Source organism: Rhodamnia argentea, chromosome 5 (assembly GCF_020921035.1).
Source record: "Rhodamnia argentea isolate NSW1041297 chromosome 5, ASM2092103v1, whole genome shotgun sequence".
NCBI lineage: Eukaryota > Viridiplantae > Streptophyta > Magnoliopsida > Myrtales > Myrtaceae > Rhodamnia > Rhodamnia argentea.
The window spans coordinates 21,752,795-21,824,883 of record NC_063154.1 but is presented as its reverse complement, the minus strand read 5'-3'; the positions used below and the strand labels follow the sequence as shown (position 1 = coordinate 21,824,883).

The following is a 72,089-nucleotide window of genomic DNA, read 5'->3' as shown; positions in this document are numbered from 1 at the left end:
CAATTATATCTAAAATATTTTTTTTGTCTCATACAAAATCCCGACTTTTATTTTTATACCAACTCTACCATCATCAATCTTCCATCCATAATCACCGTTAGGTAATCCTACGAGCCTCGAATTTTCTCACCAAACTTGCCAATGAATTTTCGAAATTTAGAAACAACAGGTGTGACATCCCAAATTTCGACCCGATTCGAAACTAATGAATGAATGAATATCCGACGATGTATTCCAGTTATATCTCACCCCGAACCGATCACTCATGGGTTGACTAACCGAAGGGGAGAGGCCGACCAGGAGGTACGACGTAGACCAAGGAAACTCGCGTGAGAAATGGCACTTAGACCCTAGGAATTGTCGAGGAAAAGTTTTGGGACCGTTAAGGACTGGTCTAAGAACGATTAAGGAACATATGGCTAGTGTTGTACGATTGGGTCGCAGGTGGTTCCGCTCGCCAACGTACAATTTGCCAAAATCTCCTTAAATCGAACTATGACGATCGGGATAATTGGAACTAGCGACGAACCCTCGCATTCCTGGGACAATCGAGGTCGCCAAATCTCGAGTATTCTAAATAGTGATGAGAATCACGAGGTTACTACGCGTACGTGCCTAATAAGCCGCCCGTTAGTTCGAGATAAATTGAAATCAAGATCGGCGGTATTCGGAAGTGAAATTGGAATTGGTTCGGGGATCGAATTTGGAGAGGTCCAACGAATAAATTTTTGGACATCGTCTCATCGAAGATTTGGACCTTGGAATACCCCTTTAAAATTTGGTTAACCCTTAATCTCGATCGATTTAGGGCCTAATTACTTGGAGTAAGGTTAATCGCGTTTAGGGAATATTAATCCCCCATGTTAGTTGAAATTCTAGAAGCCACCAAAACCCCATGTGCTCTTAGATTTCAAGATAGGGCAAACCCTTGAACCCATGGACACAACTTGATGGACTAGGGGACAATACCCTTGATTGACTAGAATAGTCCTCTTGAATGACAACCCTTGATTGACTAGAATAGTCCTCTTGAATGACAACCTTCCATCACTATTCACACTACTATTCCCTACTATTCATGTCATAAACCTAACCCACCATCTCTTCTTCCTTGGAAATTGGAGAAACCACTCCCTCTCTTTCCCCATTTCCCTCTCTTTCCCTTAGCCATTTTTTAGCTCTTCTTCCACTCTCTCCCCATATACTTGACCGAACACCTCCATTTCTCTCTCTCTCTCATTTTTTGTTCTCTCATTCACTCTCACAAGCTCATCCCCTCTCTCTCGGCTCTCTCTTCTTCGGCGTGCAAGGAGGAACACCATCGCCGCCCCTTCCTCTTTCCTTTACGGCCGTGAACCACCGGAGCTCCACGTCGGCGGACCACCGCCATCTCTCTCCCTTGGACGCCGGAACAGCTGCCGGTTGGAAAAAGGGGCTGCCTTCTTCGGTTCCTTCGACTTTCAAAGAGGTAAATGTCTTGGATTTGACCATAGATTATGGAGGAACGAAGGAGGATGATTATACGTGAATTTTGTGAGAGTTTCACGGACTAAAGTTGGTGTTTTCTTGCTTAAATCGAAGGGGACATCTTTGGACAGATTCTGGTCGCGCACGGTGGAGGTTTGATCGCCTATTTTTTCTTCGCCAAAAAGGACTCGTAAGTAGTTCTAATCTTTCCTTAGGCTTGCAAGTACTAAAGAGCATGTTAGATGGTTAGTTTGGGCCTAATAAAGGCTGATTGTGGGAGATTTGGGGAGAAACCGATTCCGATTTGGAGTGCTCCGTTAAGACCCGAAATTTTGGTGAGTGAAATGAGCTTGTTTCTATGTTAGTTTGGGGGTAGAAGAGGGGTCTAAAGTGGTGGTTATGGGTTGTGCATGTGGGATTCTTGTTTGGATGTGTCTGGGCTCGAAATGACTTGTTTTGTGGAGATGTGTGTAATGGCCGAATTTAATGAGGGACAAGGGCGAAATTGCTGAGTTGGGATCCTATGTAGTCCAATGGACATGTGGGATGTGGTATTGAGCGTCAAAAATGCGACGGGAAAAATTAGACTCAATTCGGACTAAATGGACCCTCATGTGATTTGCTTGAATCAAGTGGAGTTTCTATGCATTACGGTATGCCGTGACCATTCTAATGGTATGTGTGATCCTTGGATATGTCATGATTGAGTTTGGTCTAAATTGTGATGCGTGGACCTATGATTGATAATGCGATCAGATTGTCATGTTAATAAAGTCGTGAATGGAATTTCCTAGTGGTTTTGTGTGCAATGATACCCCGATGCGTAAACGCGGGGTTTATGAGCGATCATATTATACTATGACATATCTGTATGCACATTGTACCCCGATGCGTTAAACGCGGGGTTGTGCCCGTCCCGATGCGTTAAACGCGGGACCGAGGCGTTGTCACGCGGGTCCGTGAATTGAGCTCATTCATATATATATATATATATATATATATATATATATGTATACGTATGTCGTATAGCCCGATGCGTTTCTACGCGGGCCTATTCACCGAGATCTTATGCTATGAGCCCGAGGCGTGGAGACGCGGCCCTGAATGTTTGAATTGCCTGAGATTGATGTCATGCGTGGTTGAAATGTATCGTAGAAGGTTCGATGATTGAATTGAAAGTTTCAGTGTGTTAACTTATGTTCATAATTCCTGCAAATTTGGTCCGTCGATGGATGTCCGATAGCATTGTCGACACCCGAATTTTTAGTCAGTTTTCTTTAGTATTATTTTCCAAAATTCATTAAAAATTCACAAAAAAATAAAAAATTGAAAAATCAACATTGGAAGCCTTGGCCAAGCATAAGGAACCAATTTGGAACAAAAAAATAATTTTTCATATTTTTCATATTTTTTAATATTTTCGAAAAATAGAAAAATATTTGAAAAATCATAAAAAATACTTTTCGAGGTCACAAAAATACACAAAAATGTCCAATATTTTTCTTTTAATTCCCTTTTAATATTGACCTCAAGAAAAATCAAAAATCGAGTTCAATTTTAGGTGTTCCTTCACAACGCCTAAGGTTGAATTTTCATAAAAAAATACCAATTGAGTCTTTTTATTTGCAATTTTTGCACATTTTAGGTCTAGACATTCAATTGCAGTCCCTTTGAACTTCAATTTGATCAATTACACCCTCAATTGCGCGAATTGCACGAATTAGGCCAAATCCCCAAAGAATCTTGCAATTTAGTCCTTCAATTTGCCAATTTTTGAAATTATTTTTAATTGAAGGACTATCTTGATAAAATTGGACTGTCCCCCTAGGTTTTCATGCATTTCAAATCGATTGGAATGGGTCTCGTGGTCCAATTTGATCGAATTGGTCTTCAATTGAACTTTTCCCCAAATTGGGAATTTTGAAAAATTTGGGGGTTTTGTATAAATTGATGGGAAATTTTGGGCAAAACCACATTTCTAGATAATATTCAGGCCCCTGAGTTCAATTTTGAGGTTTAATTGCAGAAATTCCCAGTCAATTTGGATTAATTTTGAAATTTTGCAAAAAATTACCGTCTGAACCGGTTCGGACCGGTCTTACCGCCGGTCGGACCGGTCGAACCGGTCCCGAACAAGATTTCGTCTTCCTCAGAATATCTGTGCACATGAACAGTACTTGGGCGAATTTTAATGAGCAAATTGATGGGGCAATCGGCGACAATTAGATCAATTGACTTGGGCGTTTTATTGTTCGGGTAATTACCCGTCGATTGAGCTCAACCTCGGAGCCAATGGTCGCCGGAGGAGCACCGGCGGAGCAGTCAAACCTACGGCAACACAGAAAGTCAACATTCAGCAAATTAAGTGCAATTCACGTGTAATTGACATCGCCGGAGTGCCAAACGGAGCCGGACGGAATTCTATTCCGTTCCGGTCTCCGTCCAACTCACTTCGCACGCTTGGGCACGTGCGAAGTGAGTCGGTGAATCATCACCGTGCGCGCCCAAAATTCAAAAGGGGAGTATAAAAGGAACGAGAAGATTCCGGACTAAGGGGAGCTCATTTGGTTCATCACACGCGAGAATAGAGAGAGAGAGAGAGAGAGAGAGAAAAAAACTAGAGAGAGGCTCTAGTGGTCGCGATATTGTTCGCCGGAGCTCGGATCGCTCACCGTCCTTCTACTCGATTCAGAGCAAATCGAAGCTCGCAATCGGTCCTCGAAGCTTCGTATCAACTTAAGGATCCGATCGCGCCAGCTCAATCAAGTTGCGAGCTCCAGAATCGGTAAGTAGTCCTCTTAAACTTAGCTCGGCACGTTCATGGCATCTCACTTTTTTGGACACGATTATTGCAATTGCTGTGTGCGTTTTGGCTTTCGAACGTTGCTGACCACTTCTACATATCCTTTTTACCTCGATTTTGCATAAAACCTACCAATCGAGTCCGTGAAATCCATCTCCATGGCCGAGCACAGTCGAAGCCAGCCTAGACAAATCTAGACCAAACCAGGTCAATCGGACCTCCGGGTAAGGTTTCTAAACCTTATGTGAGTGAATCTTGTGAAGGAATTGAACTATTTCGCTCTGTGATGCATGATTGAGTTCTGCAATGTCGTGATCGTGCTTCGTCTGATATTCGCGATTTAATGGACGAAATCCTTTGATTTTGAGATATATTGATCTGTGAAGAGGTACGAGTAGATTAGATTTGGTTTGACGTTATTCCGGCGAGATCTCGCCGTTGGATCTCGCCGGAACGTTTCTGGCCGTTCACCGCGTCGTCTGGCGCGGGGTTGAAGACGATGACGTGTCATGGTCAACGAGTCGCCGGGCGATGTGTCATGTTCTGGTTGGTCCAAGTGGTCGGCGACTCGGCTCGGCCGTTGGCACGGCGAGCCGAGTCAGATCCGATCGGACGGTCTTCATAAATAGTTGATTTCAATTCTAGGCCGTTGGATCCGTATTTTCATATTTTCGGAAATTAGATATATTAGTTAGAAAATAAAAAAATCAAAAGCGGCGTCGTTTCAACTTTGTGATGCGCCGTCGTTTTGAGCTTTAGGTGATTCGACGGTCTAGATTAAGTCTAGAAGCAATCGTGACCGTCCAACGTTTTAACCTACACGACGTCGTTTTGTAGTTTAAGGATTCAACGGCCCGGATTAGTTTTTATTTTGAATCGCAGCCGTTCGTTGATTTAGTTAAGCGACGTCGTTTAGTTCATGGTTCTAAAGCGTCGCCGTTTTGTGTATAGAGGGAATGAACGGCGCAGATTAGAATTGAGGTAGATCGTGGCCGTCGGTTCAATAGTTAAATGCGGCGCCGTTTTGCTTCGAGACGCACGGACGGCCGAGATTGATTCGTAGATTGATCTCAGCCGTCCATCCCTTTTCTTTACATTTGGATATTAGAAAAACATTTTGAAAAATAAAAAATAATTAGGATATATACATGTACGACATCGTTTTGTCTTGAGCGGGTGTTACGTGGGCGGTCGGACCGGGTTGACCGGCCATTGACCGGTTTGACTCGGTCCAAAATATTAATAAAAAATAATAAAAAAATAAAAAGAAATTTCCAAAAAATCCAAAAAATTGTAAAAATACTTAGAAAATTCATAAAAATTCTCAGATTTTCACAAAAAAATTTCTAAAAATTTCTAGATCGATTCGGGACTCATAAAGTCTGGATCGAAAATTTTTGAGACTTCGAGGGTTGATTAATTTCGATCCGAAAAATTCCAAATATTTTTAGAAAATAAATAAAAATTCCAAAAAAATAAAAAAATTAGAAAAATTCCATAAAATCACAAAAATGGTTTTCACGGAACCGAACGGTTTCTCCCGACCGCTCGGTAAGGTTTTCCGATCGTACCTTCCAATAAATCGATCGGTGGCGACTCCAAATTGCATGTACACATCGCACATGCCACCCGACCACACAAGGTCAATTTCGATATTTGATAAATTTCGCCCGACATCGCTATTCGAGTAATGGGTCTTGGGAGAGACCTGCGATCCTTAAAAAAATACCCCGCCGACAATCGGGGTTATAAAAATTAAGGATTGGCTCGTTAGCCCTATTCCACCCGAAAAAAAAATTTACGGAGGGTCGCGACAGACCGGCGACTCCGGCTGGGATGATACAAGAGGACTTAAGCCGATAAAAATGTTGATTGTTTTCTAACCTTGATTTCTGCAGATGCTCTTGAAGACGAGGTACGTCCACTAACAAAAAGTGTTAAATGTTGATGCGGATGGGTGTTATAAGGGGTGGCGTCAGTGCTAACCATTTTTGATGCAGATATGGAGTTTTTGATTGTTTGTTTATTTATGCAAATTTTGAAGCGGTGTTTTGAATATAAATTGTGGTGCATGTCTTGCATATTTCGAGGATCACGACACCGCACACACAAGTGCCTAAACCCGAGCCGCGAAATCACCTCTTAGGTCGCCATAAATAGGGATCGGTATGCGAAGCTCTTGTGTTTGATTGCACTTGGGTTGACCATATTTGATCCCGCTCGCTATGCAAGATTGATGGTCCTACCCACTTGTTGTTTGATTGCGCTTGTGGGCGGCCCGTTGATTTGTATAGCGGGAGCCTTTTAGGTCCATACCCGAGCCTTTTTGATTTCTTTAGAGTTGAACCTCACTTGTCTCATGCGCATGTGACATGGACGGTTGGTATACCTAAAACCAAAAACCAAAAAAAGAGTAACATCGGTTGGTAAGGCTTTCTACCCTTTTTATTTTAAACTTGTAAATTTAAATTTTGCATATCATACATTTGCACGACATATCATCCCAAATTGTAAGATCGTTTAAGTGATCGGGATTGAGGGTCAATTTCCTTTTTAGATAGATGGCGCCTCAAGGTCGTGTTGATATACCCGACGTATTCACATGGGAGCGGAGGACCATTCAACGCGAGGACCGAGTACCCGCTACATTCCGAGTTTTCGGATTTGTTCACGGACGAGAGCTCAACGGACGGAACCGCATCCGTAGCGAGAGTTGCGATTATACCCGATGTGGACGATATTTGGAGCTCGAGCGCGAAAAGGAGAGAATTTGGGAGCTGTATATGAAATTGGCTAGAAAGCCTCATGCGACCAAGACGGCCCCAAAACACTCCTCGATCAAGAAGAAGGAAGTTATCACCATATCCTCCGATGACGAAGAAGATGTCAAGCTTCCCGAGATAGTGGAGATTTCATCCGATGAGGATACCGTTCCGATTGTCTAGATTAGTACGACTTTGGGGCATTTTCTAGATTTTATTGTATTTTGAGTCTATTATGTACTTTCATCGACATTTATTGTCCGAACATCCCTAGATACTATCATGTTCTATCTCTTTCGACTTTATTGTGTTAGACTTGTAAGTTTCATGAGTTGTCAATTTGTGAACGACTTTTTACCCCGATTACGCTTAAACGATCCTAATCAAATTACATGCCATCTTTGGGTGAGATTTGGTCCATAATTACCCTATTTGGCTTATTTGGGTCAAGTGGGAGTAGTTGACCCTCATGTTACCAAAAGATGACATGGAATTTGGTTAGCACATTTGCATCACATTACATGCATATGCATATTAAACTGTGGTAATGGACTTTAGGATAATCATTTTTGCATTTTTAGATCATGGGGAATGGAGACATCAAAGTCATCCCAATACCGCGCAAGGAACTCGCTATATGGTGGGATCGCCTCGACATCGTCAACAAAGCCTATGTGGAAAGACGTTTGGGACGACTTGTAGATTTGATCAAAGTGGAATACCAACCGGCGCTCATTCAAGCACTAGCCAAGACATGGGACGCGCGCACAATGACATTCAACTTTCGAGGATTGGAATTGACCCCTACGCTTGAGGAGTATACCGCTATTATCGGGGCCAAATTTGAAGAACGTATAGCTCAACCCCCTTTGGACATGGACTCCACTCGTTCGTTATCGAGTTTCCTTCGCCTTAAAACTTCTGAAATTGAAAAAGTTTACAAGTCCAATTCCAACAAATTCACATTCTCGTTCCTTTTCGATAACTATTCCTCTCTACCCACCGAAACCGGTCATAAATCGGGAAAGGTGTTCATCTTGGCTTTCTTTGCATTCGTTCTATTCCCGACTTCTAGAACTACTTTTGACCCCTCCATAACCCATATAGCCAGACAAGCGTGTTGTCGCTGGGATTATTCGTACATGATCTTAGCCGAGACTTTTCTCTCCCCGAATCGTTCCAAATCTTCAAAAAAGGCCGTTTTCCAAGCGTCTAGCGGATTACTCCACTTGTGGTTCACCTCTCATATAAAAACTTTCCAACTCCGAGTGGGGTGTTATGAGATCAATGAGCACGTTCACCCTCTTAGATCCTTCCTTAAGTGTCAATCCCTTGTACCCAAATACTCATTCAAAAAGTGGGTTGAGCTATTGGATAATTTGAAACCCGAGCATATTAGATGGCGTTTGACTTGGCCCAAGATCGTAGAAGCTCGCATTTCGGGTATTGAAGATAACCCTATTCCCTTATTGGGATGTACCGGCGCTGTGGCGTATTACCCCATTCGAGTGGTGAGGCAATTTGGAGTTCTACAAGAGATACCACCGGATGTTTGTCCCGAGATCTTCTCATTCGATATGACGCGAGGAAAGCTCACTAAGGAAACAAAGGACTTGTATCGGGCCCGGATCAAGCTTATTCTTCACGCTTTGAAGAATTCCCCACCGCAACAAGTTGAATGGCCGAACTATTTGGACGACGAGATGAACGTTCACGGGGCCTCCAAGGAGTATATCCATAAGTTTAAGGAGTATCGCCAATCAACTGTCGAGCCATATGTACCCGAATGCGTATCTCCTCGGATTAAAGAGGTGGAGTCTTATGAACCGGAGTATATAGTACCTTACGTACCGGGAGTAGAGCCGTACATTCCCGAAGATCCAGAGCAGTGGATATCGGAAGAAGGAGAAGACCCATATTTGTGGGATTCCGATGGATCAGAAGAACAAGAAGAGTGGAAGCGTCCCCGACTTGGATAGATCCATTCCCCCATTTAGATTTTACATATTTGTTATCTTTTAGATACTTTTGAACAATTTGGTTTGTAATGAATACATACTATTTCTTTTATGAACATTTCATGCATACATATAGAAAAGTCAATTACCACGGATCAATGTCTCCAATCCTTTAATATTTCCCATACTGATTTGATATCCCCGAAAACAATTGAGTGATAAATACGAGGACTCGTAGCAAAACGCGCAAGTTAAGGATGGAACAAGAAGAGCTCGCACCTCGTGTGGGTAATTTGGAAAACCAAATGAATGTGATCGCCACAATGGTGGCGGAGATGAAGGCAATGATGATTGCAAGCCGGGGGAGATACCCCGTTGACCCTAATTCTCAAGCTCTGCGGGCCATCCGATGGGGCGAACGCTAATCCGGCGCCCGCCGCAATCCAACTACGAATCCGGGAGAGACCGCCTAAAGATCCTCCCATTGTGATTGACCTGGAGAAAAAGGAGAAGCAAGTCCTCAAAATGGAAGAGGAAATTAGGAGGCTCGCTAAGATCGAAGAGTGTTTGGCGAGTCGTGGGTTATGAACTCTCGAGGTTCGACAAGGTTGCACCGTTCGAAAAGATAGAGGTTCCCGCTGATTACAAGGAACCGAGACTTTGTGAGGAGATATAACGGGACCGGGTGTCCCAAGGCGCACTTGAAGTATTACTTACGCCGAATGTCGCAATTCTCCGACAACATCCCTCTTCGGTTAACACCTTCCGAGAGAGCCTATCTCGGGGCAGCCCGGCGTGGTTCATTGAATTAGAGCCAGAGAGGCTCGCCGATTAGGATAAACCGGCGGACGAGTTCCTTCGGCAATACAAGTTTAACACTTTGACCGCCCTAACTAGGGAGGACCTTTTAAGGACCGTAAAAGGAAAGAGCGAGGCCGTTCGCGCCTACGCCCGCGAGATGGAGAGCACCGGCCGTGCGGTGTCAAGCCGCCCGTCCCGGAAGAAGAACTAATAGACCTTTTTCTCAAGGCCCTTCCATTTGAATTTTTCGACAAGCTGAACACCTCCGGGTGTCGGACATTTGCGCACCCGATCAAGGTGGCAGAGCGCCACGAGTGGGCATTAAGAGAAAAGAAGATACCCGAGGCGCCTTTCAAACGCCAATACCCTTTGAGAAGGGATATTAGGGAGCAAACTGGAGAAGTAGCTTTTGTCCCTAATCCGCCAAAGCCCAGAAATTTCTCGCCTTCAATTCCTACCCAAGGAACGTCCTCCTGGACCACTTCCAAACCACCGGAATTCAGAAAAAAGAACCCAGTTGTTTTCACTCCACTACCCCGACCCTTATCCAAATTGTTACCCATGCTGTTGGAAAATCGCTTAGTTGCTAAAGAGCCACCTAGAGCTCACCCGCCAAGATTTCCCGGGTATGATGAGACCCTGACGTGCGTATACCATATGGGAGAAAGGGGGCATAACGCGGACAACTGTCTCGCTTTGAAGTTTAAGGTGCAAGCATTGATCGATGGAAAAGTTCTAGAGTTTGATAAAGCCGAACCGAATGTGCAGCAGAACCCGCTACTCGAGCATCGCGAGGTGAACGCGATTTTTGGAGGTGAAGAGGATGAGGTTCTGGAATTCATAGCGGATATGGGTAAAATGCGGGATGTCTTGACATTGGCCTCGCAATACCCGGAAGGAGAGAGTATTTCCCGGGAGCAAAAAGAGGCTTGCTTGGAAATATTGATTAGCTTGGGCGTCATAGGAAGAATGGAAAATGTCGCTTTCAAGGGGACCTACGTGGCGGTAGACATGCTGTCCGAGGAGTTCGCGATGAAACCTACGAGGGGAGCTCTTTTGAAAATACCCTCGGGATATTTGATGAGCATCAAAGATGGTCAAGAAATTGAAGAGATAGACGAATATGAAGTCCGTCTGGATAAGGCCCGCCGAGGTGATAGAAGATTTTTGCAAAGGGCCCTAGAGAGGGGCGAGATAGTGGATAATCTCGGAGAAGATAGTGGTGGTTACAACTTTAAAGTGTTGTATTCGGCACCCCCAAGCTTTTTTGTCGATTACGGAGATGTAGTCCCCGATGGGTGGGGTGGAATGGATGACCCCGCAAGTGATGAATTTGTGGGAACGGTCGATGAAGTTAAAGACCAAGCGGCTCCTCGGGATGAACAGAAGAACCAAGAGGTTGATATGCGACTTTCTAATCTGGAGACGCATATACGTCATTTGACGACTATGGTAGCAGAATTATCGCAATTGATGGCCAGGAACAATGCCACAAGGATAGAAGAGAATATGCAGATTCCGGAGATACGGCGGACCATGGAGACACAGAATTGAAAGATCACTCTACCGCAAGAGCAAGGAGATGACGTGTCGAGAAAAATGGATGAGTTGAAGGAGCTGATTACGCCACTCACCCAAGCGAGAAATGTCCCGCCTCAAGGTGCAAATCCGAGAGTGGTCTTCCGCACGAAGTATAATGGCGCTGGATGTCCTCCGGCACATGTCTCATATTATCTTCGCCAAATGGTTGGCCATCATGAAGATGATGAAACGTTGATTTGGAATTTCGGACGTAGTCCGGTGGGCCCCGCACTGGTGTGGTTCCAATCAATCGATCTGGACTGGATCCCGAACCGGGAGGATTTATCGGAGTACTTTATACGACACTTTGAAGCTGGAATCAGAGGTTATTTCACTAAGGCTAATCCGTTGAACATCCGGAAAGGTGAAGATGAGAGTTTTGAACTCTTCACCAGGAGATGGAAGAAGCACGCCGTGATGGTGCAACCGCCACTGTCGGAAAGGGAAATGCTGGAGTTTGTACTCAAGTCACTTCCGGCGGAATACTTTGATCGCATGTATGCATACACTTACTCGTCGTTCCAACATATGGTGGAGATTGGTATGAGAATTGAGGGGATTATCCTAAGAGTCAAAAGAGAAAGGCAGAGGGATCTAGATGAAGAAAATGCTACGCCGGTAAGGCCAGGTCCAGAACATAACCCTAAGGATGTTCATGAGGATGAAATGATCGGGATGGTAGATACCCCAATTCGTTTCGTGATTGATTTGAACAAAGTTGATAGCTGGGAGTTAGAAGCTTCTAGTTCGAAAAAACCATCAACATCCGAATCACTACCGTAAAAGATCATACCGGTGAGGATTAAATTGCCGCCCGTGGAAGAGTACAACTCAAGGGCGGTTCACTGGGATTATGGAACGGGCGAGATTGACGCCATAATGAGATCCGGAAGGTGTTATCCACCGAGAGAAGCGGATTCTAAAAAGAGAGTCCCAACTGCGGAAGAGGTTGAGAAGTTGCAATCAGTAGTGAGGACCGGTGAATATGAGGTCGTTGACCAACTGCGGAAAATGCCGGCACGCATTTCCTTATTAGATCTCTTCAAAAATTCTGAAAAGCACAAGGATGCCCTTTTGAAAGTGCTGGATGAGGTACATGTTCCGGAAACAATTAACGAAGTGCAACTAGGAAACTTTGTGGGTGCTATCCTTCCGAAGGACCAGATATCCTTCTCGGACGAAGACTTCCCGAAAGAAGGGCGGGTCCACAACAAAGCCCTTTACATAGCCGTGAGGTGTCACGGGAAGGAGGTTCCTCGCGTCCCGATTGATAACGGTTCCGCTTTTTAACCTATGTCCACTAAGCACTTTGAGAAGCTTGGGGATCAATGAAGATTTTGTGAAGACATCCAAGGCCACCATCCGGTCATTTAACGGAGTCTCCAAGAATGTGGTGGGAGAGATCGAATTGGACATTGTCATTGGACCGGTAACTTTCTCTATACCGTTCCAAGTGTTGGATATTCCAAGCGCCTTCACCCCGCTCCCGGGAAGACCGTGGATTCATGTGTCCGGAGCGGTACCTTCCTCTCTCGCATCAAAAGTTAAAATTTGTGGTCAAGGGTCGGTTGATCACCGTCCATGGCGAGACAGGGCATCGAGCCGCTTTAAAAGGGATGGTCCCATACATTGAACCCTCAAAAGAGGAGGAGCTAAGTTATCACACATTTGACATTGTATCTGTCATGCATGTGTCACCGGATGCAAAGGTGGCTATACCCGAGCTTTCGAGACCCGCAACTATGGCGGGAAAAGTGCTACTCTCGAATGGATTTATTCCAGGTACCGGATTAGGGAAATATGGTCGGGGAATCCGTAACCCTTTGAATTTGGGCTCAAATGACCACAAGGTTGGTCCGGGTTATAATGGAATAGCGAAAAATAACATAGGTCGAGGCCGAGGTCGAAACAATCGTTATGGAGACCGTGGACGCCGTGGACGCCAAGGTGGCCGTTTCATAGGTACCGATGTATGGAAAGCTAGAGGAAAAATGCTCCTAAACCCTTTATTCGAGGTATTCTCTAAGGGAGGCAAATGGCTGGAAGATAAAGATATCGCTGAAGATGCAGAGCCGGACTTATTCAACCCGTTCCTGGATAATCGGGTGAATGTGATAATTGAGTGGTCGGACGATGATTTCCCCACCCCCGAGTAAAAGGCTCTTTCTGAACTCTATCTTTTAATGCATTTTGATTACTGCATTTGTTTTTGAAACTTTTCGCTTTTTAGCACCCTTTGGGTCGCATGCTGCGATCCAAGAAGTGCAGATCTGTATTACTCTTAGTTGCATCTATTAATGAAAAACATTTCAAATTTGATTACAGACATATGGAGCAACGGATTGGTCCGATGATGACAATTGATTCTACCACGAAACTTGAGGCCTGATCCGCCATATGATCTAGAGTTTTAAATAGCTTTTGAGAACCAGGATGTCCGGAAGATCGTGGACTAGTTCTCCTTTCTTTGTCTAAAAAAATTGAAATTTGAAAAATGTTTTCATGATAGAAATCATGCATCCTTCAATTTTATCATCTTTGAATACTAACCTTTCATGGTGCATTTCAGGCATGTCATCCCACCCATACATAACAGGTTAATATGTGACTCGGATCAGCTCGATGACTATGCATGCGAAGTTGATATAGACGAGGTTGATGTGAGCGATATCAAGAGAGAATGGGATTGTTTTGAAGAATCTAAGCCTCCTATTTCTGAAGAACCTATCACTATTAATTTGGGGGATTCTGACTGTGTCAAGGAAGTGAAAATAGGAGGACACTTGTCTGCAGCAGATATTTTAAGAATGACGGTGTTACTCAAGGAATATCAAGATATCTTCGCCTGGTCGTATGCTGACATGCCGGGTCTAGATCGTGAGATTGTGGAGCATGCTTTGCCCACAAATCCTTCTTGCACACCAAGAAATCAATCGCCCGTAAGAATGAATCCCGAATCAGGATAAGATCAAGGAAGAGGTGATGAAGCTTCTTAAAGTTGGATTTATCGAGGCTGTCCCATATGCTGATTGGGTCGTCAATATCGTACCGCTTAAGAAGAAGGACGGAAGAATTAGAATATGCGTAGATTATCGGGACTTAAACAAAGCTAGTCCGAAGGATGATTTTCCCTTACCGCACATTGATGTGCTCGTCGACGATCTTGCGGGCTTTGAATTATTCTCCTTTATGGATGGATTTTCGGGATATAATCGATCATGTTCGAAGGAAGAAGATAAGATCAAGACCTCATTCACTACGCAATGGGGAACTTTCCGTTACAAGGTAATGCCATTTGGATTGAAAAATGCAGGGGCAACATATCAAAGGGCTATGGTAACCCTTTTTCATGACATGATACATAAGGAGATTGAGGTCTATGTGGATGATATGATTGCCAAGTCCAAGCCAGGAGAAGACCATGTTAAAGTGCTGAAGAAGTTATTTGATCGATTGAGAAAATATAAGCTCAAGTTGAATCCTGCGAAATGCGTATTTGGTGCAAGATCCGGAAAGCTACTAGGATTTGTGGTGAGTAGTCGTGGTATTGAAATTGACCCTTCCAAGATCAAAGCCATATGGGAAATAGGAACTCCTACCACTGTCAAAGAAGTAAGGGGTTTACTGGGAAGATTGAATTATATATCCAGATTCATATCCCAACTATCGAAAACGGCGAAACCCTTCTTCAAGTTGCTAAAGAAAGGTGCAAAGGTGAAATGGGATGCGGAATGCCAACAAGCATTTGAGAAGATCAAGGAATACCTGGTACAACCTCCGGTGTTGGTACCTCCTATCCCTAACGTTCCTTTAACTCTATATCTGATAGTCAATGATGAATCCCTGGGGGCTTTACTTGCCCAAACTAACCCCAAAGATCGTAAAGAGCGGGCCATATATTATTTGAGCAAAAAATTCACAACATCCGAAGCCAAGTACCCAGCCGTGGAAAGGACTTGCGTAGCATTGGTTTGGGTCCTCCACAGATTGAGGCAAGATACGCTGCATTATCACATAGAGCTAGTCACCGAAAATGACCCTATCAAATACCTTTTGGAGAAGCCAACATTGCTAGGAAAGATGGCTAAATGGCAAATATTGCTTTCAGAGTTTGATATCAAAACCTCTCCCCAAAAGTCCGTCAAGGGAAGAGCAATTGCTGACATGCTAGCTAAGAATCCTCCTAAGGACGTTTTAGAGCAAAACAAGGGAGGTCAAATCGTGAATATATCCGAAGACAAATGGACAATGTACTTTGACGGTGCAGTGAACCTCACTAGATCGAGCATTCAAGGCGCTTCGATATCCCCCGAAGATCAACATTATCCAGTTTCAGCTAAATTGGTGTTTCCATGCACCAATAACATTTCGAATATGAAGCTCGCATACTTGGGATTACAATTGGCCATCTCATTAAAGGTGAAGAAACTACTGGTATATAGAGATTCCATGCTAATCATTTTACAAACTCAAGGGGAGTGGAAGACAAAGGTTCCCAAGCTTATTCCTTATCATAAGTACCTCGAGGAGCCGATCCAACATTTTGAGGAAATCACTTTTGAATATCTGCCGAGAACTCGTAACCATTTTGCTGATGCTTTGGCCATACCGTCAGCCATGTTATAAGTGCAAAATGGTCTTGAGATAGAGCCATTAAGGATTGACATCTTGGAGCAACCTGCATACCGCATGGTCATTGAAGAAGAACCCGATGAAGAACCGTGGTATCATGATATCAAGAATTACCTACTGAAGGGCGAATTCCCATAAGACGATCAACCGTAAGATAAGAAATACATAAGTAAGATGGCATCTAAATTCTTCCTCGGTGGACGGATCTTATACAAGAGATCCTTTGACTCGGTCCCGCCGAGGTGCGTGAATTCCAAAAAAAGCAAATCTCATTATGAAAGAGATTCATGAAGGAGAGTGCGGGCCGCATATGAATGGTCACCTTCTCGCCAAGAAGATCATGAGACTCGGATATTCTTGGATGACTATCGAGTCGGATTGCAACCAGCATGTTAGATCCTGTCATCAATGTCGGGTGTACGGTGACAAGATAAATGCACCACCAACCGAGCTACATCAAATGTCAGAGTCCTGGCCATTTTGCATGTGGGGAATTTATATGATTGGCCCTATCAATCCAAAGGCCTCCAACGGGCATCGTTTTATTTTGGTGGCTATTGACTACTTCACCAAATGGATTGAAGCTAGCTCATATACCAATGTCACTGCGAATAGTGTGGCTAAGTTTATCAAGCAAGATATCATCTCAAGATATGGAGTGCCAAGAGCCATCATTACGCACAATGGCTCTAATCCGAACAACAAGGTAGTCGATCAACTATTGGAACAATTTAAGGTACGACACCTTAATTCTTCACCTTACCGCCCGCAAATGAATGGAGCCGTGGAAGCGGCTAACAAGAACATCAAGAAGATATTGGCCAAGACTCCTGAGAAGTATAGAGATTGGCACGAAAGATTGCCATATGCTCTTATGGCTTATCGAACTTCAATACGTACTTCAACCGGGGCAACTCCCTACTCTTTAGTATATGGTATGGAAGCAGTCCTACCGGTAGAAGTGGAAATCCCCTCTTTAAGGATCCCGTCTCAAGTTGAGCTCACGTAAGAGGAGTGGAACCGACAGAGACATGAACAATTGAATTTGATTGATGAAAAACGATTAAAGGCCATCTGCCATGGTCAGAGCTACCGAAAGAAAGTGGCCAGAGCTTTTAACAAGAAGGTCAAGCCTAGAAATTTTGAAGCGGGGATGCTAGTTGTGAAGAAAATGCTCCCAAATGCCCAACATCCAGGAGGCAAATTTATGCCGAATTATGAAGGCCCCTACGTGATTCAGAAAGTCTTATCCGGGGGAGCTCTTATACTTGTAAACATGGATGGAGAAGAGTTGGCAAGTCCAGTGAATTCGGATGCCGTGAAGAGATATTTTCCTTGAAATAAATTGAGCTTCGGAGCGATTAATAAGCAGATCCGAGTCACATAGAATTTTGCATTCGCATGACATCTGCATACATGCATTTGCATACATTTGTATTTTGTAGGTGGACTGGGAATCGTGAAGAGCTTTGCAGAGCAATTGATCAAAACAGGGAAGTTTGTCTATTACTTTGGATTACATATTTTGAATATCATTAATCGATGGTTTCCTTTTGTTTTTACAGGAAACGGGAGTCAACATCCGAAGGAGGTAGAAAGAAGTCGCTTCGGAACTTGAAATTTTGAATATCTTTGACTAATTGATTCCTTTTGTTTTTACAGGAAACGGGAGTCAACGTCCGAAGGAGACAAGAAGAAATCGCTTCGGAACTTAAAATTTTGAATACTTTGAACCGATTGTTTCCTTTTGTTTTTACAAGGGACAGAAGCCAATATTTGAAGAAAACAGGTTTGAGGTTTTCTTTCTTTACAAAGAATTTTCATACGCCGTCGTGCTTGAAATTGAAAAACTTGGATTTATAGAGCCACAAGGCCCTTTCAAAGAAATATTCCTTACAAATTACAGAAACATCTTTTGAATATTATCTTTGATGAGAACATTTGGCAAACGATGAATTTTGATGAAAACGCCCCGAGTTTCTATAAAAGGGCATGCTTTGAAAGCTTTTCAAAAGAATGATCCTTCAAATGAAAAGAGGCAAACTTTGTCCTTAAACACGTCCCCGACACACTTGAGCGATGAGTGAGAGTGATAGAGCGAAAGAGCTTAATTTTGGGACGTAGGGATCATTCGCGGTGATTACATGGATTGAAATGATGAAAGGCATTTCCATTTCAAAATTATCCATACACATTTGTATCCCTTTATAACCACTCCGAGCCAAAAAGGGAGAATTTTATGAATATAACCTTGTCAAGAACCACCCCACAATGGGGCATATTTGGAAGTTCATTAGATGATTCCTTGGAGAAAAGATCGGGTAAGACTTTATTGTACTCGACTCGCATCAATCTTTTTTGTGATAGCTTCAGGTGATTTCCGGCAGAGACTTGGAACACCTCAAGGTGAAGAAAAGCATTTCATTTCTATATCCCTAAACACTTATCCTTTGAAGAGCCAATTTGAGCCATTGAATTCTCATTTCTAAACCCTTGTTGGTGATCACCTCCCTACACTGGGGCAAATAAAGGAATAACCAGCAATGAATCAAAAAGCATGATCGGAAGAACTTTGAATTTTGATACCGGTCTCCAAAAGAGCCAATCAATGTAAAGATTGATGAAAGGGCTAGAAAAAGCAAAGTGTCCGGTAAAAGCAAGGCCAAAGCCCATGAAAAGAGCACCCTGGAAAGAGAAAAATCTTAAAGAAAAATCATCAAGATGAAAAGAGGAAAATCCTCAAAGTCAATTGAGCAAAAAATGATCATGAATCTACCGCAAAAGCAAATGAAAGTTGAAAAATGTCAAGATGATCACCAAAGTTCACCCCTCTTTTGAAAATATGGCCATTCTTAAAGAGCCCACCTTAAGCCAAGATACAACCCGTCACCAAGACTTTTCCGATCTAAGAGGTGTTTCAGGTTGATGCAAGAGATCACACAGGAAGCTACCGCTTAAAGAGGTAAGTACAATCCTGTCTTATCATGTCTTCGGGGTTCTTGACTTGTAGACCCGAAGAAGCTATTTTTGATCAAAATTCATTTCTAAACCTTAAATTGAATATCCATTGATAAGCCTTTGACCCGGCTCCGAATTACGGTCCCTTTTAAAATGCCTTCTCGATTAGTCGGATTGTATGCATCTCGAATGATCCCGAAACCTCAAGGTTAGGTTTTACGTGAGCGTATTCGAATTTTAAGAAAAGCCTTTCCAAAATGGTGAGAAGCCCTCTTGGATGAAGGAAAACCCTTTTGGAAAAATTTTAAGACAACCTTTTTGTAGAACACTCGGGATGTGTCATTCGAATCCATCCTCGGTAAAAATTTGAAATTGTGATTGGATACATTTCTTTCGCAAATACACTTTGAAAATTTGTCTAAGAATTCTTAAGTCTCTCCTCGGGACTTAGAATTGTCATACTAATGATGTTTGATTGAACTTTCTGCAGGCTCCCTGGTGATCCCAAATCCTCGGAAAAGTTACATTTTAAAGATTTGATTAACTTGGATTTTCTCGGGTCTTTTGGCATTCCCGTGTCCTCGGATCCTCCGCTTATTTGAAAATTTGAAATAGGGTTTGAGCTCGTAGGTACACTAGTCAACCTAGGTCCTCAGATGGCACCCTCTCGGACGGTTAGTAGCTGGAGAGACGAAAACCGATCTGCTTTTTAGAAAATTTGAAATAGGGTTTGAGCTCTGTAGGTACACTAGTCAACCTAGGTCCTCAGATGGCACCCTCTCGGACGGTTAGTAGCTGGAGAGACGAAAACCGATCTGCTTTTTTAGAAAATTTGAAATAGGGTTTGAGCTCGTAGGTACACTAGTCAACCTAGGTCCTCGGATGGCACCCTCTCATACGGTGAGTAGTTGGAGAGACGAAAGCCGATCTGCTTTTTAGATGGTGAGTCCCCGCATGGAGGATAGCCAATCTCTTTGAAATAGGTGAAACCCCTTTGTTACAAGGGTGAACCTCCCTCTCAGACGGTTAGTAGCTGGAGAGACGAAAACCAATCTGCTTATTTGAAAATTTGAAATAGGGTTTGAGCTCCGTAGGTACACTAGTCAACCTAGGTCCTCGGATGGTACCCTCTCGGACGGTGAGTAGCTGGAGAGACGAAAGCCGATCCGCTTTTTAGATGGTGAGTCCCCGCATGGAGGATAGCCAATCTCTTTGAAATAGGTAAAACCCCTTTGTTACAAGGGTGAACCTCCCCCTCAGACGGTTAGTAGCCGGAGAGACGAAAGCCGATCCGCTTTTTAGATGGTGAGTCCTCACATGGAGGATAGCCAATCTCTTTGAAATAGGTGAAACCCCTTTGTTACAAGGGTGAACCTCCCCCTCGAACGGTTAGTAGCTGGAGAGACGAAAGCCGATCTACTTTTTAGATGGTGAGTCCCCGCATGGAGGATAGCCAATCTCTTTTAAATAGGTGAAACCCCTTTGTTACAAGGGTGAACCTCCCCCTCAGACGGTTAGTAGCTGGAGAGACGAAAGCCGATCCGCTTTTTAGATGGTGAGTCCCCGCATGGAGGATAGCCAATCTCTTTTAAATAGGTGAAACCCCTTTGTTACAAGGGTGAACCTCCCCTTTCAGACGGTGAGTAGCTGCATAGACGAAAGCCGATCCGCCCCCTTTTTTAAATGATGAATCCCTAGTGGATAGTCAAACCCATTTTAAATAGGTGAAACCCCTTTGTTACAAGGGTGAACCTTCCTTCCAAATCTTCAAACCACCATTCGACATCATACGGACGCCGACCATTGCAAATCTCGTCGCGCCATTCACGGGTAATTCCATACACTGAATCTTTCAACCTCGGATCGACAAATCTCAAACCATAGACAGGTGAGCTACGGGTAAGTCTCTCTCTTCTCATTTCTCTTTCACATAAAATGAGCATGAATCGAAATAATTCCCCACGGAGTCGGAGCTTAAACTGCGAAGGTAAAGCAACCGAATGTCAAAACTTATTTTCTTTAGATTTTTCCCCAGCGGGGTCGATTAAGAATCCAGGTGTCACCTTGTCTTTGAAAGCAACCTCTAACCGAGATTACTTTCAAAGAGGGGCAATTGTTGACACCCGAATTTTTAGTCGGTTTTCTTTAGTATTATTTTCCAAAATTCATTAAAAATTCACAAAAAAATAAAAAATTGAAAAATCGACATTGGAAGCCTTGGCCAAGCATAAGGAACCAATTTGGAACAAAAAAATAATTTTTCATATTTTTCATATTTTTTAATATTTTCGAAAAATAGAAAAATCTTTGAAAAATCATAAAAAATACTTTTCGAGGTCACAAAAATACACAAAAATGTCCAATATTTTTCTTTTAATGCCCTTTTAATATTGACCTCAAGAAAAATCAAAAATCGAGTTCAATTTTAGGTGTTCCTTCACAACGCCTAAGGTTGAATTTTCATAAAAAAATACCAATTGAGTCTTTTTATTTGCAATTTTTGCACATTTTAGGTCTAGACATTCAATTGCAGTCCCTTTGAACTTCAATTTGATCAATTACACCCTCAATTGCGCGAATTGCACGAATTAGGCCAAATCCCCAAAGAATCTTGCAATTTAGTCCTTCAATTTGCCAATTTTTGAAATTATTTTTAATTGAAGGACTATCTTGATAAAATTGGACTGTCCCCCTAGGTTTTCATGCATTTCAAATCGATTGGAATGGGTCTCGTGGTCCAATTTGATCGAATTGGTCTTCAATTGAACTTTTCCCCAAATTGGGAATTTTGAAAAATTTGGGGGTTTTGTATAAATTGATGGGAAATTTTGGGCAAAACCACATTTCTAGATAATATTCAGGCCCCCGAGTTCAATTTTGAGGTTTAATTGCAGAAATTCCCAGTCAATTTGGATTAATTTTGAAATTTTGCAAAAAATTACTGTCCGAACCGGTTCGGGCCGGTCGGACCGGTCGAACCGGTCCAGAACAGTACTTCCTCTTCCTCAGAATATCTGTGCACATGAACAGTACTTGGGCGAATTTTAATGAGCAAATTGATGGGGCAATCGGCGACAATTAGATCAATTGACTTGGGCGTTTTATTGTTCGGGTAATTACCCGTCGATTGAGCTCGACCTCGGAGCCAATGGTCGCCGGAGGAGCACCGGCGGAGCAATCAAACCTACGGCAACACAGAAAGTCAACATTCAGCAAATTAAGTGCAATTCACGTGTAATTGACATCGCCGGAGTGCCAAACGGAGCTGGACGGAATTCTATTCCGTTCCGGTCTCAGTCCAACTCACTTCGCACGCTTGGGCGGGTGCGAAGTGAGTCGGTGAATCATCACCGTGCGCGCCCAAAATGCAAAAGGGGAGTATAAAAGGAACGAGAAGATTCCGGACTAAGGGGAGCTCATTTGGTTCATCACACGCGAGAATAGAGAGAGTGAGAGAGAGAGAGAGAAAAAAACTAGAGAGAGGCTCTGGTGGTCGCGATATTGTTCGCCGGAGCTCGGATCGCTCACCGTCCTTCTACTCGATTCAGAGCAAATCGAAGCTCGCAATCGGTCCTCGAAGCTTCGTATCAACTTAAGGATCCGATCGCGCCAGCTCAATCAAGTTGCGAGCTCCCGAATCGGTAAGTAGACCTCTTAAACTTAGCTCGGCACGTTCATGGCATCTCACCTTTTTGGACACGATTATTGCAATTGCTGTGTGCGTTTTGGCTTTCGAACGTTGCTGACCACTTCTACATATCCTTTTTACCTCGATTTTGCATAAAACCTACCAATCGAGTCCGTGAAATCCATCTCCATGGCCGAGCACTGTCGAAGCCGGCCTAGACAAATCTAGACCAAACCAGGTCAATCGGACCTGCGGGTAAGGTTTCTAAACCTTATGTGAGTGAATCTTGTGAAGGAATTGAACTATTTCGCTCTGTGATGCATGATTGAGTTCCGCAATGTCGTGATCGTGCTTCGTCCGATATTCGCGATTTAATGGACGAAATCCTTTGATTTTGAGATATATTGATCCGTGAAGAGGTACGAGTAGATTAGATTTGGTTTGACGTTATTCCGGCGAGATCTCGCCGTTGGATCTCGCCGGAACGTTTCTGGCCGTTCACTGCGTCGTCCGGCGCGGGGTTGAAGACGATGACGTGTCATGGTCAACGAGTCGGCGGGCGATGTGTCATGTTCTGGTTGGTCCAAGTGGTCGCCGACTCGGCTCGGCCGTTGGCACGGCTGTTGGATCTGTATTTTCATATTTTCGGAAATTAGATATATTAGTTAGAAAATAAAAAAATCAAAAGCGGCGTCGTTTCGGCTTTGTGATGCGCCGTCGTTTTGAGCTTTAGGTGATTCGACGGTCTAGATTAAGTCTAGAAGCAATCGTGACCGTCCAACGTTTTAACCTACACGACGTCGTTTTGTAGTTTAAGGATTCAACGGCCCAGATTAGTTTTTATTTTGAATCGCAGCCGTTCGTTGATTTAGTTAAGCGACGTCGTTTAGTTCATGGTTCTAAAGCGTCGCCGTTTTGTGTACGGAGGGAATGAACGGCGCAGATTAGAATTGAGGTAGATCGTGGCCGTCGGTTCAATAGTTAAATGCGGCGCCGTTTTGCTTCGAGACGCACGGACGGCCGAGATTGATTCGTAGATTGATCTCACTCGTCCATCCCTTTTCTTTACATTTGGATATTAGAAAAACATTTTGAAAAATAAAAAATAATTAGGATATATACATGTACGGCATCGTTTTGTCTTGAGCGGGTGTTACGTGGGCGGTCGGACCGGGTTGACCGGCCATTGACCGGTTTGACCCGGTCCAAAATATTAATAAAAAATAATAAAAAAATAAAAAGAAATTTCCAAAAAATTGTAAAAATACTTAGAAAATTCATAAAAATTCCCAGATTTTCACAAAAAAATTTCTAAAAATTTCTAGATCGATTTGGGACTCATAAAGTCTGGATCGAAAATTTTTGAGACTTCGAGGGTTGATTAATTTCGATCCGGAAAATTCCAAATATTTTTAGAAAATAAATAAAAATTCCAAAAAAATAAAAAAAATAGAAAAATTCCATAAAATCACAAAAATGGTTTTTGCGGAACCGAACGGTTTTTCCCGACCGCTCGGTAAGGTTTTCCGATCGTATCTTCCAATAAATCGATCGGTGGCGACTCCAAATTGCATGTACACATCGCACATGCCACCCGACCACACAAGGTCAATTTCGATATTTGATAAATTTCGCGCGACATCGCGATTCGAGTAATGGGTCTTGGGAGAGACCCGCGATCCTTAAAAAAATACCCCGCCGACAATCGGGGTTATAAAAATTAAGGATCGGCTCGTTAGCCCTATTCCACCCGAAAAAAAAATTTCTGGAGGGTCGCGACAAGCATGTCATAAATTAGACTGCTTGGAGGTACTGTAACATAGGGTTGGCTTAGACCTACCTTACCGGGATGTTATCTCACCCCTCGTGGGACCCACATTTTCAGACCCTCGCTCCCGACCGCCTCGATGCCGCTACTTTTTGGACTACCGATTCGGTTCGAGCCCGTGATCACCGAGAGTACAGTGGGACCCGATCAAACCTATTATCGGAGGATTAGCACCTTATGGATAGACGACGCGAGAGGACTCCTGACTCCCTTTTCCTTTCTCTCTTGGACCTATAAGGATGGGGACTTTGTATACGGGCCACTAAGGGAGGAAGTGATCCTCGAGTTTGTCTTGGATGCTGCCGGACCTAGACTTCCGATAGCCTCACCCTCGAGACTCCCTGTTCTTGGACCCGTAGTCGGACCGGTTCCCGAGCCGAGGTCCCCCATACCCGGGATGCCCGCTTTGGATGGAGGGATATTGGAGCCCGATGGGCCGGCGGATGGACCCCTAATGCTTCCCGAGCCTGTCCCGGATGTAGTCCACGTCGTCGATCCCGAGCGGGACCAGCGGATGGACGAGCCCGATGGAGAGTCCGAGGCGGAGGACGACCCGGAGCCCGAGGAGGACCCGGAGCCAGAGGAGGAGCTGGAGCTAGAGACGGATGACACCCTTGGAGCGAGTTTCTATCCGGAAGATGCTCCCCCTGCCGATGAGACCACCGATGAGGACGTCCGACCCTTAGGAGTTTAGAGACCCTCATCCCCTCTTTTGTATCCTCGTGTGCTGACGAGCGACTTTTGTTTAGGTGGTTTCTTTTTTGTATTCCCCACGTCGTGTCCCGAGTCGTAGTCGTTGTATTTATGGTGGTCCGTATGAACCTTGACTTTACCTAGTTGTGTTCCATGTACGTTAACGTTGTGCTCTATGTCATTCATTTGTTTATTTTGTCCGGGCTGTTTTTTTTTATCGTTCCGCTTGCATTGCATCTCGCATACATTACGTTCGTTGTGGATCCCGGTGAGTTGCGAGTTCTCTGGTGACCTTGCGGGATGTTGGTCGACCCGTCAGGCACGGGACGTGACAAGGGGTTTCGGGGACGACGAGATTTTCGATTGCTCGTCCAAATATCTCCATGTCTACTTGTTCTTTGGGCTGTTGAGTGCCGAAGAGAATATGAAACGCGCCGTCTTGAGTGACTTTGTATCTCCCGATAATATGTAAGGGAAGCAAACAACAGAAAAAAAGTTTAGTGATTTTCTCATGTCAATTTTACCGAGGTGTAATTCGTTAATGATGTGAAAAAATGCCATGTAAAATTAACTAATGGTGATTATGGATGGAAGATTAACGGTGATAGAATTGGGATAAAAATAAAAGTTAAAGGTTTTTTATGACACAAAAAAAGTTTTGGATAAAATTGGGAAATATGTTAAAGTTGAGGTTTTTTTGGTACTAGACGGATAGAATTGAGAGAAAAGTAAAAGTTTGGAGTAGAATTAGGATAAAATTAAAAATAGGAGGTTTTCTATGAGACAAAAAAAAATTTGAATAAAATTATCACAAATGTTAAAATTAGAGATTGTTTTGGGTATTGCGCCTATCATTTTTACCACAAGCTGCCACCGAGATGTAATTGCGAGACAAAACCTTTATAATAGAGAGACATGGAGCAAATTTAGCAACTCGATATTACAAAATATTTCTTTTTTCCCAAAAAGGAATTGAAACCAATAAGAAAGAAAATCAAATTATCGCATGTGGAATATTTCTTAGGGGGAAAATTATCAAAAAAATCCTAAACCTGTTGCACTTTTACCAATTTAGTCATAAACCTTTCAATTTTGTCAATTAAATCCTAAACATTTTACATTTGTGCCACGTCGGTAGTAAACCTTTTTTATTTGTGCCGATTCGGTCTATCCGGTCAATTTGGGCTGGCCGGCGCTAATGTGGATCCGACCGGTCTTGACTAGGCAAGTTTTGATAATATTATAATATTTAAAAAAAATTATTTCTTTCGTTTTGTTCATTTTATTTTTTTAAATGTTGTTTGTTCATCTTCTTCGCAATGAACAAAGAAGGAGAAGTCAGAGAAAAAAAAAACTAAAGATGAACGACCATAGCGTTGGCTATTGCCTCCAGCTGTCCGAAGGCCCATGGAGAGGTCGAACCTTGCCGGCCACTAGTGTCATCGTCGGGTGAGCTTGACCGAGCCACCGAATGGCTAGGCAAAGCCGGACCTTGCCCAGCCATGGCGTCCAAAGACGGCGATGGAGCTCAAGGTCGAACTCATGAGGTTGCTCAAGTGCGAACCAAGGGATTTGGTTAGAGACCAGAGAGGGACCGTAGGGTCAAACCTCACCGAGCCGGATCTAGGCTCAACCAAGCTCGCCCGGTGGTGGTGCCGGTGGCCGGCGAGATTCAACCTAGTTGTGGGCCTTCAACCAACTGGAGGTAGTAGCCAACGCCATGGTCATTCATCTTTAGGTTTTTTTTTTCCTCGATTCCTCTTCTCTGTTCATTAGGTCTTCTCTATTCATCACGAAGAAGATGAACAAATAAAATGAAAAGATGAAAGAAATCTAAAAAAAATTAAAAAAATTATCAAAAAATGCCCCGTCAAGATCGGTTGGATCCATGTCGGTGTCGACCGACCAAAATTGATCGGATGGACTGAATTAACACAAATAAAAAAGGTTTATGATTGAATTAGTACAAAAAAAATTTAGGACTGAATTAGCACTAATGTAAAACATTTAGGATTAAATTGTCAAAAGTACAATAGATTTATGACTTTTTTGACAATTTTCCCATTTCTTAGGCTCGAGTAACTATTTAAATGTAAAACTCAATTTTTTGTAGTGTACCCAAAAAATAGTTTAACCTATCTAAGATAATGAAAGTCAAATTAGCAAACGCGCATGCATTTCTACCTAACATGACGAGATTTCAAAGAGTTAGCCAACAATTAAAAATTTTACACTGCAACAAGTCTCTTTCTAGCATTTGGTGAACTAGGCCACAGTACATTTTTATCTAGTTAAGTTATTTTGAATTGAAAGTTGGCTGGCATGGTGAATTGTACAAAAATAAATCTAAGGGAAAATATGTGGCCAGACAAATGCAATATACGTTAGCTTTTCAAGTGGATTTCATGTTTGGCTCGTCACAAGATTATCGTGAATTTGATTTCCGAGTGAGCTTGGACTATTATGGCTTGAGTTTAACTTATTGTTGATTTAAGTTGTATGATGGCGAACGCACCGTCACCCGCCTCCCAATAACCGCTCGGGCACCCTCTCATTCTCCTATTATAATTCTAGCAACCCCTCATTTTGTGACTCTTGCTCCACCATATTTTTGTGGAGAACTATGATGATTTATGGACGTGTCGGGTCCATATATCGAGTGTTTATGTGAAGTTCCTTTGAAAATCTAGATCTCTCTGCATTAATAACCACCGTGCGTGCCGTATGGTTGAGTTGGGGACAAAGTTGCCACAAATGTAAGGTGAAACATGTATATTTGTTGACACCTAGAATCACCAAGGGTGTCACGTGACAGGTACGTGGGGATGGTATGATTACATACAGCCGAGTGTACTAGAATCGGGTTTTGATGGATCGGGAAGACGCCATGCTTCAGAAGCGGCGGTTCCCAAAAAGCAGAGGGAAAAGATGCGCGAAGAAACCATGACCAAAGCGATTACGCAAAAAGGCGGTATTCCCAAAAGGTGGAAAAGGAAGTGGCGCGCAAATCCAGGAACCGTCGATGAAAACCGTCGAAGAGTGAAAGAACGTGCAGAAGTGGAAAATCAAAGGCGCTTACCAAGAAGCTCCCTATTGTTGCGCGTTAAAATCCCTCAACAAGGCCTTACTAGTTATGGGTTCTAAGCCCGGATTGACTATGGCCCAAAGAAGGTTGCTTGCGCGAGAATCTTTTATCGAACTTAATCCGTTCGTTTTCCGAAAAGGGGTTCTGGGTCGATTTTGGATAGAGAGTGTCAAATGCAATAGATTTACACAAAAGGGCGTGTTACAAATAGGCTTTCGACAACTTCGACGGCCCAATGTGCAACGGTGACGGTATGTGACAGACTTCGACGTGACCTCGGAATTGAATCGACAGGATCGGGAGATAACGTAGGACACAATGCTAGAATTCAATCAATAGCACTGGACGGGGGATTATAGGACACAATACCGGAATTGAATCGACGGTACCGGACAAGATGGGTGAAGGGTGCAACACCGGAATTTAATCGACGTGATCGAACCTAACGAGTAGACGCCTGAATCTAATCGACGACACCTAACTCTGGATATGATACCCGCCGGAATTGAATCGACGACGGGGATCTGAAAACTACTGCTAGGCTAGGCTAAAGGCTAAAGGTTAAGAGCTAAGAGCTAGTTTGAAAATGCAAGTGTTTTGAATTTGTTGTGTGTGTTTGTATCTTGCTATTGCGAGGTATTTATAGGCAGGCTCTTTGGTAACCGCCGAGCGGTTTCTTCCTTTGGCCCCACGCTTTGCCCTTTTCCATAAGCCACGTGGATGACGGTTTCCCGGTCTTCGCGCCTTTTCTTTTTACCTCGTGGGGATTACCGCCAACCGCTTCAATCGTGGCCCCCCTCCGCGCGCTTTTCTTGCTCTAGAAGGAAGTGGCGCCAGAATTTACCCCGACACGTGGCGCCTTTCTGATTGGCACGTTCCTTGCTCCAGTATCCCTTCCCGTAGGCGATCATTGCTTCCTCACGTGCTCGTCACGAGGCTTTCTTGAATTATTTTAAGTGTCAACATATGCCCCCTTTAAAAGATGTAAATCGAAGATTTACCTCTTTTAAGATATCTTCCTCTGGTTTGATGATCTCCAACTGTATAAATGATGATTACGCTTTCCCCTTGATCTCTTTTCCCAAAACGCAACCTTTTCGACTTCGTACCGTGCGCTGGCTTTCTTCATCTTGCTTTTTAAGGATATTAAAAAAACTCCCAATTGTCGTCTTTCTTCATCAGCGGTTTTCCCTTAAACCCTAAACCCCTTTCTCTAAGCATTCCAAGCTTTCATGGCGACCAAAACTCCTAAGTTCCTTCCTTACCAGCTCATCGCCCGCTTCGATGGGATCATCAATAGTGATAACGCTGATCACTGTTTCCTCAAGTTGTTGAACACTCAACGAGAGCACGCCGGTCTCATTCTCGGGCCCGGTCTCCATGATCACCACCACATTCCATCATCTCTTCGGTCTTGCTTTCCAATGCGGGCCGACGATCGCCTTCCCATTCAAGCTTCTTCACTAAAGGACATTTGGTCCATGCCGGCTCAGCGATTTAGGAGTTTCCCGTCATTTGACGACGGGGCTTACACCCGGTTCCAAAGGCTTCGGGAGGATATTCCAACAGTTGGCCTCCGGGAAACAGCGCAAATCGGGACAGCAATTGAGGTCGGCATGTTGTCCCACGATTTGAATAGAGGTCTACTGGGGTCCGTTACAAGCTTTTGGTCCTCCTCCACTAATTGCTTTTTCTTCCCGTGGGGTCCCATGTCCGTAACCCTTCTAGATACTTTCGCCATAGCTGGTCTCTCTCCTTATGGGGCCTCGGTCAAGAATCTAGGAAAAACTAAGGATTGCCCCATTTCTGACGATTCTCTTGTTTATGGGAAGTTCATCGATGCCCATAGTAAAACTTCCGGGGATGTTTCCCTCGAGGAACGAATAGCCTTCCTTCTTTTTTGGCTGTCGAAATATCTATTCTTTAGCCCAACACTCAAAGTGTCCAAGGACTATTATGATCTTGCCCTACTTCTAGCAAAAGGGAATCTTGTTGCCCTTGGCCCTCTTGCTCTGGCGTCTCTGTACAAGAGTGTTTCTTATGCCGCTCGGCTAATGTCGAATTCCGAAGAGGATGGTGTATTGTCGAGTCCACTCTGGATTCTTCAAGCCTGGGTCGCATTCTATTTCCCTTTCATGTTTGAAAACGTCCCTTCCTTTAATCCTAACATGGTTCCTTTGAAGCTTGGTATACGACTACTCCAAGCTGCCCCCTCGAATGTCCCCGGTGATGTTCGACCTTTTCGGTTGTTTCTTCGACAGCTTTTGTCTTATGAGGCTGATCAAATAGATTTCTTCCCTTACCGCTCAGGTGAATTCAATTTTTGCTTCAACTCTCGAACCTTGAAACGGTTCAACCACCGTGATTTTTGGACCTTTGTCTTATTCCCTAGAGACCTTCCAATCCGGCTATGTCTTAAGGGTAGGTTCTATCCAGACTTCGAACCATATTCTCCTCATTCTTGCGCCAGGCAATTCGGTCTTCGACGGGCGGTGCCTATGCCTATCCCTTATCTCATGGACTTCTCATCCATGGACAAGAAGATGTATAATATCAAGATTGACGAACCGTTCACTGTTTGTGCCGAGATTACCACCATGATGTACCGGCGGTTTTCAGGGGATATCCCAACAATACTTCACTCTAGCCCCGACGTGACTTCCGAGTTTACGACCTGGTGGACGTCCTTTGCCTTCGAAAGCCCTTTCGAAGATGCCATCTCATCCATCCTCCAGAGTAGCCGGATCTGACCTTTTGGTCCTGCTTTGAAGAAAATCGGGAAAAAGGGTGCCACTAGAGCCCTCTCAATTGGTAGTCGCAAACGTCCGACGACTGTTTCGAGTGGGTCTCTTTCTTCCTGGTCTTCGCAGTATTGCTGGCCCGAGGTGATTTTTGCTTTACTTTCGCTGTTAGGTGACGATTCTGACGACGGAGCCGATGAGGAGACGCTCACTTCTCTTAAACGACGAAAGATGGTAGCGAAGAAGAGCAAATCTCCGGTGGAATCTCCGATAGTCCCTCGGCTTGTCGAAGCGTCTCCAACCGTTTGTCCTGAAGATTCTTTGGTAGATCTTGATCCACCCATCGGGGGGTCTAGCAATATGACCATTGCTGAGGATCCGTCTGAACCCGCGGCTCCTTCGCCTACGGAGCCTCAAGGGGAACCTTCTTCGATGACCCTTGCCATTGTCCCGACCCCGATAGTCGAAGCTCCTTTAATAGCTGAAGGTCCCCCAACACCTGAAGACCCTTCATCTGCGGATATTATCCGGGATCTTCCTGCTGCTTCTCTTCTTCTGTCGCCCATCGAAGACATTCAAGCTCATCTTGCTGGATCTTCTCGCTCCTCGGATCACCCGAGTATGCCTGAATCAAGCGGCTCACCCGACTCGTAGATTTTCAGCAACCTGGGAATCATGCTATCTTGCTCCCTGGACCTTGTTCATTTAGGGGTAGCCTCTTTTGTTGACAACTCATCGAATATTCGAAACATCCAATCCGTGATGGAGTGGTCGGTCAAAGAGGAGATCAGCGCGAAGCTTCCCGAAGGCTTAGTCCGCCGGCTGAAAACATTCTTGGAGCACTTTCCTACTCCCTTTATGCATTTTCGACGGTGTCGGGACAAGGTGCTTGCTCAGTCAAATTTTCCCGATCAGCTCTTTTCTCCTAGCTCCGAGACCCAAGAGGCGAGGCAACTTGTAACTCAAGGAGAACAATCCCTTCAATCTGTCGTCGACGAGCTCGCCGCTTTGGATAAGAAGGAGGCTACCCTGGAGCAACAGAGGCTAGTGATAGAGAGAGAACTAGAGGAGACTCGAAGTCAGCGATCGACAGTATTTTCCCGTCGATCCTCCATAGAAGATCAACCGAAAACGCTCGCAACTTCCTTAGAAGAGAAGAAACGAGCCGATTGCGCTCGGGTCATGCATGCAGAAGTAGACCGACGTCATACTAGGAATATGTACATATATAAAAATAAGAAGTTTAAACGTTTACTCTGTGAACCGCTTGAGGGGATCAAGACGGCTCAGTATCCCGATTTTCGTCAATAAAATCTCCCTTTCTTTCTCCTTATTTTTCGTATTGCATTCTGCCACGATCCATGTAATCGCCAACGTCCGAGTAACTACCATCACAATCTCAAGTCGGTTACTTCAAAACCCCTTATAAATAATGATTGCCTCCAAATGCCGATTCATACGAACTTTGCTATCAAGTTCACATGAGTACTCGCGCAGCTCCTTGCTTGTCGCGCTTCGACGCTTTCTCTCATAACGATGCCAAAAGGGAACTTTCCTTATCCTTCATGGATCACCAACCCAGCAATGGTCACATAATTTTGGGTCCGCATCTCACAAGTTTGCCACTCCCTTCTTCACTGATTACTTGCTTTCCCCATTGCTCTCAAGAAGTCTTACCCTTTGAGCAATCTATTATTTGTACCTCTGCTTGGTCGTCGAGTAACTATAGATTTTCTTCATACCCAACCTTCGACCATCGGTTTTACAACCGGTACAAACGACTAGAAGGAGAAGCGGCTACCATCTGGGCACAAGCCGGGATAGATGTCCTACTGTCCTTTTGCGGTACATCTATTGACCCCTCGGAGTATGGCCTCCTCGGTAGTTTGTGTTGCTTTTGGTCACCGTCATCGAACTGTTTCTTTTTGCCTATTGGTCCAGTGACCCCTACCCTTCTTGATATTTGGTTTTCGACCGGTCTTTCTTCATCTATCGACGGTGACTCTCGACCTCCGGATGACCAATTTTTCCTTGATATGTCTTACTACCTTGACCCGCCATATGGTGAATTCATGGATCGCCATGCTAAACCTTCAGGACCCATCCTTCTCGGGGAACATACAGCCTTCCTTTTATGTTGGCTTTGCAAATATGTCTTTTGTCTCCCCACATGTCGAATTTCCTCGGAATTCCTTGATATGGCCTATGAACTGGCATGTGGTGTTGATATTGGCCTAGGCCGGATGTTCCCGGCTGCATTATATCGGGGATTATCGGATGCTCAATCTTCGCCGATGGACAATCATCCCGCCCCATTTTCGGGTCCTTTATGGATTCCGCACTATTGGGTCCGAGTATACTTTCCTCATATGTTTTTTGATCAAGCGCTCACTTCGACAACTGAATCATCGAAAATTAAAAGGGATGATGTACCCATGGTGTTCAATCGGACCCTTCACGTGTGCCCCTGACAATCTTACCGCTTTCGACGACTTCCTTATTGAACTGTTGTCTCTCACCAGCTTTGATTTCTCCAGGCTGCCCGTCGATAATGATATCTATAGCTCCTCCAGTACAGAACCCGATTCTCGTCTTTTACGGATGAGCGTGTTAGCCCCAACTGACTTAGCCATGAATTTGTCCGGTGGCGGCAAATTCTCATCAGGATTTGAGATTTATAATCCTCATTATTGTGCTCGCCAATTCGGGCTTACTCGGGGGATTCCAATGCCGGTGGTGTATTCCAAGAATTTCCCTTTCTCTGGTCGCAAGAAAGAGGTAACCGACATGAAGGGCCATATCGAAGTTATTCATGCCGTTCTCGGGCGCTTTGTATTTGTCGCCTTCTCTGACCATCCTTGTAGCACCTCATTTTTCGACAAGTGGTGGCTCTCCTACCGCTCCTCTTTGTTCTCAATCGGTGCAATGGACGTTCTCTCGAAAGTCTATCGACACTCATTGGGCTTGCTGCATCCTCTAAGAAGACCTGCTTCTTTCGTTATACCGAGCATTATACTTGAGCAACCGGTCGATGAAGGTAAACCCTTTGTTGATATAAACAATCCGATAATGAAAGTGGGTACTTCTCTGGATTCTTGCTTGATGTAATTGTTGATCCGACTTTCTTCCCAAATGATTCACCGGCTTCTGACGGCCGCACGGATGACTTACCCAACAAATCGTGGGTTGTTCATATGAACATGGCGAGTGCCTCGGGTGGCCCATCGAATATTCTTCGTTGCAACTATTCATACCTTCGCGGCAAGTGGTCACGCTTGCATGACTTACTAGGAGGAGGATACGCCTACATATGTAACCAAGCGTACGGTGAGGACGAGATCAAAGCTCTCCTTGCTTTTCTGGCCCATTTGCCCTATCCGGTCCAATGTCGTGCCCTTGGATTTGCCATCAATGAACTCTTCCTCACATTTGGCTCGACTTTAAGGTCCTTCAGGACAAGGCAGCGTGAACTAGCGATTATCGACAAGTTGGAAACAGATTCCCTTCTTGCTGACAATGAGTCGGCTTATCGGCGTAGTGTTCTTGATACCCTGGAAAGTGACGGTTGTACCACCCCGCAAGTACTATCTGCACAATTGAAGGCAATCAAACAGCAAGAGGCAATTTGCGAGTCACCGCACCTTGATATGATGCAGGCCGGTCATCGAAAGGAGGCAATTGTTGATGCCAACTGCAATAGTGAAATGCAACTTCATAGTTTTGTCTTGAGTCTCGAACAGCACGTATTGTAGTCCGCTGTTGCTAGTCTCATATTAATGCCACTTGTCCTTATCGTCTTATTCCATCATTGAACCGCCGGTCTTAGTGTCAATTCTCCAAAGTTCATCATGACATGATCTTCTCGGGATCATCCTTTTTTCATGCGGCATTTAATGAAAGACGTTGTTTCCGATTCTCCTTCCGAATTCAAATCGTCATGACGGTTCGTCGTGGTTAATAGCCAACGGGAAACCCGCCACTCGCATCATTATGGTTACTTATATGTTTCACCAATCGCGATATACCTTTTTGCCTCGATAACCGTCCACTAACTTTTATCGCCTCTATCGTCGGAAGGCCGTGGGCGGATACTCAGCATCGTGGGACGAACCGTTCCTCGGCCTTTATCTATAAATAGGATCACTTGCCTGGAGTGCGTCTTCATCCAAACCCTTCTCCCTTTTATCCTTGGAGAAAACTTCTCAAAGCCTTAATGGAGCGTGCTTCTTCTTCTACGGCTTCATCTCCCCCTACATACTTCAGCCGTGAGTTCTCGGCTATCTAGAGGGAGATTATCTCCTCTCCGAGTTACACCTATACCATGCTGGTGGTGAAACCACGGGCCCTCGAGAAGCCGCATGCCCCGCTCAACCGTTCTACGCCCCAAAATCTTCCCTCCGACCACCCGTTCCGGTCGGACTACGAAGAGTTTGTCACGCTCTTCGACTACGGGCTGGATAAGTTTCGCCGGAATACGGTGACCATGTCTCAGCATGATCTCACCGAACATGAAGTTTGGTGTAAGATCGAAGAGATTGAGAACGGGGAAGTGGTGCACAAGGAACTCTGCAACGTCCGGGAAGCCCTCCATGCCTCTCACGCTAGCGTCCTCCAACTTCGGAACATTGTTTCCGACCACCTGATCGCCGGCCAACGACAACCGCGAAGGCCTCTAAAGGAAACCGAGCAGCGGGAACATGAACTGGCTGAAGCCTCAGAGACCCGTTCCTTGGCTTCCATTGGGGCCCCTTTGGAGGGTCCGAAGGCCATGTTGAACTCTACCAATGGTCTTCTGCGGGGTCGGAAGGAGCACCTTCAACGGCCGGAGGGCGAGAAGGACAGGCCGGAGGCGGCACCGGAAGAGTTGGCTGAAGTTCATCACCGCGCGAGGGAAGAGAACGCCAAGTTGGAGTGCCTACTGCGAGGCTTCGTGGTTCGTTTCAGGGAGCACTTCCAGTAAGGGCCGGCTGGGGCAAGCGAGCAAGAAGGAGAGAGAGGGAAAGGGAAAGAGGGAAAAAGAAAGAGAGAAAGAGAGGGAAAGGGAGAAAGATTGTAAAAAGTTTTTACTGAATGAATGGAATTGATCTTTCTTACTCTTCGCTTTCTGATTCTCCTTGTATTTCCCACATCGATGGATAGAATTTTTTCAAGTACTTTCCGTTGATCAAGCGTTGTAGTTCTCTTCCATCGATTTCCATTACTCGATATGCATTCCCTGGGAGGGCGACCGTTATCAAGTATGGTCCTTCCCATTTTGGCGACCACTTGCCAAACTTCTCGCTATCGAGGTTCATAGGCAAAATAGTCTTCCACACCAAATCCTCCACGTCGAAACGCTTAGCTTTCAAGTGCTTGTTGTAAGCCTTGGCAACCCTTCGCTTCTGAGCCATCAATTTTTCTAGTGCTGCGGCTCGGTTTTCTCCCAATTCATCAATGTTGGCGTACATCATTTCATCGTACTACTCTTTAGCCATACCATCTTGGAGCTTCACCCTTAATGATTGCACCGTGATCTCCAAGGGTAACACGGTCTCTTGCCCATATGTTAGCATGTAAGGAGTGACTCCAGTGCTTGATCTTTTGGAAGTTCGATAAGCCCATAACACCGTCGACAACAATGAGTCCCATTCCCTTGGGTTGTCCTCCAAATGCTTTTTAATCAATCCGATGATTATTTTGTTGGAAGCTTCTGCTTGGCCATTAGCTTGAGCGTAGTAGGGTGTCGAATGAATCATCTTGATGCCCCTCGACTTAGTAAAATCCTGTACTTCTTGACCTGTGAAGACTGTCCCTTGGTCAGCAGTGATAGTCTCCGGAATCCCAAATCGATGAATAATTCCCTCTTCGATGAACTCCCTAACTGTTTTTTGTGTCACGCTTTTGTACGACGCCGTTTCGACCCATTTTGTGAAGTAGTCCGTGGCCACTAAAATGAAACCGTGCTTCTTCGATGAGGGAGGGTAAATTTTCCCTATTATGTCCATTGCCCAACCTCGAAAAGGCCACGGCTTGATAATTGGGTTCATCGGTGCGGCAGGTACTTGCTGGATTGGTCCATGCCTTTGGCACGATTGACACCCCTTCGCGTAATCGATGCAGTCTTGGGTGATTGTTGGCCAAAAATACCCATGTCGCCTTAACAACCACTTTGTTTTCAATCCAACTCGATGCGCACCACGCATCCCTTCATGGACTTCCGTCATGACTAGCATTGTTTCCTCCCGCCCCAAGCATTTGAGAAGCAGTCCGTCGATGGTCTTTCGATATAACTCATTGTCGATCAACATATATTTTAGGACTTTTCTTTTGAAGTCCCTACCGCCAGAACCCGGGTTTTTCAAGTAGTTTACCAAAGGGGTTCTCCAATCTTGTTGGCCGCCGGTTTCTCCCGAGCTTTCAGATTGCTCAATCATTATTACCCGAGCATCTATCGATGGTAAGGTCCTTACCCGAGTAATGATGTGGTCCGCTAGCTCCTTCGATATACGATATCCCGACGCCATTTGAGCCAATTCATTAGCTTCTGAATTTTCACTCCTCTTGACATGGATTAGCTCGTATTCGATGAATTTTGACAATAATTCTTTTGCCAGGTGATGATGTCTGATAATATTTTCATTCAAACATTGATACTCACCATTTAGCCGCTTGATCACCACCTGAGAGTCGCCCTTCACTTTAACTGACCTAATCCCCATGTCAATTAAAACATTCAGTCCCATGATCGGGGCTTCGTATTCGGCTTGGTTATTTGAGCATTCAAAGTCAAGCCTGAATATGAGTTTTGTTTTCTGTCGAAAAGGTGAAATAACCATGATTCCTGCGCCTGCCGACCCGGACGCCACCGACCCATCGAAATATAATATCCAAGGTGCAATACCAAGATAATTTTCATCATCCTCGACTTTTAAACCCGAAGGGTATTCAGTAATGAAATCGGATATTGCCTGCCCTTTTCTTGCTTTGAGCGGCACATAAACCAGGTCGATTTCTATCAGAGTGAACGCCCATTATGCAATCCGGCCCCTAATGATTGGCCTGGACAACATGTACTTAACTACGTCTGTTTTACAAATTACATGTACCGTAGTCGGCAACATATAATGTCGTAATTTTGTACAGGCGTAGTAAAGTGATAAACATAGTTTTTCGATGGACGTGTATCTTGTCTCAGCATCGTTGAGCATCCTACTTAGGTAGTACACGGCCTGCTCTTTCCCTTCGTCGTTTTCTTGAGCCAGCATACTCCCGATCGTTGTATCAGCGGCCGATAAATATAACTTCAATGGCCGTCCCGCCTTTGGTGGCGTCGACACTGGTGGCTTGACGAGATACTCTTTTAACATGTCGAAAGCCACCCGATGTTTCTCTTCCCACACAAACTCTCGCTCATTCTTCAATTTGAGCAACGGGGAGAAAACTTCGATTTTTCCCGAGAGGTTAGCTATAAAACGCCGCAAGAAATTTAATTTCCCGATTAACATTTACAAATGTTTTTTATTATCAGGAGACGGTAATTCCGAAATAGCCTTAGCTTTATTCATGTCTACCTCTATACCTCTTTGATGAACCAAAAAACCAAGGAAATTGCCAGCTTTTATCCCGAAGGCGCATTTCAAAGGATTCATTTTTAACTTAAATTTGCGCATTCTCTCAAAAGCTTGCTCTAGGTGGTCCAGATGACTTACCTGGGCTGTCTTGACGATGACGTCATCGATGTAGACCTCCAAGAATTCCCCAATCATATCGTGGAAAATGTAATTCATTGCCCTTTGATACGTAGCACCGGCATTCTTCAATCCGAAAGGCATGACGACCCATTCGAACGTACCAATGGCCCCAGGGCATCTAAATGCTATCTTGTGAACATCCTCGATCGCTATAAATATCTAATTATACCCGGAATGTCCGTCCATGAGGGACATCATTTCATTATTGGAGGCCGAATCGATCAACACATCGGCCATGAGCATCCGATACTCGTCTTTCGGGGTGGCCGCGTTAAGGTCGCGGAAATCAACACACACTCGGAGTTTGCCATTCTTCTTCTTGACATGCACAATATTCGACAACCATTCGACGTACCTTGCTGATCTTATGAATCCGGCCGAAAGGAGACGCTCGATCTCCTCCTTGATTTTAAGGATTACTTCGGGAGCGAACCTTCTAGCAGACTGTTGGTGTGGTCGAAATCCCCTCTTAATTGGCAATCGATGCTCAACTATGTTCCTCGAAAGACCAGGCATCTCATGGTAATTTCGGGCAAAACAATCCTTATATTTTCTCAACAGGTTTACCATTTGAACCTTGTACCGCCGATCGAGTAATTGGCTCACATAAGTAGGTTGAGGACAGGCCTCATCTCCAAGATTGATCTCTTCCAGTGGGTCTTGAGCTTGAATTACCTTGTCATCCTCCTTAATTGGGGATTCTTCAAAATCTAAAATGCCGTCTGCAAGCTGTCTAGCTTGATCACTTTGCTCGGCCCCGCAGGCCGCATACCTTTTAGCGAGGTTTTGCGCAAATGACCGACTTTCCATCGGAAAACTGGTCGATTGGTTCCACCGGTTCCTTTCTTGGGATCCATTCGGTACTCCCTTTGTCGAAACGGCAGAATGCAATATCTCTTGGGTCCACTTCAGGCGGCTTGGATATGCGGAGGCAATCATCCGGCATCACTTTGTCCCGGCCGGATATACGGGTCCAGGTAACACAAGTCCGGGGATTTGCTTTTACATATTCGACTTTGTCCCCATTCCAAAACGCCAGCATCTGGTAAAGCGTCGATGGGACACATTGGTTTCCATGTATCCAATCTCGTCCCAACAGCAAGTTATAAGATCCGTCGGCGTCGACGACGCAGAAAGACGTCCTTGATGTTTTAGATCCTACGGTCGGGTCAGCGACATATACTCCCTTTACTTCAGTAATTTTGCTAGTGAAATCAGACATTTGTATATTCGATGGGATTATTTCGTCATCATTTCTTCCTATTTTCTTGAAGAAGCCGTATGGAATGAGATTTAACGTTGAACCCCCATCCACAAGTACTTTCATTACTGGCCGTCCGTTGATCTTGGCATTTATATTGAGCGACCTCAAATGATTTGAGAGATATTCCATGGTTTCTTCATCGCTGAAGCAAAACCGAGCCCCTTCCTTTTCTTGCGTCGTTTCTTTGTCACCGCCGTCGGCTGAGGTCGACTCGAGTCGAAACTCGCGTGGCAATTTAACTCGTACCACACAAGAGCTTAGAGGGGATACTGACCCTGCTAACGGGGTTTTAATTCGGGATTTAGACGCGGATGTTTTACGTGGCTTTGTACCCTTGTTCTCTTTTTCTTGAGATGGGTGTGTTTCTTCCGGTATTCGCCGCCAAACCAGATTTCTTGGCCTCCGCAATTTGGTGTGGTTAGGAGCTGTTGCCATTGAGTCATAACCGGCTGGAATCTCCTGTTGCCGTAATATGCGGACCCTGTTCTTTCTTTGCACCCTTCTCTTCCGAGTTCGGGTCAAGATTTTCTCCTTTTCTTGGTCCTCCGTTACCTCATACCACGATCCCTCTACGGGGTTGCTTGGTATCTTAAGAGTGCATCGACGATGTGGCTCATGAAGGCCTTGTCGAAAATTTCTGTCGAAAATTTCTGTCGAACTCCTTTCCCCATCCATAGTGGAGTCTTTCTTGAGGATGTGGGGTTGGTGGACCATAGCTTACGTAATAATCAAACTTGCCACTTGGCTCACTTAAAGTACCAATTGTAGGGTCCCCTTCATCGTATCTCCGCTTAAATGACTTATAAACTCTCCGATGGTTGGAACTTCTTCGAGGTCCGGCATTTTCGATGTGAAAAGGCGTCTTATCCCTCCGACTAGTTCGACCGCTCTTTTGGTACCCTTCCTCGGGTGTACTCATGTTTCCCAATTTTCGCCCGCAATAAGCGCATAAATTTGTTGACGTATGGCCTTTACTCGATCGCTTCAAAGATACCATTCCAGTCATCATCGGAAAAGGATCCGCATCCACATCCATCGGGGGTTTCCCTTTGTCTTCGCCGAATTTGATCTTTCCTTGTCGAATCGCTTCTTGAATGTTCTTTTTGAGGACTAAACAATCCGATGTGTTATGGCTCCATGAGTGGTGCTATTTGCAATACTTCTTCCCCGCTAATTCTTCTTTGGATGGTATCTTCCGCCCTTCCGTCGGCCTGATTTGTCCGTCACCAAAGAGTATGTCGAAAATTTCTTCCGCCTGGTTCGCATCGAATGAATAGTACACTGCCTCTTTTGCTTTAGCCATTATAGCTGACTTTTCTTTCATCCTTGCTGGCTTCGGTGCTTGGCAAGTGTATGGCTTGTCAATGGTTAATTGGGCGACGGCCACTTCGACAGGCTCCGTTGATTCTTCGTCGAAATCGGGTGGCTCGACAAAACTTACATCTCCTCTTCGGGTATGCCTTTTGTCTTTTTCCTTGAGCAGACTTTCATGCTTTGTTGCCATCGTGGATAATTCGAATAGATCTGCACATGGATGCCCCACCATCCTATCTCGTATTTCGAATTTCAATCCGTTGAAAGCAAACTTAGCGAATGTCTTTTCCGGTAAAGGAACTAAACATTTGTTCCTAGCCCGTTTAAACCTTACAATAAACCGGTCGACCGTTTCGTTTGTCATTTGCTTCATTGTCGATAAATCCGCTACTGACAAGTTCGACACCGCTCTTTGAAACCGGCCATGAAACAAACGCTCCATCTGTTCCCATGTCAACACCGAATTGGGTGGTAGTGCGGTATACCATGTAAAGGCAGTTTTCGACAAGGATAATGGGAAAAGCCTTAATTTCCAATGATCCGCATGTGTAGCATCCCCACATAGTGCTAGAAAACGATTGATATGTTCATACGTGGACTGATCATCCTCGCCAGTAAAAAGTGTAAACTCGGGTATTTTAAACCCTCTTGGATACGGGATCGTATCCATCCAATCTGGGTACGGTTTTCGGTAAACATTAGCCCGGTATCCTACCATCGGGTCAATGTATACGGGTGCCTGGTCGAACATTGGCTGATGGTACTGCGGTTGATATGTCATTTGATATCCAAGTTGTGGCGGATGATATATGGGTTGCACAACAGGCTGAAACATTGGCTCGGGACCTGGTGGTTGTAGGGCCCGATTCATCTGCCGATATCCGGGTCGTACGGCCTAGTGTCCATACTGTCCTTGCCCCCTGACTTGGGGTAATTGATCTTGCCCCCTAGCCTGCCATTGCCCCCTAAAGGGCATTGCCCCCGATTTTCGATAATCATGGATACCGGTTGTTCATTGATAAGGACAGGGTTATGTTGGGCAGCTACTTCCCGACGAGCAATATTCTCGTCTTGTCGAACAGGGTGTCCCGGAAGCATAACGGTATCCGCAGGTATATCTTGTCGAATATGATGCCTAGGGAACATACATGTGTCTGCATTTACCGGGGGTCTAGGTTCATTGGCCGGTAACGTCTCCCCTCGTTGCGGAATCCGCGGAGGTGCTAAAGGTTGAGCATTCCGCCCTGCAAGGCCTCCATTCGGCGGTGTTGTTCTTGGTAGACCGCCGTTTATTGTTGGCACGAAACCATTCCCTTCTTGAGCATGAGGTGGGTTGATTGTAGTCTCATGTTGCCCCGCAGCACATTCGTGATACGTGTTGATGATTAATGGCCCGACAACTTCAGTCATCCGCTGGACCATGTGATCAGCAAACTCGTTCCCGACTTCTTCGATGGTACGCCTTATCGATGTTAACATGACAGACGTCATTTCTGGATTTCTCCTTGGCTCCTCAACATTCCGTCGAGAGACCTCGACGTCCTCTTGGTGGGCCGTGGATGACTCCATTCGTTGTATTTCTTCCCGGGGTTCGTCTCCACCACCGTCTATGTTGTTACGTCCTCGTGTGCGTGGCATAGCACTTCTCTCGAACCGACACCAAATGTCCCACCGGGCGTGCCAAAAAAGATTGTTGCGCATTAAAATCCCTCGACAAGGCCTTGCTGGTTATGGGTTCTAAGCCCGGATTGACTATGGCCCAAAGAAAGTTGCTTGCGCGAGAATCTTTTATCGAACTTAATCCGTTCGTTTTCCGAAAAGGGGTTCTGGGTCGATTTTGGACAGAGAGTGTCAAATGCAATAGATTTACACAAAAGGGCGCGTTACAAATAGGCTTTCGACAACTTCGACGGCTCAATGTGCAACAGTGATGGTATGTGACAGACTTCGACGTGACCCTGGAATTGAATCGACAGGATCGGGAGATAACGTAGGACACAATGCTGGAATTCAATCAACAAAGACCGGACGGGGATTATAGGACACAATACCGAATTGAATCGACGGTACGGGACAAGATGGGTGAAGGGTGCAACACCGGAATTTAATCGACGGTATCGAACCTAACGAGTAGACGCCGGAATCTAATCGACGACACCTAACTCTGGATATGATACTCGCCGGAATTGAATCGACGACGGGGATCCGAAAACTACAACTAGGCTAGGCTAAAGGCTAAAGGTTAAGAGCTAAGAGCTAGTTTGAAAATGCAAGTGTTTTGGATTTGTTGTGTGTGTTTGTATCTTGCTACTGCGAGGTATTTATAGGCAAGCTCTTTGGTAACCGCCGAGCGGTTTCTTCCTTTGGCCCCACGCTTTGCCCTTTTCCATAAGCCACGTGGATGACGGTTTCCCGGTCTTCGCGCCTTTTCTTTTTACCTCGTGGGGATTACCGCCAACCGCTTCAATCGTGGCCCCCCTCCGCGCGCTTTTCTTGCTCTAGAAGGAAGTGGCGCTAGAATTTACCCCGACACGTGGCGCCTTTCTAATTGGCACGTTCCTTGCTCCAGCGTCCCTTCCCGTAGCCGATCATTGCTTCCTCACGTGCTCGTCACGAGGCTTTCTTGAATTATTTTAAGTGTCAACACCTATAAATATCACAGATCATTCAACGGGGAAGACCCCAGAACAACTCAACAAATAAGCCTTTACTCTTTTACCTAGCTTATACTTTAATCATAGCTTTCAGATTCCCATCGTCGATTCGATTCCGGTGAGGGTCATACCCAAGGTTAGGTGTCGTCAATTCGATTCCGGTGTTGTACTCATCACCCATCCCGTCCAATACTGTCGATTAAATTCCGGTATTATGTCCTACATCCACTGTCTAGTGTCGTCGATTAGGTTCTGGCATTGTGTCCCACAGTTTGGTTTGGCCCCCGTCGATTAAATTCGAAGTCATACTTTGAGTCTTAGTACGTCGAAGCCTATCTCGTTGTCGAACAGGCGGATTGATAGATTGTCAAGAGTTTGTATCATGCATCTCGTGTCAATATAAGTATCTTTCGCATTTGACATTCTTTGTCCAAGACTCGACCCGAACTCCTTATTGGAAAATAAACGCATTAAGTTCGATAAAAGATTCCTGCGTGGATAATCCTTTTGGGCCCCAACCTTATTTGGGCCAAGGCCCAAGAACCCCATTTGGGCCTAGTCGAGGGATTTTAAACGCCAACAATATTATTTTTGCGTGAGTAATGAATGATAAAAGAAAATATATTTTTGATAAATAAAAGGTGATCCTTTGAGGAGAATCTTCCCGATTTATCGTGGTTGAACTCTTTTTTTGGGATAAGTACATCGTGAGTATCATAACTTGTGTACGGCGTTCATTTGAGTACCATAACTTTCAAAACATTCACTTGAATGCCATAACTTTCAAAAATCATTCATTTGAGTGCCATAACTTTCAAAAATCGTTCACTTAAGTGCTATGTCGACTTTTCCGGCATCCACATCGCTTTTTCCGGCAAGCCATATCAGCTTTTCCAGCGTTCACGTCGCCTTTTCGGCATCCACGTCAACGATGGCACTCAAGTGAATAATTTTGGAAAGTTATGGCACTTAAGTGAACGTTTTAAAATTTATGGCACTCAAGTGAACGCCGTACAAAAGTTATGGCATTAATAGTGTAATTATCCCTTTTTTTTTTTGGGATATTTCTAGTAAGACATTTCCGGTTAAATTTCTCAAGTTGGTGATCTAGTTACGTCGAGTCATTCATGCTTAAAAAAATATAATCCAGGTTGATGATGAGTCAATATGAGTTTCTCTTTTGACTATATATTTTTGCGATATTGACATTGATATACACATGTGGAAAAATTATCAAAAAAGTCATAAATCTATTGTAATCGTGTCAATTCAGTCATAATTATTTTGTTTCGCTAATTGAGTCCTAAACCTTTTGCATTTGCATTAATTCAGTCCATTTGATCAACTTTGGCAGGCCGACGCCGACGTGAACGTCGGCCGACCTTGCCGACGATGAAGTGCCAATTTTTAATACTATTTTCATTTTTTTCCTTTTCTCTTTTCTTTCTTTTTCTTTTCTTTTTTTTTTTAGCTTCCTCCAACTAGTTAACTGATTCCGCGACCTACTGGAAGAAGAAGAAAAAGAAAGAAAAGAAAAAAGGAAAAAAATTAAAATATATTTAAAAAAATTAAAATATTGTTAAAAATTGTCACATTAGCACCGGCCAGGTGGAATGAATTGACATAAATGTAAAATGTTTAAGACTTAATTGATAAAAAAAAATTAAGACTAAATTGACACAATTACAATAGGTTTTAGAGCTTTTTTTTTTTTTTTTTTAGTTTTCCCTACACATATGGAGGTTTTATTACCACAAAATAGTGGAGAATAAGACAGCTAATCTTACACACTTTTCTGCTGAGTTCACCTAAAATCAATTCCTTGACAAACTTTTCTCTCTCGTATATGTAATGAGAAGTCCACAAAATAGGGAAAAGGGCACTATTAGTATCAAAAGTTGTGTACGGATATCACTTTGCTATCAAAAGTTTTATTCGAATCACTTAAGTACCAATTTTTTTGAAAAACAATCTTTTGAGTGCCAACTCCAATTTGTTCCGCTAGAAATCTGACGTAGTATTATTTTACTATTATTTGAAGGCGACGTGGCTCTGACGAGGTCTAGTCGGCAATTAAAAAAGGTAAAAACTAAAAAAAATACTAAAAGTAAAAATACAAACTTAATTAGTTTACAAAAATTTAAAAAATTAAAATTTGAAAAAAAAAACAAATTTTTTTAAAAATATCTAAAAAATTAGGTTAAAAATTAACAAAAAAATAAAAAACTCAAAAAAATAATTAAAAAAGAAAAAAAAAGTGAACGTTTGCGGAACAAGCGGCAAGGGCTTGCATAGCCCCCATCGCCACCGTCGCTCGCTGGCCGAGGCTAGCAACCCCCGCTAGCCATGCCCCACCACCGCCGGCCATTGCGCGATGGTGGGGGGGCGACGGTAGCGAGGGCTTGTGAAAGCCCTTGCCTCATGGTTCTCTTCCCAAAAGTTTTCCTTTTTTTAATTTTAACGTTTTTTTGTTAAAAGTTTAAGCTTATTTTAAATTTTATTTTAAATGAATTTAATTTTTAGCTAATTTTAAAATTAGAATTTATTTTATTCTAATTTATTTTAAAGTGCAGAAGTCTACGTGGCAGCTCATGTGGACTTTTTTTTTTGTGAAAAATTCATTTTACATTAAAAATTAATTATTAATGACACGTGGCAGCTTTGGTCGAAATATTTCCTCGGAGGCACCAAAGTAATCCTTTTATCTTCGATTTGGCACCGAAGTGATCCAATAGAAACTTTTGAAAGTAATCTTCATACACAACTTTTGGTACTGATCCTATCCTTTCCCACTCAAAACATGTTAGATGGTTTGCACAAGCCCAAGGTTTCCTTAAATTTGGAAATTAGTCGATGAAAGGTGGTTCCTCATGTCCATCTTAGAATATCTGCACTGGAAAGTACATGTTATTAGCTAGCCCATTCAAATCTTAAAAAACTGTTAAAATTGAAAAGTCAAAGAAAATGCTATTGCCTCTCCGACGTCAACACTAAGGTGTGTTTGTTTGAGTGAAAATATTTTTTGGGAATTTATTTTCCGAACTTTCATTCGTTAGTTCACCAAAAACGACAAATCAACCGAAAACAATCAATGAGAATATTAATGAATAAAATTAGAAAAGCGAATTCTCCAACCTGAAGAGGTGAAAACACTTTCCAGAATTCCTCCTCTTGAATTTTTTGATATTCTATTTTAATATTTTGCTATGTTTTCTTTTCTTTTTTCCTTTTATTTATTTTTTATTTTTTTTCTTTTGTTGCTTTCCCTCGGCCAATCAATGGGCCTCGATGACTTCCAGTGATTAGCAACAAGCACAGGCCAATGAGCTTGAGCCTCACTAGATCCAGGCTAGGCTTGGCCTTGCCATTCTTGAGCGAGGCCGAGCCTCACCGTGGCTCACTCGGTGAGGTAGAAGAAAAAAGAAAATAAATAAATAAATAATATTATAAAAAGTAAAATTCTATTTTTTTTTTGCCTCAAATAAAGTCATTAAATTGAAATCATTTTCCAAATAAGAACCAAACACTAACAAATATTTTTGGTCACATATGACAGAACAAAAGTAGCCAAAACATTTTCCTAAAAAATGATTTTATGATTTCCTTTTTCATGGAGTTTTTCCTAGAAACAAATGCACCCTAAAGCATGACCTCGAATGAAATCGCATGAAATCTCATATAGCATTAGAGGGGAAGGTTTTCTAATCTTTTCAGGTTCCAATTTGCCTCCTCAATTATGTATTTTAACATTTTAGGCTTAGACCAAAGTCCAGCTTTGCGAGAGAGAGAGAGAGAGAGAGAGAGAGAGAGAGAGAGAGAGAGAGAGGGTGTTATAATATTAAAATATTAAACCACACATTTATTTAATAGCTTAAACTTTTTAGAATAGTTGGCAATTTGTCAATGCAGTTGTCATCCATTGATTTATGTTTCTTTTGATACATTCTCCTACCTCACTTCTATTGCCTGCTGATCCAAATTTGAAACTGTTATGAACTGTTAGACTAGTTAATGCAAATACCACTTGTAGGCAATGAAAATTCCTGTAGGACTCTTAGATTAGTATCTCTCAATGAGCTTTCATCTCTTCAACTGTCCTTTTGCATTTTTGTGGGTGTGCATACTCTATATGGTCCTCCGAGCACCTGATACAGTTGGTTTGTCCCATAACTCTGCATTAATTATCGTTGTCTTGCGTTTACAAGTTATTTATGCTGTTTATCAAGCATAGTGGATCTATACTAAACTAGCACTTTTAATTGGCTAATCTGAGCCATCTATCCTTCAGTCTGTCAAAGATTATCTATAACGCGAACACACAGGAGTTTCCTTTTTATGTTAATAACATTAATGGAAATACCATTGTGTAGGTCGGAGCGAGTTCTCGCCTCTAAACTTGAGTTTATTTGTCACCTCTAACCATCATAAATGCAAGCAGAGCATGCTAATGCGCTAGTAGTCACCAGATGGTAATATTTTCAGACTTGTATTTTTAGTCAGTTAGATATCCCATGAAAGAATCAGTTTCAGGATTAGTCCTTAGGATCACGTCGATTAAATTGCTTCCAGCTTCATAGGGACATTAGTGTGTGAAAATGCTTTTCATCAACTAATTATTTCAAGCGATAGACACGGTCATTTTTATAAAAATATTTTTAGAATCATTTATGTTCCGCAAAACAAACGGAGCTTAAAAGAAGAATAATGAAAAGACAAACAAGGCAATCACACACGTGCCAGCGACATAAAAGGCAATCGTGCGCATGCATAGCGCTTATGTCAAGGGCTTGTTCATTTTAGGGAAAATTGTAAAATCCGTCCTCGCATAATTCCCTCAACTGAGCTTTAGACCTTGTAGTATATTTTGCGCACAATTAATCCCCCAACTTATTTCTGGTGGCAACTAGAGACAAAAGTCATTTTTGGTTCAAACGTGTATGGAATGTGCTGCATGAGCTCTAACAAATTGAGATGTGGCTCCTACGTTGACAAGCTCGTAAAATTACACTTTTTGTCCTCGTACTTTCATGAATGTTCAAATTTAGTCTCTATGTTTTGTTTTGGCAAAAATATTGGTCCCTGTACCATTGAATGATAAGGCTCTTGAGTACGATTTTTCATATTTGATTCTTAATGAGATTTAAATGAGGAATTACATATACATAATATATATGTGTAATGTTTATGGGTGGTTTTTTTTAGTAAGGATTACGCTTTTTATATTCCCTCTTTGACTAAAACAAATCCTCAACACAAAAAAACTTATTATATTGCCCTTTGTGGATCCCTCTTTTTTATCAGTCCTCTTCCGCCAATATACTAAGAAAGTGTTGTTCCATTTTTTCTGGTCGTGTCCCTTTTTTATTAATTTCCTTTTTCTTTTCCCATGGGTCGCACCTTCACTTTCCTTGTCATCTTCCTGCTATTCGTTCCTCATGTAGCCCCTCAGAGCAATAGAGAGGTAGAGAAATGGAGACTTCCGGGCATGTGTAGGCGGAGGCAGCTGAACTGCTCTTCGTGACCAACGATAGCACCTTCTCGAGCTGCCTGAGGGAAGGGTCTGTGCCACATGTCTTATGGAAACAAGGGGATCATGTTCGCGGGGAGTAGCGCATATTGGCGGGGCATGAGGTGGTTTTGGACTCTGCATTTGATGAGCCCGGCGAAGGTGGAGGAGTTCGTGCCGATGAGGAAGAGGAGTCGGGAAGGGTGACGGGGCAGCTAAGGGCGGCGGCCTTGAGGCATACTCTCCGCAATTTGAAACACTTGATAAAACAAAAAAAACCAAAAAAAAAGGGTCTCCGCACAAGGAATCAACGACATTCGCAAAAGCAGCTCTGCTCACTAGCAAATCCTCTTTGGCATTTGATTACCTCCCGGAGCCTGAGAATCAATTTCCTTGCCTTCTCCCCCATCTAGTTGTCGAAAAAATCTATCTGCCAATGTGCCAAAATTTCCTTGCAAAGACTCTGAATTACGCCGAGGTTGATCAAGGCAGATCGGTAGCCGCGGAGATAGAGGTGATCAGGGAGGAGGGCTTTGTCGACGTCCCGGTGGCAAGTGGATATGGCCCTGATTATGATAGGTGAGCACAAGGACACGACCCTTTCGATTCTCTGTTTCTTTGTCTCTTGAGAGAAAGAAGAGAAGGAAGAAGATTAAGGATAGTTTATGTTGGATTTTCCGAGGGAAAAATGGGAAATCAATACAAAAAGGGACACAACAAAAAAAATCAAAAGAACACTTTCTTAGAACAGTGACAGAGGGATGTTAAAAGTGGGACCCATTAAGGGCAAAATTGTTAAAACATTATGCTGAGGAATGTTTAGCTAAAGAAGGAGTGCGTGGCTCTTTTAGTAATAACGATACTTATTACTAATAGCCTCCCCATAACGTCCACAAGCCTTCACGCAATCAATACGATGCGATCTTGTTGGCAATCCTATGATTCAATTTGCCCTATAAACCGTCAGAAAGACTTTGCCTATAAATTAGCCACTTTTTTTTTTTTTTGCAAATAGTCCTCGGTAGTTCTATATAGATGTAGGCCCCGTTTGGTTCAAGATTAGAAATAAGCATTTGGGCTCTAAAATCCTTTAGCCAAATACTAATGGTGTTTAATTCATTTTTTTACTCACTTTGAGAAGATACAATTACATCTTAAATGTTCTTCAAAGTCATTTAGCCCAAACTTTGGGCTAAAGGACTTTTACAAAATGCAACTAATTTTTTTTTTTTTTAAACTTTGTCACCTTCGCTTGCCACCACCCGCTCGCCGCCCGTTGTCGACACCGCTCGCCACCCACCGCCGCTACTCGGCCACCGGCCACTGCAGTCTGCCGCTTGGCTGTCCCCTACCGGCGGCAGTGGCTCCCGCGGACCCACGTCGCTCATCGCCGCTTGCCTTTTGCCATTGCCTAGCCACTAGCTCGCTGCCACCTGCCGCTCGCCGTCACTCGCCCATCGCCGCTTGCCTTCCGTCGTGGCCCGGGTAGGCTCACCGCCGGCCGGTCGACCCCATCCACCCTCCCGTCGACAACTGCCGCCCGCCCTCCGCCGCTGGTCACTTCTGACCGCTCGCTGCCCCTTTTTTTTCAAGAAGTAAAAATACTTTACAAAGTTCATTTTTCATCAAACAACATTTACGTCAAAGTTGCTTTCTAAATGTGTTTTTAAAATACATTTTACCAAACAGTACTTACATTTTGAAAAAAGCCTTTGGCCCAAAAGTATTTGCATTTTCTCAAAGTCCTTTGGTCAAATGCTGAACCAAACAGGACCGTATACTTCAAATGAATGCACCATCATCGTATATAATGAGACTAATTTTGATATGGCTGTCAAATTAGATTGTGCACGTATGTGAACAATGGGATCGCCAATTATTAGTTGGTCTTAATTGCCATCTTCATGAGATTTCCTACAGAGATGTGACTAAACAAATTAAGTTATTGTTAGAAACATTTGTGACTAAATGCCCAATGACTGAAAGTGAACGTTCTTCAAAGTACGAGGACTAATAGTATAATCTTTCAAAAGCTCGCACATTTGAGCTAGGGGTGTGCAAACTGGACTGGACCGGCCCGGACCAACCCGGGACCGGCCCGGACCGGCCGGGTTGGTCCGGTCCTTGAGGTGGATGGTCCGGTCCCCGGTCCCAATAAATGGGATCGGTGATCGGGCGGTCCGGTACTCGGGTTTCTTGTATTGGGACCGCATTGGTCCGGCCCGGACTGGACCGCCAATAATATATAATTATTTATATATAAATATATACAATTACAAAAAAAAAATTGAAAACAAAACAGAATAATAAAAGTTCACTATCCATTTTTTTCCCAACCTTGCACGTTCGCACTCTCCTCCTCAAGACTCTCTTTTTAGTCTTATTTTTCATCATGTTTTTGGTCATCTTTTCTCTCTGCATGCTTTTTTGAGTGCAGTTAGTGATGTTTTTATCATGTAATGGCTGAATTTGATATTGAATTCGAATATTTTGGTCAAGTTCGTCGATCATAAAAGTCATAGTGAGTCGCTATGTTTTTACCATGGCATAGTTTATTAAGTTGACTAGATTTTCAATAGTTAGCGGTCCTACTGGGCCGGGACCGAGACCGGACCGGACGGGACGTGCCCGGGACCGGGACCGCCGGTCTCGGTCCGGTCCTTGGTCTCGAAAATATGGGGACCGGGACTACGATCCGGTCCCCGGTTCCATGTCGGGACCGGACCGGCCCGGACCATGCACACCCTTAATTTGAGCGATCCGCTTGTCGGTTCGCTATGTCCTTATATTCCCGCAGGGAATAGGTCGGGGGACTAAACATGCACGAAACACAATACACGGGTCAAAATTGAATTCAGACAATAGTACGAGGACGAGTTTGGTAGATTTTCCTTTTCTTCGATGAGACTTTTGGCTCCTTGTACCAACGTAGCGCGCAAAATGGATGAAATTGAAGTTTCCAGAACCGACGGATAAAATAAACAATTTGCGCTCGCTCTCGCTTTGGCGGCACTCCGCGTCCAGCTCCAGTCCACCCTGCTTTTGGAATTCCTTCTCGATGTCTCTCTCTCTCTCCCCTCTTTGCCTCTTTTGAAGACGATGACCGCGACCCTCTGAAGTGACGGAGACCCTGAGAGAGAATTCCGCGAGCGAGAAAGCGGTTTCATCCGCAGGTTTTTGCGCGCTCTCTCTCTTCCTCCATTAAAGCGTTGCTGTTGTTGCTTCTCCCACACACATTCATCGGATATTGACGCAATTGACGATTCTTCTTTAACATCTTTTCGAAACGTGGGGTTCTCTTCCTCTTCCTTCTTTCCTGCACAGAGTGGGGTTTCGATTCGCCTCTTCTTCTTCGGATCCGCCGGGAGAACCCCACTTCGGACGGTCCGCGACCCATTTTGTGAACCCTTTTGTAGTGAAATTTTTTTTTTTTTTTGGCGAATTGATTCGATCGAAGTTTGCTGCTTCGACTTTCTTGAATTTGCTCGGCGGTGAGGGGATACGAGAGAGGTGTGAGTTCAACGCTGTCGTTCACAGTCCCCTCTTTTCACTGCTGGGTTTTCCTGTCTTTCTTATTTGTATCAAGTGTCTTGCCTATTTTTACCCAACGACTGGCGCTCTGAAAGGGAAGAAAGCCCTAACTGTTTTGCTCGTTTCTTGGTAGTGATACCCGATTGAGGTCGCGACCACTTTGCGCGTTTTAGTTTTGCTGCGGTTAAAAATTTCTCCGTTCGCGTCCAGATCGGTGAGCATTTCGCTTTGCTTTTTGGATTTTTCTTGGTTTATCTTAGTCAGTGAGTTTTGCTTTTCTTGGGAGTGATTTGCTTTGATTTCACTTTCGACTGTTGTTCTGTCTTAACCGCGTGTCTAAATGCTGGGTTTTCGAGTAGGACTGTTTGTGTAAATCATTTTTTATGTTTGGTCCGGGCATAGAGTTAGAGGGAGAAAGTACAATGACTTGGAATACTCACAGCGAGTTTCATGGGAATATCAGTGAGAATTTCTCGATTCATTTGGGAATTCCTAAAATGTTGAAGTGGGCTTGCAGTAGGGATTAAGTATCCCCTACTTGCTTTGAGCAATAATGGATTGTGATTATCCGAAAGAATTGGAGAAAACTCTCTTTTATTATGTTTCTCCTTTCTCTTTTGTGCTGCATTCTGCTCTCTAAAAATTTTATTCTTGTTAATGGGATTTGCGGAATTTGGAAGTGTTAAATTCAGATACTTTTGCCTGAAAGTTGAAACATGAATCTTATGCTTCACATACTGCTTTAATGTGATGCGAAAAGAGAGGTACTAGGACTTTGAATTTGCCATTATGTGGAGTTAAGTGCTACCGGTGTGGAATAAATCTGGCTTAGCTAGGAGCCTTTCTGTGTTTGTTGGGCTGTGGGCATATTTTTCAGCTTTTAGTGTCACGGATTTCTGGGGTGCTTGTGTTACCACGATACTTTTCCGCATTTCAGGCTTTCAACTGTGCTTTTGAGAAAAGATATGACTCCTTCACTGGTGTTGTATATAGCTGTACTACTAATGTTTTGGGATCTATCTTCTTTCTGATCGATTTTCAGGTTCTGCCGCACTTCCACAGAAGGTGGTTGCACAGCCTTTGTTTCAAGCCGCTGTCTTTTGGTAGTTTTCAGCCTTTGAGTTTTGTAATGGCTGGTGAATTCTCAGTGGCCCTTCCCAATGGCAACTCCAATGGGACTCCACCTGATCCACAAAGGACTTACCAGGTTATTGTGGCTGCAACTCGAGATATGGGTATAGGCAAGGATGGAAAACTTCCCTGGAGGTTGCCCTCTGATCTCAAATATTTTAAGAGCGTTACTCTTACGACAGTTGATCCTGGGAAAAAGAATGCGGTCATCATGGGTAGAAAAACATGGGAAAGTATTCCTCCTGAGCATAGGCCTCTACCTGGCCGCCTCAATGTTGTTCTCACTCGTTCTGGGAGCTTTGATATTGCAACTGCAGAGAATGTCATCATATGTGGAAGCATGTGTTCTGCCTTGGATTTATTGGCTTCATCTCCTTACTGTTTATCAATTGAGAAAGTTTTTGTCATTGGCGGTGGCCAGATATTTAGGTATTGTAACATTTACTCATAGCTACAATTGCTTATGGGTTTTTCTCTTTCCCCCTTAGTAATTTTTCTCTTCTGGTGCAGGGAAGCTCTCAATGCTCCTGCATGTGATGCCATCCACATAACTGAAATTGAGACACCAGTTGAATGTGACACTTTTATGCCCATGGTTGATACAACTGTCTTTCACCCATGGTACTCGTCCTTTCCCGTTGTTGAAAACAATATCCGATACTCTTTTACTACTTATGTCCGTGTAAGATGTTCTGCACTGGAGTCTCTGCCTCAGACAAATGGTCTGATCTTCAACGGTAAGACGGATTCTGTGAAGTTTGAGGTGAAGACTTTTGCTGTTCTGCCCAAGATGATTTTTGAGAGACATGAAGAGTACCTGTATTTGAGATTAGTCGAAGATATACTGTTAAATGGCACTCCAAAGGATGACAGGACTGGAACTGGTACCATATCAATGTTTGGATGCCAGGTGTGTTTTGTAAGCCATATCTTGTCAGCTGTTAAATTCTATCCAGCCCATCTTTTCTATCAACTAGGATCACTCTGTTTATTCTCTTTTTTGCAGATGCGGTTCAATCTGCGCAAAAACTTCCCTCTTTTGACAACTAAGGTGTGCTGCTCCAAACTTTTCTATCTCTTAATTATATTCTTCTTGTAAAATCATTCACAAGTGGAAAGTTTTCATTCTAAAACTCTAGTGACTGAGATGTTATTACTGATTGGTTCTTAGAAAGTATTTTGGCGCGGAGTTGTTGAAGAGCTTTTGTGGTTCATAAGTGGTTCTACAAATGCCAAGGTAATGAACAAAATTCCTTTTTTTTTTTTTTTGGGTAGAGCTTGCATTTTTGGAATACAACTGTTCATTCATCCACAGTTTTGAACTCCATACAAGCTATAAGTAAATGAACTGTAGCTTTTCTATAAACTGTAACTAGTCATTGCCGTAGTCCATCAGTCATCTTAATGGAATGCAAAAGTTAATTGCAAGACAGTATCTCTGAGTACTAAACTAGTCTTTGCGCTTCCACTTTGAGAAATAAGAAATTACATTTTAAGCCTTTATATTTCAAGAACAGGGTCCAATAACTATGACTGCAGTGCTAGTATATCCTTATCTACCCTTATTAATCAATTGAAAGCGCTGTGTAGGCTGACCGTTAAATAATCTCATCCTATTACTTATTTTGCTATGTTTTTTCGATATTCTACTTGTTCTTCAGTGCTAGCAGAGTACTCTTAAATTGCTAGGGAAATTGTGAAACATTTCTATATAATGAGCGTTTTCAACCTTTTTCTGGTGAATAAGTTTTCCATCAAATTCTGTAGAAGTGTCCGGCTTAGTTTTGGTGTGAATTGCCAGTAAAATCATTAAATGCGACCATCTATACATCTGCTACCATTACACTGTTTGGTCTTTTTCAATTCAGTCAAGACATATGCCATCTGTGCTCCAGAAAGATATCTATTTGAAACCATGCTTATCAAGTGTGCATCTTGCACTTAGATTAGATTTGAAGCAAGCATGTCTGCTCCAAAAGTCGGACATGAAGGCAACCTATCGGAATCTTAGCCTAGCTGACTAGAAAAATTGATAATATTTGCCTGGTGGCAAGATGATTTTGGGGATGCGTGTGTGTTTGGGGGTGGGGGGTGGGGAACGTGCGAGTGAGGGAGCAGGTGTTTGATCCTTGCAGAAGGCAAAAGTGAGAGTAGTGCTAACAACTAACAAGACCAAAAATTGAAAATTAAAAAAATATCACCTAAGAAGCAAGGACAAGGTTGAGAATGTGAAATATCTATTTTGAGAGGCAATGATGCATTAACAAGCATATTGATTGCTCTTCCTTATAATAAATGGGCCCTCGATGTTTTTCTTTAATGTAAAGATGATTCCATGAATATGAGTTGGCACTTGAAGTGAATACCAAACGGTTGCTGAAGTGGCAATTCAGGGATCTAAAGTGACACTTCTCTGAAAAGTAGATTGATTTGATAACTCCAATATGGGCTTAATTACCTTTGCTCTTAATTGTGACATGTAATTGGTTTCCTGCGCATGAATCCCTTGGAAGGTATTCTGGTTTTGTGCTTTTGCCTTTAGAAACACTCTTTTGACTGTCTAATGTTGGGATGACATGGTAAGACTAACTTGGGAATATCCTTTTCCCACCAGGTTCTTCAGGAAAAAGGCATTCATATATGGGATGGCAATGCATCTAGAGACTACCTTGATGGGTTTGCATCTGATTAATGAGAATGAATACGTATGGTTATTTTTTTTCCTTTACCTTGATGACATTTGTCCTGTCTATTTAGGCTTGGTCTGAAAGATCGAGAAGAAGGTGACTTGGGACCAGTTTATGGCTTTCAATGGCGGCATTTTGGTGCTAGGTTGGTTTGTTTCATATAATGTGCTTACTTTTTATTTGTTGCTGCAATATTTGTTTGATGACATTATATATGCCATACGTCACAGGTATAGTAATATGCATGCTGACTATACCGGCCAAGGATTTGATCAGCTGTTGGATGTTATTTACAAGATCAAGAATAATCCTGATGATCGTCGAATTATACTCTCTGCTTGGAATCCTTCTGATTTAAAATTGATGGCACTTCCACCTTGCCACATGTTTGCGCAGGTTAGATATGTTTGGCTTTATTTTCCTGAATTCTCTGTTTTTTTTATTTATTATTACTTCTTTCTTTGTTTCATTAACCTAATTTTTACCTCTGTAGTTCTATGTTGCAAATGGGGAATTGTCATGTCAAATGTATCAGCGCTCTGCTGACATGGGATTGGGAGTGCCATTCAACATTGCTTCTTATGCTCTCCTTACATGCATGATTGCTCATGTTTGTGGTATGTATACATGCTTTAGAACAAATGTCCCAATATAGGTGGGATGTGATTTTGTGTCATCTGTAATGTTTATTGACCAATATTAATCAAACGGAGTTTTGGAATGCTGTAACTGCTGCTGTGGGGGAAAAGTGACTCACATATGCCTTTCCAATGCTTCTTATACGGTACTGGTTTGAAAGGAATTATGCTTCTGTGGAAGTTGCACTATTATAATTACGGCTATAATAGTTTACACTAGTGGTTGCTAGATGATTGCTAGCGTATCCTAATGGTGAAAAGTATTCTTTCTCGGTGATAGGAGAATATAAGAATGGGAACTAGTACTTATTTTGTGTTTCCTTCTGCAGATCTTTCTCCTGGTGATTTTGTCCATGTTATCGGGGATGCTCATGTTTATCGTACCCATGTTAGACCTCTGGAGGAACAACTTCAGAAAGCACCCAAGCCCTTTCCAGTGAGTAATCTGCAGTAAAAGTGCAGGATGGTGACTTTGCTTTGCGTTCATTTCCTTGCTCTGACCCAACTTAGCTTCTGCTGTACTCACTAACATTCTTGTCCACATGTACAGATTTTAAAGATAAACCCAGAGAGGAAGGATATAGACTCTTTCTTAGCAGCTGATTTCAAACTAATCGGATATGACCCTCATGATAAACTAGAAATGAAAATGGCAGTCTAGAGTTAAAGATTTGGTGATATGGTGGATTCATGGACTTCCTTGTCAATTTTATATACAGGAGGTAGGTAAGAATTCCTTCATTTCCTGCATTACCTCTAACATTGTTAGCTTTATTTTTTTAGTTAGGTGAATACTAATGCTAGACAATTTTAGCACCATGTCCTGAACAGTACATTTGTTTTAGGAAACATTTGGGGATTGCAACCGTTTCCAGTGATACTGAAGAAGGCACTGTCAATTACAGTAGAATGTTTTTGTATTAATGTCTCGTGGTGTTCCTACTTTCTTTAGTTTAGGAGTTGATATTAAAGGGAGTCCAGTCTTGTCACACAGCTAATCAACTAGTGTTAGTCATATAATAGTAGTGTGGTAGTTGAGACTCTAGGCAGTCAGAAGTTGTTCAGAATATGGATAAGATGCTTCTGCTGTTTCAGTATCAATCGTTATACCTGAGCCTGACGGCGGTTGTGTTTTTGAGACTTTGTTAGATTGTATCCAGAAATTGTTCCTTGAGACAGTTTCTTTTTCTTTCCTAATTTTCTTTCAGGTCTTCGAAGATTACATGTTTCTGTCATACACCTAAATGCTTGGCAATTTAGGAAGTGAGATTCCTTTAGTTCCCCAAGATTCATGGTGGTTCTAAGTGATTTAGGATGTTCATTTATGTTGCTATCTCGTGAAATTTGGTCTGTGGATGCATAGCTCTTGCTCCCTGACTGACAGATAAACCTTTGAAGTTGTATGGTCTTCCTGAGATTGTTTTTAGCAGATCTAGAAACTCTTGAGTTACTGCACGTATACCAAACTGATTGTATCTGAATTACTCATTCTGTTTTTTGTTTTTGTTTAAATACTTGAAGATCTGTGCTAACGTTGCATCCCTCGTTAAATCCCTCCGGCTACACGCTGGGTAGGATCTCGGGGGCATGGACCATGAATTGAATTCTACATTTAAACTAATTAGCTATCTGTTTCATGACACATCTGGTTAAACAAAATATGTTACCAACTAGAACATAACTTTGCTTAATAGTGAGGGATAAGGGCACTTGAAGTTCTAAAATTTCACGGAAATTGATTTGAGCCCTAAAATTGCATTATTCTTTTATTAGTTTCTTTTTAGGTTAAAAATAAAAAAAAGGTAAAATTTTAGACAGATTTTGCAGAACTCGAACAAAAAATCAATGATATACCCCCACGGCATCCAAAACTGTCAAAAGAAAGTTCATTTCGCAAAACTCCATTGGGGGCTTTAGTAGATGTTTCTATACTCGTTATTTCTTTGATTGAGATTTGACGCCAGACCAAGGAAGCTGATACCTCTGAGTTGAGAACCAGTACAATTGAGAACCCCTTGTTACTTTAGATATTACTAAATAAATGTAATATTTATAAATATGTCGATATTTTAAAAAAAAATCTCTTAATTTTTTTTCTCAAAATGTAGCACTATGCATGTTCCTCCTTGGAAGCCGATGAGTTTCGCAAGTAAGACAAATATAAGTTCATGTCCCACCCAACAAATCAACCCCACCACCCCCACCCACAACACCGACAGTCTTTTATGGCTAGTCCAAGTGCAACTAGCAAAGGGTTAGCCGGCATATTTCAATCAATGCTCAAGCTCCTAGGGATGGAAACGAGAGAATTATTACAGATAGCTCTACTTGAGAGAGGTTTAGATGGGGGGATTACTTAACTTTGAGGTAATGACCAACTAAATAAATTCGTAAGAGGATGCAAATTAGAGGCATGGACTCAAAATCATCATTTTGAAACATGAGGTCCAACTGAGGCATTGACTCCAAATCATCTCCTTTGTTGTGTTGTGTGCATGCAATCCGTTAATTTTGATGGGACTCACATGAAAATGATGGCCGCTATAAGTTAAGCTATTGAGTAATGCTAGACATATTAGGATCTCCGTTTGTTTCGTGGAAAACAAATATTTTGAAAAATATTTTTTTTCTAAAAATGATCGCTTGCATTGTTTGAAATAATCAGTCAATATCGTCATTGACGACAATTTATGTCTTATTATTTTCATAAAATATTTTGACATTTTTTGTTCATTTATTTTTGTAAGTGATACAAGACAATTATCCTTAGGAAAATATCTTCTAAATAATTTATTTTTTGCGAAATAGATGGAATCTAAATTATTTATCAAAATACGTTGGATGTTGAAATACTCATGCACAAAAGTCATTGCATTATTTTCACCAAAAAAAAATCATCGCATTATACTAGACATCCAATACAATCTTGGTCCTTGAACTAATATTAGGTCACAATTTCTAGAACACTTTTGTCCAAATTTCGATAGAAAATGCAGACTAGGCATCAGCAGGAACTCGGGACTAGTGGTAAGCAAAAAAATCATGATTCATCCAAACCGGACCGGATTGTACCCAATTGGTTGATTTTGGATGAAATTAGCGAGTAACGGTCTGGTTCCTAGTTTCAATTTTCTAGAACCGACGAGTGCCGATTCGGTTTTGGGTTTCGGGTGGGAACTATCCAACCGATCCAATCGGACCGGTCCTTTGTACTTTGTAGACTTGGTTCTAGATTCAAAGCTTGAGAAGTTAGTTTATATCCGTTGTTTCAATTTAATGGACTTTCAATTGTTCTTTCATATTGTTGTATGCACTTAAGCAATGTGGGCTCAGTGAACATGGAATATCAGTAGAACACGATCCCGCTATGACCTTCGATCTTTTCATTCTAACTGAAAACTTGTTATTCCAGTAAAAAACTTTCAAGTGTCCAAAGTGTAAGCTTGATACAGTTCACCGTTCTTCCATTTGGAACTTTACGTTGAACCTTCCCATCAAGGAGGCAAGGTTCAATGCGGGGCCAATTTCTCCAAAACTGGTTTTCCTTTTCTATTGTAATGGATGTTGATGTTCGGTAAGATCGTAAGCGGGATCCAACCGAGAACCGAACTAGACTAGTGGTCCGATTCTTGGATGGATTCATAGAACGAGCGGGTGGTTCATAGTTCGCATTTTGCGGAACTAATCCCTAGCAGACGGTTCTCAGTTCTAGGGTGGGAACCATCCACCCACCCCGAAACCAATCACCCTTACTCAGGACCCTCACATGGAATAAGAAAATAAAAGTATCTAAGGAGAAACTATAAAAATGGGCCTTGTACTATTGTTCAAGTACAGTTTTGGCCCCTCATACTTTGTTCTATGACATATTTGGTCCCTCAGTAAGTTTTTATTTTGATTTCAATGTAAATTATGTATATCCATCGAAATGCATGCATTTAATACCCTTTATAGAGAATCACTACAAGTCATGGACATTCATAACTATCATAACATGTTAATGTCCCGTGTTAACTATTGGCATTTAATCAACATTTTTTGTTTGCATTTGGATGAAAAAATAAATAAATGGGGATTGTCCAGAGTGAGGACCGCATAATCAATACCAACCAATTTTTTTTCTTTTTTGGATTGAAGTACATGATCAAAATCGAACAGGTGTGTGCACGGACCATTTTCTGATATATCCTTAGTTATCGATTTGTTTATTGCATGTTCGCGTCGTGTGTTTTTATCTATGCTTAGTCAACAATTTTCTAGGGATATTTGGATGTAATCATGAAATTTCTCTGGAAATCGTGATTGGAAATTAGTTTTGGGATCAATCTTTCACGAGATAAAATACAAGGACCAAAAATTGAATATGCGCAATGGCATGTAGACCGCTTTTCTAGTTTCCTCCAAATTTTAGAACATATGAATGCATTCAAGAATTATTCCTCCATTAATATTAGGGTGTGAGAGCCTCGTGCTTAATTTATGACCAACATAGTACGCGGCCTGAAAGGAAAAATCGAACGCCAAACGACGACGTTTACCACAGGGCTTGGTGACCGCACGGGCAGCGCGGCCCAAAACGACGGCGGTTCAACTGTGACCTGAACGCAAAACCCTAATCCCAATTTCGAGCAAATCCCATCCCCATCCCCATCCCCATCCCCTCTCTCTCTCTCTCTCTCTCGTGCTGTCACTGCCTCCATATTTCCGATCGCGAAGCGAGTCGCTCGATCCCATGGTAAGTCTCCTTGTAATCTGCAGCCTTCGAGCAAAATCATCATCGGACCGAGTCTATCAGTATTCTTCGCGGCGTTTCTCTCTCTCTTTGACGTTCAATTTTTCGTGGATCGTGACTCGTAGGCTCCGAAGAAGGACAAAGCCCCGCCTCCCTCGTCCAAGCCTGCGAAGTCTGGTGGTGGAAAGCAGAAGAAGAAGGTGCAACTCTCTCTCTCATGTTGACCTGTTGAAAGTCTTGGTACAATTGTGGTTCCTTTTGTAGTTATTCGGGATGTTTTTCAATGACGTTACACGAAATGAAGTGAAGATGGCAGATCTTTCATGTTCGGCTACGATGGCCTTGCAGAGTTTTCAAATTTTACCCACTACATGTACGTTTTACTAGGTTCTAGGGGAGCGGCTAATGAGCTAGGGGTCTTAAGTTGAGCTATCGAAGAGTTGTTGCTAGGTACTGATTGTTTGTACTGGAGTATTTCAGCGATTGGTGTCTGCAATTTTAGGCAAGAATGAGATGAGAAGACACAGGTCTTACGTGTTGGTGCTGCTATTATTCCTTGTTTACGTCGGTTTAGTTGGGTTGTGATGGATTAGATTGTGTGATGGTGAGCAGAAATGGAGCAAGGGAAAGCAGAAGGAGAAGGTGAACAACATGGTGCTGTTTGACCAGGCAACTTATGACAAGCTTCTTTCCGAGGCACCCAAGTATAAGCTCATCACCCCGTCCATCCTCTCTGATCGCCTAAGGGTATGCCTTTGTGTTAATCTACTTGTTATTGATAATTGTCTCTGTCTTGGTTTGGTCATTTCCCTTTTTCCCCTTTTGTGCTTACAAGATCGATCAGTCTAGTTGTTTCTTATTTACTGAGATGGTAATTGCTATGTTCACACTTGAACCTTTCTGGACATGTTTTGATGGAACCTTTTATTGATACAGTCAGGTTAAGAGTGTCTATGTAACTGATAGGATGTTTTCAGCAGGATCTTGCTCTGTTAATTCTCAGAAGTGCCTCAACTTATTAGTTTGTTATATGTTGGAGTTTTCAAGTAGACTTATCATCCAGTAAAGTTAATTGGCACGGCTTCTTTAATTCTGTCAAGTTAGGAGGATCTGAGTGTCGGGAGTTTGTTGCCATCAGCAAATGATGATGTAACTTAGAAACTTTCCATCGGCTCACTTCCTGTTTGGAATGAATAACAATTTTTCTTGGCCTTTAAAGAACGCATTCTTCACCAGCAAATCTTTTGGTGGAGGGACATATGTATGCTGATATGTCAGCCCTTTTGAGAATGAATTTCACTTTCTGAGATTTGTACTATGGACCAGTGTCTTCTGGATCCTCTAAGCTGTCATTTTCTCTCAGTGGTTAGTGTTTGCAATCCTTTACTTTGAACTTTAGTGAGTTATAACCGAAGACTTTCAGGGAACTATGCTTTGCTGCATTTATAAATAAATGGCTGTGTGCGATCAAGTTAAGATGACGACAGTTAAACTTCCGTGCCTTGACTTTACGGGTGGTCTTTTGGTTCTGTTGCTTTTGTGCTTATGGGTTTTTCATGACCAGTGTTTTCAATAGAACAAATTTTATACTTAAATATGCTATAACTAATATATGCATGTTCTCATTAATGAGAGGATCTTGCTGGCTGAGCTCCTCTTTCTAGTGATTAGTCATCTCTTCATTATTTATAAAATTTTTCTTGTGCAGATTAATGGATCACTTGCTCGGAAGGCAATAAGAGAACTCATGGCTAGAGGTTTGATCAGGATGGTCTCTGCTCATGCAAGCCAGCAGATCTACACCAGGGCGACAAATACATAAGTATCGTAGGCCCCCTGCATTTTCAGCTATATATTAATGGTTGTTTCATATCCTGAATTGGTAAACGTACTGTTTTTTGCTTTTTAATCTATGAGACAGGTTAGTGCTCTTTGAGATTTTGAAGAAATAGATTTTGCCTACAAGTATTAGTCTTTCCTGCGTTCTTAGTACCCCTTCAAAACAGATTTTGGCATCTTGAAATGCTCTGATACCCACCGGCGATTATCGTACTTCAATTGTTCAAACAGCTCATCAGTTGGCAAATAACATACTGCCCCTGATGGGGTAATTCTAATACCGTGCTTCGCAAATAGTAGATGTTATTATTGCTTATGTAGTAAACAAAAGAAGCTTTCAGACCTTTCTCACTCAGCGCCTAAAGTGCACTATGCTTCGCTTGAACAAATGAGAGTTTTTGGTGGATCCGGTGAACCACACACGATCTGCTTAGGTGCGTGGGACAGAGGGCTCATAGTACTTGCTAGGGCAGCTATGCAGTGGAAGGGAAGGAGCTTAAATCGATCTCCTTATTTTCTTTTTTAAGAAAAGCAGTACAGTACAGAGAGATTTGGACTCTCGAATGCGACTAAGCAGCCACCGACTGTGAGAGCTATGTCATCCACTTTCCATGTGTCAATTTTCAATGTGCAATACTGATGGATAAAAAACATATTAATGTTTCGTTTGATGCGTGCATAAGGTGAGATTGGTTTACAAGATTGATTCGAATTACCCATGGGATGGCCTCATCTAAACTTGTATGTACTTGATGAGATTAGTCCACCACATCATAACTCACAAAAAAGAAAAAAATGCCTCACTCCCACATTTTAAATGTTTCGACAAAAAAGAACATTTTAAATGTTGACAAAATCCAACTTTGCATTAGAGACCAAATAGTAAATCGTTTCGATTGTCTAAAACAAGATTAACTTTTCAGTCCTGGGACAAAAATGACCCTCGCTACGAATTTCCTTTTTGGGCACATAATGCAAGAAATATGGTTCAAATAATAAAAAAAATAAATTTGACAGTAAAAAATGTAATTTGAAAAAGGTCCGTCGTCCCTTGTCTGTATTGCTTGGAAAGGTTGTCTCTTCGCTAGCGAAGTTTTGAGGATTTGAATGCCCAGAATCATAAGAAACAAGTGATTCCTTCGTCCTGTTATAACAACATCGTCCGTTTATTGTGGCTTAAAAAGGGTCAAAAGTAATTTTCTTTCCTTGTCAAAATCTGGGACAGTGTCATGATTAGTATTTTTACTCTTCTTTGATATTGAATTTTAGTCCTTCTAGCTAATTTGATCAGATTGGCATTTTGCGTGGCAATCCGATCTGGCCATGGGACCTCTGTTTGCTAATGTGGCTATGCACATCATCGCCACATCAGAAAAAATAAAAGGAAAAAAACGAAGTTTTAAAAAAAATAACAAACATAAAAGCGATAATAATTAAAAAAATAAAGCATAAATTAGAAGGATAGGGGCGGAGGCAAGTGCCCTCACCAGTGGTGGCGGCCTTGCTTTTGGTGAGGCATCATAGCAGGAACTCAAATCGAAGATTCGACACAAGTGACGATGCTGACGATGCTTTAGCGAGATGAATAGAATGGTGTCAAAGCCACCTCGTTGGCGATGAAGGACGTCGAAGGCCGCCTAAAATCACGGTGGATGACGCCATCGATTGAGGTTTAACCTCAACAATGCGTTGTGCTACAATTACTTAATAAGCTTTCACAGAAAAGAGCCAAGTGCGGCCGCGTTTATGAACAGTTTAACTATGGGACAAACTCCAAAGAAATCCCAGTAAGGGTCGCCGGCAAGGGGAGGCACAGCGTCGCCCTTCTCTCTCTTACTTTACCCTTCTGTGTTTTTTTTTTTTTCCCCTTCTAAAATTTCTAAGAATATTTACCTTTTTTGTCCCTTAATTGTTTTCAAATGTTGGATTATGTGGATAGTGACGTGTATAACAACATGGACGGATGTATCTCGCTCTCGCGTGATTGCGGCTTGAAGAGCCGAATCATGTGCCGACCGAAAGTTCATGGATCAAACTGGTTCTATTGCAAAAGCAAAAGTACAATGTTGGCTACAATTAAAGATTAAAAACCAGATTATGTTTAAATATTCAACGAGCTTTACCTTAACAACTGCCCCGGATCATCAACTCGGAATCAAACGTAGCTTTCCATGTCTCTAAATACTGGCAAATCACAAATTTTCAAGAATTAAGTCTTTAAAACAATATTCAGTTCATAAAATTGGGTCTTAAGCCCCGATATCGGCCAAAAACTCAGGATCCACGAATTCACAAATTTGCCTATTAATGTTGGGCTAGAAGGGAAGCTCTCATCACGAGCGCTCCAATGCCATGAAGATCCTTGCGAACCAGAGTCGGAGGCAAAAATTATAGGAATAGAAAGTTGTACGACTCGAGGCCACGATGACTTAACTTGAGGTAATCACGTTCTTCCCTGTTAAATTTGCAAATTCACAAATTGAAGTAGAAGATTGGAAAAAAAAAGAGACTGATTGTTATTGGTGGCAACCAAAACAAAAAACCATATGACCCGTCTACATTATGAGAATTGAGAGATTTTCTAAGTTACGTCCTTCAACGTGGAACAATCCCATGTTTCTAAATTTTCCTTATAAAAATGCATTTGATTACCCTTTAGACGTTGGTGGAGGTGACAGTGGTCGTGGTCGCGGTCGCGAATCGGTACATATACACTATTTTAAGATGGGAATTCAGAAATAAAATAAAAGTATGGTTCGGAACTTTTATATGATCGTGCACTTTTATACTATCGTATAAAAATATCCGGATATTTTATATTATCATGACAGTGGATACTAAATATTATCATGATGGAATTTTCAGGCTGTCAATAGTGCAAAAGTTCGGAACCTTAATATTATTTTATTGTCGGGGAACGGATTTTCTCGTTAGAGAATCCGGGCTGTACCCGGTATAAATGTGCCTTTCAGTTCTTCTCACGGCTCACTTTCAGAAGTAGTCAAGAAACACCGTTCTTCTGAACATAATCTCAAAAGTCAACACACTCCATTCTTCAGGTATTCGCTCTGCTCTCGCAAATCTGTCTCTCCTTCCCGTTTTCCTCATCTGTCCACATTCAAGAATGCCAATTTTCGCGCGTGATCGATGGAACGACATGGACGCCATTGTCTCCTTCATCGTCCCAGTTCTGGTCAACTTCGTTGCCATGAAGTATCAGGGCACGCCGGATTCTCCGTTTGACGCCCACCCCATCACCATCTTCCTCTCCATCTTCACTCTCCTTCTCTACTGCTCCTTGTCCCTTCCACTCGTTGCTCCTCTGCCGGCCATTCGTACTGCTTGCGGTGCCCGCGTCTCTCTCTTCCTGAGGATCCTTTCGTTTTCCCTCTCTATAGCTTTGCTTACGTCTTTGTTGTTCCGAGGCCTCTCCTTCTTTCTCCTCTGTTTGCCGATGTTGATACTGCTCTTTCCAGCTCACTTGTGGAGTCTTATGCAGAAGCTCAAGCAAAGGATTCTAGTACTCGCATTTGTCCGTTTGTTCCGCCGTCGACGAAGAGCGATTCTGCCGAGTACGGTTGCCGACACCCATTTCATGTGTGAATTGTAGTACTAGGTGGTGTTCAGCCAGTCATTGTTAGTGGCACAAGAAGAAATAAAGGAAACAGTAGGCAGGGATTTACAAGTTATATTTCATGCTTGTCATCTTCTTGCCTACAATCACCTCCCAGAAAGTTTTATTACGTTTTGTAGGTTAAGGATTTGAGTTAGCGTAGTGTCTATCATAACTGCCGGATTTTCCGTTCATATTTGTATCCAGTGTCTTGTCTATTATAACTGGACGAATGACGTTCTGCAAGGGGAAAAAAGCCCTTACTTTTTGCTCGTTTCTTGGTAGTGAAACCCGGCTGAGGTCGCTCCAATTGGTTGTTCCTGTGCGTCCACTTTCACGGCGGATTCAAAATTTGGATGTTCAGGTCCAGATCGGTGAGCATTTCGCTCTGCATTTTGGATTTTTCTGGGTTTATGTCATTTAACCCGTTCTGTTTTTCTTTGGAGCGATTTGCTTTTTTTCACTTTCGACGGTTGTTCTGTCTTTATGTATTCAATGCTGGGTATTTCAGTGCCATCATCTGCGTAACTCATGTTTGTAGTTTGGTCTTGGCATAGAGTTAAGGGGGAAAGTACCATGATTAGGAATGTTCAGAGTGAGTTTCATGGGAAGATCTGTGAGAATTTGATATTGAAATTGGCTTGCAGTAGGTGTAAGTGTCCACCCAACACCACCCCAACCCACCCCACCCCACCCCACCCCGTCCTCCTCCTCCTCCCCCCCACACCAAACCCACACAAACACACTTTTTTTGCCATAACGTATGGCGATCATCCAACAAAACCAGGGAAGACTCTTTCATAATGTTTCTCCTTTCTCTTTTGTGCTGCATCTTGCTCTCTGAAAATATTGTTCCCGCTGATGGGATCTTTGAAATTGATCCCTGTGAGAAATAATTTTGAGGACTATTCAAACAGATGCTTTTGCCTGAAAGTTGAAAGATGAATCTTCGCCTCATATGGTTACACTGCCTCTATGTGATCCCAAAAGAGAGGCACTGGGATTTGGAATTTTCCACCATGATGTCGAGTTAAGTGCAAGTGATGCGGGAGAAGTCCTGCTTAGCAAGGAGGATTTCTATGTTTGATCATTTGTACAGCTTGGTTGATTTATTGTATTGCATGAACGTTCACCACTTTTTTCGGATGTAATGATCTGTGGCCATATTTTTCAGCTGCTAGTGTCATGGATTTCAGGGATGCTTGTGTTACCACTATACCTTACAGCTTTTCAGGCTTTCAACTGTTCTTTTTAGGTTTTAGAGATATAACTTCTCTGCTGATGTCGTATTTATCTGCATTTCTAATCTAATGGTAGCTATCTTCTTTCTAAACAGTTTTCAGGTTCTGCCACACTTCCAAAGAAGTTGGCTGTGCAGCCTTTACTTCAAGCCGCTATCTTTTGGTTGTTTTCAGCCTTTGAGTTCTGTAGTGGCCGGTGAAGTCTCAGTGACCCTTTCTAACAGCAGCTGCAATGGGACTCCATCTGATTCCCATAGGACTTACCAAGTTGTTGCTGCAACTTGAGATATGGGTATAGGCAAGAATGGAAAAATTCCCCGGAGGCTGCCCTGTGATCTCAATTTTTTTAAGAGCATTATTCTCTCATCAATTGATCCTGGGAGAAAGAATGCAGTCATAACGGGTAGAACAACATGGGAAAGTATTCCTGCTGAGCATGGGCCTCTACCTGGCCACCTCAATGTTGTTCTCACTCATTGTAGGAGTTTTGATATTGCAACTGCAGAGAATGTCATTAAATGTGGAAGCATGTGTACTGCCTTGGATTTGTTCGCTTCATCTCCTCATTGTTTATCAATTGAGAAAGTTTTTGTCATTGGCAGTGGCCGGAGTTATCGCAATGTTTGTTCATAACTACAGTTGCATATGGGTTCTCCTCTTTCTCCCATTAGTGACTTTCTCTTTTGGTGCAGGGAAGCTCTCAATGGTCCTGGATGTGATGCTATCCACATAACTGAAATTGAGGCACCAGTTGAATTTGACACTTTTTTGCCCATGGTTGATACATCTGTCTTTCATCCATGGTACTTGTCCTCTCCCGTCATTGAAAACAACATCCAATTGCTACTTATGTCTTCGTAGGATGTTCTGCAGTATATTTTTGTGCCAGATAAATTGTATGATCTTCTATGGTAAGACAGATTCTATTAAGTTTGAGGTCAATAATTTTGCCTTTCTACTGAACATTATTTTTCAGAGACATGAAGAGTACCTGTAGCTGAGATTAGTCGAGGATGTACTGTTAGATGGCACTCCAAAGGAAGACGGCTGAAACCGGAACCGAGCTGAAATTTGGACGTCAGGTGTGTTTTGTAAACCATGAATATCTTGTGAGCTGTTACATTGTATTCTATCTGGCAGATCTCTTCTATCTAGTAGGAATCACTCTATTTATTCTCTTTCTGCAAAAAAGGTTCAATCTGCGCAAAAACTTTGCTGCTTCAAGCTGGTCTACCTCTTCGTTATCTTCTTCTTGTAAAAATCATTCATGAGAAGTGGAAAACTTTCATTCTAAAGTCTAGTGACTGAGATATCGTTACTGATTGGTTTTAACAAAAGCATTTTGGCACGGAGTTATTGAAGAACTCTTGTGATTCATAAGTGGTTCTACAAATGCCAAGGTCATTGTTTTCTGCAGAGGTTGCATTTTTTAAATTACTGCTGTTCATTTTCTCACGGTTCTTAACTCTATACAAGCTATAAAGCAAATGAATTGTTCTTTTTCTGTGAACTGTTACTGACTGTTGCCGTAGTCTATCTGTCATCTTAATGGAAGGTGTAATTGAATTGCAAACTATTCCTACTTTTAGGAATAAGAGATTGCAATTTCAGCCTCAATTATTCAACAAAATTGCTGAACAGCGTTTGTCCAACAACTGTCTGTAGTACTAGTACTACCTGTGCTCCCTTTGATTAATCAATTGAAAGTGCTGCTAGGTTGACCATTACAGCAATCGCATTCCCCTACTAATTTTTCTAAGTCACATGTTTTGCTTGATATCCTACTCATTCCTAATATGTTGGGGAAATTTTTAAACATTTCGACATCATGAGTTTTTACAACCTTTTACTGTCGAGCAAATTTCCGCCTTTTTCTGTAGAACTGTCTGGCTTAGTTTTGGTGTGAAGTAATTACAAGTAAAACCATTTAATAAGACCACCTATGTTTCAGCTTCCACCACACTTTTTGGTCAAACTCAGTTAATATTTTTCGCCATGCGTCTTGCAGGAAGATATCTATTGGAAACCATGCTTATCAAGCATACATCATGCTCTTAATTTAGATTTGAAACAAACATGTCTCCTCCCAAAATTAGATCACGAAGACAACCTGTAAGAATCTTAACCTAGCTGACTATAAAAACTGATTTGACATATTTTCCAAGGAAATACAGAGACTCTATGTCACAACCAATGAAGCAACAGCCTGTTAGTGTCAAGTAAGAATCATTGGTCAAGGAACTTTAAACGTATCATTTGGACCTACAAGTTGAAACTGCAGTCATGTTTATAATTCGCTAAAAAATATCACCCCTGAGAATGTGAAACATGTATTTTGAGAGACAATGATGCTCGTTGATCAGTAGGCCCTTTATGTATGTTTTACTGCAGTGTGACTGCATGAACTTGAGTTGGGAAATTTTAATACTTAAAGTGAATATGCACGGTTGCTGAAGTTGCAATTCAATGATCTAAAGTGACACTTTGAAGAAAAGTGGATTGATTTGATTACTCCCATATGGGCTTATTCGCCTTCGCTCTTACTTGGGACATGTAATTGGTTTCCTGCACAAGTATCCCTTGGAAGATTATTCAGGTTGTATCTGTCATCCTTTAAGAAACTCTCTTTTTACTGTCTAATGTTGGGATGACTCCGTAAGACTAATTTGAGAATGCCCATTTTCTGACAGTTTCTTCAGGGAAAGGGCATTCTTATATCGGATGGCAATGCATCTAGAGGCTGCCTTGACCATTTCGCATCCGATTCATGAGAAGCAAATATGTATGGTTATTTTTTTCATTACCTTGATGAAATTTGTCCTGTCTATCTTAAACTTGGTCTGGAAGATTGAGAAGAAGGTGACTTAGGACCAGCTTATGGCTTTCGGTGGCGGCATTTTGGTACTAGGTTGGTTTGCTTTGATGTAGTTGATCAGTTTTCACTCGTTGCGGCAATATATATTTAATGACATTCGTATGTCACTGGTACAGTAATCTGCACGCTGACCTACCAGCCAAGGACTTGATCAGTTGTTGGATGTTTTTTACAAGATCAAGAATAATCCATGCGATCGTTGAATTATACTCTCTGCTTGGAATCCTTCTGATTTAAAACTGATGTCACTTCCACCTTGCCACATTTTGCGCAAGTTAGATATGTTTGGTTTCATTTTCCCCAAATTCTCTCTGTTTTCTTTCCTTATTTCAAGTTTTTCTTCTGCAAATCTTTATCCCGGCGATTTTGTCCATGCTATCGGGGATGCTCATGTTTA

The 72,089-nt window shown here is 42.7% G+C and overlaps 2 protein-coding genes and 1 pseudogene across 7 annotated transcripts; all 3 read left to right on the top strand.

Annotated features, from left to right (window-relative positions):
• The first annotated feature begins 52,420 nt into the window (after window positions 1-52,420).
• Window positions 52,421-58,880, top strand: LOC115737167 (bifunctional dihydrofolate reductase-thymidylate synthase-like). 6 transcript variants are annotated; one of them, XM_030669169.2, is made up of 13 exons: window positions 52,421-52,578; window positions 53,070-53,150; window positions 53,979-54,496; window positions 54,578-54,977; window positions 55,074-55,118; window positions 55,239-55,304; window positions 56,682-56,743; window positions 56,825-56,899; window positions 56,985-57,150; window positions 57,248-57,371; window positions 57,722-57,828; window positions 57,943-58,114; window positions 58,601-58,880. In XM_030669169.2, exons 3-12 carry the CDS (start codon window positions 54,066-54,068, stop codon window positions 58,051-58,053), a joined length of 1,587 nt encoding a protein of 528 aa, XP_030525029.1. In that variant the 5' UTR covers window positions 52,421-52,578; window positions 53,070-53,150; window positions 53,979-54,065; the 3' UTR covers window positions 58,054-58,114; window positions 58,601-58,880. The 6 variants fall into 6 exon arrangements, with proteins under 6 accessions (XP_030525029.1, XP_030525027.1, XP_048134412.1 ...); XM_030669168.2 differs by lacking the exon at window positions 52,421-52,578 and adding an exon at window positions 52,710-52,896; XM_048278456.1 differs by lacking the exon at window positions 52,421-52,578 and adding an exon at window positions 52,710-52,917.
• A 3,167-nt stretch (window positions 58,881-62,047) lies between these two features.
• LOC115737169 (40S ribosomal protein S25-2) lies at window positions 62,048-64,147 on the top strand. Its single transcript, XM_030669173.2, has 4 exons — window positions 62,048-62,127; window positions 62,250-62,324; window positions 62,737-62,871; window positions 63,833-64,147. The coding sequence occupies exons 1-4, from the start codon at window positions 62,125-62,127 to the stop codon at window positions 63,944-63,946; spliced, it is 327 nt and encodes a 108-aa protein (XP_030525033.1). The 5' UTR covers window positions 62,048-62,124; the 3' UTR covers window positions 63,947-64,147.
• A 3,571-nt stretch (window positions 64,148-67,718) lies between these two features.
• LOC125314950 lies at window positions 67,719-69,994 on the top strand (annotated as a pseudogene).
• Window positions 69,995-72,089: the final 2,095 nt, after the last annotated feature.

Bases quoted from the DNA above. Each gene is read 5' to 3' on its own strand.
- LOC115737169 (XM_030669173.2), top strand. The intron at 62,325-62,736 runs GTGCAACTCTCT...GATGGTGAGCAG, and splicing joins GTGGAAAGCAGAAGAAGAAG to AAATGGAGCAAGGGAAAGCA. The intron at 62,872-63,832 runs GTATGCCTTTGT...TTTCTTGTGCAG, and splicing joins TCCTCTCTGATCGCCTAAGG to ATTAATGGATCACTTGCTCG.
- LOC115737167 (XM_030669167.2), top strand. From the start codon at position 54,066: ATGGCTGGTGAATTCTCAGTGGCCCTTCCCAATGGCAACTCCAATGGG. The intron at 57,372-57,721 runs GTATGTATACAT...TTCCTTCTGCAG, and splicing joins CATGATTGCTCATGTTTGTG to ATCTTTCTCCTGGTGATTTT. The intron at 57,829-57,942 runs GTGAGTAATCTG...CCACATGTACAG, and splicing joins AAGCACCCAAGCCCTTTCCA to ATTTTAAAGATAAACCCAGA.